This window comes from Petaurus breviceps, unplaced genomic scaffold (assembly GCF_028583685.1).
Source record: "Petaurus breviceps papuanus isolate PSGF00001 unplaced genomic scaffold, PetGlider_PUasm1.0 90977, whole genome shotgun sequence".
NCBI classification, from domain to species: domain Eukaryota; kingdom Metazoa; phylum Chordata; class Mammalia; order Diprotodontia; family Petauridae; genus Petaurus; species Petaurus breviceps.
In genome coordinates, this window is record NW_027187391.1 from 59,664,983 (window position 1) to 59,737,071 (window position 72,089).

Here is a 72,089-nt window from a genome sequence, read left to right on the forward strand (position 1 = left end):
CTCAATTTTCTCATTTGTAAAATTTGGATAATTATAGCAGCTACCTTAAGAGGTTGTTATGAAACTCAAAATGAGATAACAGATGTAATGTGTTTTGCAAACCTTGAAACATTACATGAATGTTAGCTATTATTATTCCACTCTTACCTGAAGTCTGAATCTACTCATTCACCTCTCCAACGAGTGGTCATATATTTTTTGCTTGAACATCCCCCATGGCAGGGAACTCACTACTTCCTGACACTGTGAGATTTGACCTGATAGTTTACAGTTAGGAAGATTTCTTTATTGCTCTGCCAAAATTATATGGGCAGCTAAATAGTGCAGTGGATGAAGTGCCAGCTCTGGAGTCAGGAGGACCTGAATTCAAATCCACCCTTATATACTTACTAGCTGTGTGATTGTGGACAAGTCACTTACTCCTATTTGCTTCAGTTCCTCATCTGTAAAATGAGCTGGAGAAGGAAATGGTAAGCCATTCCAGTATCTTTGCTAAGAAAACCCTAAATGTGGTCATGGAGTTAGACAAGACTGAAATGACTCAGCAACAAACCATTTATTTCTCCATCTATAGCTTTGTTTTGTGTTGCTTTCTTATTTGGAAAGCACTCTTGTTTTCCTACAAATCCTATCTGTCCTTCAAGACCTAGTGGTAACTCATAATTCTTCATGGAATCTTCCACAATTAAACTAGTTCCCCCTGCCCTTCCTTTTTAAAGCATATCCATACTTCACAATTCAGCAAATATACTTACTAAAAATCTAGGAATGAGAAAGGAAGCAGCATGAAGAAGAGTACTTGGGTAAAGATCAGTGAAGACAACACAAGCAATAGTTAAAGAACCTATTATGGGCCACATAGAAAGAAAGAAGTAATAGAGGAAGCATTTGGCAAACAGATCTCAAACCTGGCATGGGTGTATGTATAGTAGTGATAAATTAATTAAATTATCTAAATAGCCATTTGAAACTCTATGCTCAAAGCAGAGGGACTAATAATTCATTGGCTTCTCTAAAAGACAATTCATCCTTCAGAAAATGGAATAATCAATGGCTGGACCTCCTTTTCTCTGATTCTTACCAACAACAAGGAACTGGTTGCTGAGTTGTAAATTATAAGAGGCCCAGGGAAGAATGACTGCTCCATCTTAAAAACAACAGGAAAATTTGACACATACTTGGATTTTGGGAAAGCAGAGTTAAAGAGGTTAATAGAAAGGACAGACAGAATCCAGTAGAATAAAATTCTATGGGGGAAATTGACCCAGGAAGAAGCTGTCAAGAATGAGATTTTAAAGACAGAGAAAAAAAATACAAGGAGGAGGGAAAATGGGGAGTTTTCTGAAGACATAATGAAGATACAGAAGGAACTCAACCAATTTAGATTTTTTAACAATTATTTTTTTCCTAATTAACATGTACAAACAATTTTTGACATTCACTTTTTTAAAAGTTTGAGTTTCAAGTTCTCTCCCTTCTTTCTTCTTCTTCCCCCTCTCTGAGACAGTAAGCAATTAGATTTTGGTTATACATGTGTGATCATGAAAAACATTTCTATGTTAGTTATATTGTGAAAGAAGACAAAGACCAAAAAAAATAAAAAAGTGAAAAATAGTATGCTTCAATCTGCATTCATACTTCATCAGTTCTTTCTCTGGAGGTAGATAGCATTTTTATCATAAGTCTTTTGGAATTGTCTTAGATCATTGTATTGCTGAGAATAGCTAGGTCATTTACAATTGATCATCTTATAATATTGTTGTTACTGTGTACAATGTTCTCCTGGTTCTGCTCATTTCACTTTGCATTAGTTAATGCAAGTCTTTCTAGGTTTTTCTGAAATCACCCTGCTTCTCATTTCTCATAGCATAAAGTACTCCATTACAATCACATGCCACAACTTGTTTATCCATTCCCCATTTGATGGACATCCCCTCAAGCCATCACCAAAAGAACTGCTATAAATATCTTTGTATTTCCCTTTAAAAAAAAATCTCTTTGGGATATACACCTAGTAGTGGTATTGCTAGACCAAAGTCAACTAGATTTTAAGACCCAAGGTGGAAGGGTCAAGGGGAGTTACCTAAGGAGATCTATAAAGATTTATAGATTCAATCTAGAGTATTGTGTTTTAGAATGGTATTGATGAGCAGGATGCTGAAGAATCTTGAGATCATGCTATATGAGTATCTGTCAAAGGAACTGGGAATGTTCAGCCTGGAGAAGAAAGGGCTAGTTTGGGAAGGTGGGTGGAAATGACAACTGTTTTCAAGTATTTGAAAGGATTTCATGTGGAACAGAGGGTAGACTTGTTCTTCTTTGCTCTACAGAGGGATTCTTTACCCTTTTTGGGGGGTCATGGACCCCATTGACCAACTTAGACTTTTAAAAGACATTTATCAAGATGTGAGCAAGGTCCGGTAGTAGAAGGTGAATACAAAATGTTGCATGATCTTATAAGAATGGTGCCAGGAAAGCCAAAACCAAGAATGAGCTGAAGATGAAGAGAAAAATCCAAGGTAAAAAATGGCATTTTTAGCTATATTGAGTGAAACAGAAGGAACAAAGAAGAAATAGGACTACTATTTGGGGTGGATGGCATGATAGCTGATGTGAGAGTGAAGGCAAAGTTGCTTATTACTTATTTTGCTAGTTTTTTCTACAAAGGAGAATAATTTTTGCACAGGAAAGGCCAAAAATAAAATAACTAACAAAGAGTTGAAAATGAAGCTAAATAAGGACATTGTAAGAGAGCACCTAACTGTGTTTGATAAGAGTAAGTCATTAGGCCCAGGTGAACTACAACCTTAAGTACTGAAAGAATTCACTGAAAATGTGATTGATGATTAGTAAACACCTAGAAAAGAAAGAAGGGATCACAATGAGCCCAGCATGGTTTCATCAGGGATAAGTCATGCCTGATTAACCTTATTTCCTTTTCAGATAGGGTTTTGGGTTATACAAAAGGAATGGTGTATTTTCCCTAGATTTTAGCAAAGCATTTGACAGAGATTTTCCTCTTGAGGATGAGATGCAGAAACGGAAACTAGAAAAAAGTACAGTTAGGTAGATACCAAACTTTTTAATGGTTGGACTCAAATAATAAACATTAATGGTTAATAAAGCATTACCTGTACCTGCAAGGAGCTCTCAGATGGAATGCTTCAGGGATTTGTACTTGGCTTTGTGCTATTTAATATATTTATCAATAACTGGGAAAAGACACAGAAAACATGCTTATCAAATTTCCAGAGGACACAAAGCTAGGAGAGATAGTTTTGGAGGGCAGTCAGAAATATCACCAATAAACATTGACAGACTTGCACAATGGACTGAATTGAACAAGATTAAATTTGATAGGGATAAAAGATAAAAAGAAAAATCAACTACACTAGAATAAGATGTGGGAAGATTTGGTTAGAAAGCAATTAAAAAAATGTGTGGACATTTTAGTGGACTAGGAGTCAACAATGTGATGTGGTAGCCATGCCTGCTAAAAGGAGCAAATGTTTGTTAAATATAATCTTGGACTACAATTAGAGAGGCATAGCATTCAGGACTAGGGAACTGATATCTCATTGTACCCTGCATTGGGTAGACCATATCTAGAGTGTTGTGTTCAGTTCTGAGAGCAACATTTTTGAAATGGTGTTGATGAGCAGGATGCTGAAGAGTATAGAGATCATGCCATATGAGTATCTATCAAAGAAACTCGGAATATTCATTCTGGAGATAAAAAGGCTTGGTTGGGGAATGGGGGTGGAAATGACAGCTGTTTTAAAATATTTGAAAGGCTTTCATGTAGAAGACAGGGGTAGACTTGCTCTGCTTTTGCCCTAGGAAGGGATTTATTTAACCTTTTTTTGTGACATGGACTTCTTTGACAACCTGGTGAAACCCACGGATTCTTCAGAATAATGTTTTTAAATGCATAAAGCAAAATGAATCAGATTAAAAAAAGAAATAAATTACTTTGATGTTTGCTTTTTTGAAGGGGTGAAGGCAGGGCAATTGGGGTTAAGTGACTTGTCCAAGGTTACACAGCTAGTAAGTGTTAAGTGTCTGAGGCCATATTTGACCTTTTGACAAGGCCACTGCTCTATTCCCTATGCCACCCAGCTGCCCCATAAATTACTTTGAAATACAGTTACCAAAATATTTTTTTTTAAGTCACAAATGGCAGGTAAAGTCCTGCCCTATAAAGTAGAACTAAGAGAGACAGGTAAAAGATTTGAAGAGGCAAATTTATGCTGGATGTGATGAAAAAAACTCCCAATGGAAATCCAGTCTCAGAAACTGTGTGATCCAGGGTAAATTATTCAACCTCTGTTTACCTCAGTTTCCACATTTGTAAAATGGGGAGGACAATAAAAGCACCCACCTCATATAGTTGTTGTGAGGATTAAATGAGATAATATTTGAAAAGTACTTAACACAGTTCCTAGCATATAGTAAGTGCTATGTAAAATATAGGTTTTTGTTGTTGTTAACCAATAGAGCTGTCCTAAAATAGAATGGACTTTCTCAGGAGCTAATGGGTTCCTCCTGAGTGTATGTCTTCAGGCAAAATGCTGGATGGTTACTTGTCAGGGATGAATGTAAAATGAGTTCTTATTTAAATATGGGCTGGACTAGAAGGCCTATCAGGTACTCTCTATGTAATTTGGTACAAGTAAATTATGAGTGTGGGAGATAGGACCTGAAAACAATAATCATATTCTCAAACTGAAGTACTATCTTTTGAAACAGACATATGAATAAGGATCATAGGAATCATTATGAGTAATATTATCTTTGAGTACAAATGATAATGAGCTAGGTTCTCTTCTAGCACTTACTATCTGTGTAACCTTGGGCAAGTCACTTAACCCCAATTGCCCTGCCTTCACCCCTTCAAAAAAGCAAACATCAAAGTAATTTATTTCTTTCTTTAATCTGATTCATTTTGTTTTATGCATTTAAAAACATTATTCTGAATAGTCCATGGGTTTCACCAGATTGTCAAAGAAGTTCATGTCACAAGTTATTTGGGTAAGTCACTATACTTTATTAGAACTTCCATTTTCTCATGTATACATTGAACACGTTTTGGATAAAATCTAAGGTTTCTTCTGATTCTGAAACATTCTGTGATTGTATGCTCTTCAAGTACCATTTGTATAGAAAGGGCAAGCAAAGGAAATGAGACACCCAAAAAAGTCAATTTTACTTCTTAGTAGCTATTATCAAGAAAGGCCCAGTGTGAGGAGGAGGTTGGCTGAATGGAAATAAGTAAAAAATGAGCTAAGTGAAATGCTTTGTCTCTTATTATAACTGATAAAGGAGAATTACAAGAGGTGGCAAATCAGGTTAGCATGTGTTATTAATATTAAAAAAATTATATTGGGGGGCGGCCAGGTAGCACAGCGAGTAAGAACACCGGCCCCAGAGTCGGGATGACCTGGGGGATCGAATGCGGGCTCAGATACTTAGCACCACACCCAGAAATAACTGGCCATGTAACCTTGAGCAAGTTACTTAACCCCAATTGCTTTAAAAAAAAAAAAGAAATTATATTGTTCACACAGTTTGTAAAAGGAGATAATGAACATCACAATGAACCTCTCCAGTTTCATCTCCAGTAAGATTAACTAAATAAAATAATGTTTACCAACAACCAGACATAGCTGCACATATTTGCTAACTCCACTGGAATAGAATGCAAAGGAGAGAACAGTAATAATTAGATATAATATTAGAAGATGGAGGTAGACTGCTCGTTGGAAGAATATATTATGAATAGGAACCTGTAACTGAGTTTCTGAGAAGTCAGAGTAAAGAAATTATATCTTCACCGGTATGAGCTGTTGAATGCCCTACTATAGTGGTGGGGAACCTGTGGCCTCAAGACCACATGTGGCCTTCTAGGTCCTTAGGTATAAACTTTTGACAGTCCAAGTTTTACAAAACAAATCCTTTTATTAAGGAGGTTTATTCTGTGAAATTCGAATGCAGTCAAAAGGCTATACTTGAGGACCTAGAAGACTACTTGTGGCCTTAAGTTCACAAGTTTCCCTACCCCTACAGTGCAATGAACAAAATCTCCAATGACCTAGGACAAGTCAATTGATCTCTCTAGGCTTACTTTTTTTATCTGTGAAAGAAAAGGTTTAGGCTGGGTTATCTCTAGGCCGCAAGTACAGGGCTTGGACCTGGGAAGATCTGAATTCAAACACTGCTTGAAACACTTATTAGCTGTCTGATCCAGTGTTAGATACTTAAGGATTCAGTTTACTCATGTGTAAAATGGGAAAAATAATAGCACCTACCTCAAAGGGTTGTTGTAAGGATCAAATGAGACAACATATACAAAGTGTTTTGTAAATCTAAAAGCCTTGTATGCTAGCCATTACAAATTTCTTAAAGCCTTTGACTATGTGGATCACAACAAAATGTAGCAAGTTTTCAAAGAGATGAATATTGCTTGTCTCCTCTGGAACATATGCTGGCCAGCCAAGAAACAACAGTTAGAAGAGAACATGGAACGATTGATTGGTTTAAGATTGGAAAAGGAGTGCAACAAGACTGTACATTGTCAACTTGTTTATTTAACTTATATGCAGAGCACATCATATGAAATACCAGGTTGGATGAATCAAAAGGTGTAATTAAGGTTGCCAGGATAAATATCAACAATCTCAGATATGCAGATAATATCACTCTGATGGGAGAAAGTGAAGAAAAATTAAGAAGCGTCTTGATGAGGGTGAAAGAGGAGCATATTAAAGCTGACTTGAAGCTTAACATCAAAAAAACTAAGATCTTGACAGGTGGCCCCAACACTTCCTGGCAAACAGAGGGAGAAGAAATGGAAGCAGTGTCAGATTTTATATTTTTGGGCTAAAAGATCACTGCAGACGGTGACAGTGGCCATGAAATTAAAAGATGCTCCTTAGAAGGAAAGTTAAGGCAAATCTGGACAGCTTACTAAAAAGAAGAAATGTCACCATGCTGACAAAGGTCAAAGTTAACAATCAAAGCTATGGTTTTTCCAGTAGCAATGTATAGCTGTGAGAGTTGGACTATAAGGAAAAATGAATGTCACAGAATTGATGCTTTCAAATTTGGGTGTTGGAGAAGACTTTTGAGAGTCTTTTGCACAGCAAGCAGATCAAATCAGTCAGTACTTAAAGAAATTAATTCAGACTATTCACTGAAAGGTAAAACACTGAAGCTGAAGCTTAAATGTTTTGGCCACATAATGAGCAGATGGGACTCATTGGAAAAGATCTTTCTGTTGGGAAAGATTAAAAGCAAAAGGAACAGGGGACAGCAGAGGATGAGATGGATAGATGGTGTCATGGAAACAGTGAACATGAACTTAGACAGGCTTCTAGAGACAGTGGAGGATAGAAGGGACTGGTATGCTATGGTCCTTGGGGTCATGAAGTGTTTGACATACTGAATGAACAATAATAACAAGTTTCTTCCAACTCCTAAAAAGTTCCATTATTTTAAACACTTTAAGAAAGAAAGAATTTGGGAATCATGGGACTAGATTTTTCACAGCATTAGTAACCCTTTTCCATTGGCATAATAATTCTGAGGACATATATACTTATGCCAAGGAAAAGCACAGTTCTATGTTAAGGGATTAAAGGGTTTTAGGCATAGTGAGTGTCCTCCTTACTCATTTTGCTCAGGTCTGGGGAAGACTCTTGGGTAATGAGTAAATAAGGCAGAGGTCCACTTATTTCCATTCCTACCTTGCATGAAAATAAGATCCAGTTAGTACAAATGCTTCATATTTTATAAAGGAATAATAACAGGCTCTCACATAGAGTGCCTCTGAAGATGTCTCCCTATGTGGGAGAGGCTGAGGAGCTTAATTCCAGGGAAGTCATGATGATGTAATGGAAATGCCTTTGAGAAACCTTGGAGTATGTATACATAGACATTCTTTAACTGGTTCTGCTCTGTTAACCACATAGTGATGAGAAGCCTTTTCAACTAGCTTTGTATTTAGAACTTGGGGTGCCTGCAAAAGGCACTAGAGAGCAGAAAGCCTTGGCTGTATCTTCTCTTCAACTACTTTTTGTCGTTGGGCCTTCTGACAATGGTGTACAATGAGAGATGGTGCTGTAAAGGGAAGCCTTTTCCTCTCTAAAGCTGACATGGTTCCATAAATTTATAAATCAGGAAAGTGAGTCTCTGGGAGGAGAGTACACAAATGTAGTACTTCCTACAATAACATGTTTCATATATATTACTTTATCCTCAAATGATGCTCAAACAACATTGTGAGCTAGGTAATAAAAATATCTTTCAGATAGAAATAATTAGCAAATCACTTTACAAATGGAGAAACAGGCTCAGATTAAGTGAATTGTAAAGGGTACATGGCTAGTAAACAGCAAAGTTAGGGGGTCTCCTGACTTCAAATACAACATACTTCCTACCATACTTTGTTGCCTTGGTTCTCCCTCACCATCCCAGAACAAAACTAGCTTGATCTCTTCCTTCTTTTGCCTCCAGAAGGTGCTCAATACAGGTAGTTATGGCAAGAAATAGAATAGTCTCATGTGGATTGAGTAGCAACAATGATTAGGATGGCAGAAACAACAAGAACAAAAACAAAAAGGGTGGAAATTTTGTGTATGGGAATCACATTTTACTGGGTCTTGAGAAAATGTTCCTTTTATATAACAGCTATGCAGATAAGTAAACTTGCCTAATGCCACATAGATGTGTAGTAGTAGTGCCAGAGGTCAAACCTATATCCTTGGAATCCACCTTCAGCCCACTCTTTCCACTGACTGAACCAACACTGCCTCTGTTCATAAATGTTTGCTGAATTAAACATTTCCTCCCCTTGATTTATGATTTCATCATTGGGTAGACTTTGAGAGCCTGGCTTGCTGAGAGAGTAAGATCCTTTCTCATAGTTCATAGTCATAGATCAGGAGCTGGACTAGTACTTAGAAGGTCAGGCAAAGGGGCAGGTAGGTGGCACCATGGATTAGATTGCTGAAACTCAGGAAAACCTAAGCTCAACTCCAGCCTCAGACAACAGTTACGTGAACCTAGGCTAGTCACTTAATATCTATCTGCTTTCACTTTGCTTATCTACAAAATAGGACCTACCCCTTGGATTATTGTGAGGACAAATATGATACTATCTGTAAAGTGCTTTTGCAAACTTTAAAACACTGTATACACACTAGCTGTTACACTAAATGTATTAAGAGGCAGAGTTTGAGCTCGGGTATTCCTGATGCTTCAATGAGCCAGGGAGTCGTTTAATTCCTTCCTTGTTGAATTGATTATGACAATTGTGCCCCATCTAAGGTAGGCTCTGAGCCATTACCATGACACAACGGGATTTGAACTAATAATGAAGTACCTAAGTACCACTAGGATGGAAATATTCTGCTATTAAAAAAAAAGTTTGCGTTTATACAAAGTAAAAATAAAAGCTGTCTCTCACTGCACACATCCTGTCCTCCCTTGGTCCATGTTGCACTCTAGGAAGCTTCCTCTTTTGCCTACCCCTAGTTTTGGCTCTAGTAAGCAGAGGTAGGTGTTAGCAGTAAATGCAATGAGTGATTAAAAAAAAAGTCTTTCTCCTCTCCCCCAGAAAACTCTGGGTAGGGGTTGGTTGTAAATTAGTCAATGGCTAAGGCAGTGAGGGACAGAAAGGAAAGGGAAATCCTTGGTGAGTCAAGTCCTTAATCCTGAAATCCAGGTAGGAGATAAATATTGCCAAGTGGCAGTTCTCCAGAGGAAAACGCTGCCTCATAAGAGTCTAAGGATTTGACCAGGACTGGTCGCCAGTCACCCTGAGCCAGTGACACCTTTGGAACCAACTCCAGCCGGAATTAAGGGTTTCTGACATTAGCAGAGGCCCACGGGGTGAGGTCTGCCTCCAGTGTCTGGCTCTGACCACGGACTTCGCCTCCAACATCTCTTCCTCTCCTGGTCGGGGCAAGAAGCTGGCTTTCTAGGCAAGCTAAGTGACCTTCCTCAAGAGCCTGACTCTGGTAAGCCTAGGAAAGGAGGAAGGGGCGGGTGAGGGAAGAAGCTGGGGGCTGGGTGGGAAGGCGAGCCCTGGAGCCACGTGCAGCAGGCCGGCCTGGGACCCGACATTCTATTGGGCGTTCTGGGGACTCGGGGGAGGTGCTGGTTGGCGCGGCCCTGACCCAGGCCGAACCCGGGACTTCTGGAGGTGGGGGACGTTCTGAGGCTGAGCTTGGTGGGGCGGCGCCACGTGCAAGCTCCTGGAATTTGCTGGTCCTCCTCCCCATCCCACCCTCCTTTCTGTCTCGCTCCTCCTGCATGCGCGCGGGCTGCTGCTGCAGCGGCGGCGAAAGCTCGGAGTCTTTAAAGCCTCTGCCTGGGGTGGGAGCGAAGCCGGGTTTCTTGGAGGTGGAGGAGCGAAGGCAGAGGAACGGACATGAAGGGACCCCCAGTCTGCCCAAGTGTAGCCTAAGACGTCGGCCTAGAGGTATCTGTGCAAAGCTTTCTCTCCCTAGAAAGATGTGTCTAGGACACGCAGCCAAAATATGTGTCTGTAACAGAGACCGACAGAGTCGCAGCCCAGTCCTCTTTCCAAAAGGGGGACGTCTCCTTTAAGGAGGGAGCCCTGGGTTACAGGGGGGGCGGGACACCCGGTGCAAATAGAGACAGCTGCAGAAGCTGCTCTGGAGCGATGCTCCTCTTCACTTTCTGCTCCAGCTCCCGCCGCTGCTGCCTCTCTTTCCCCACCTCCTCTTCCTCCTCCTCTTCCTTCTCCTTCTCCTCCTCCACCAGCCTGCACGAGAGCTTTTGTTTTCCGGCGCTGAGGAGAGAGCTGCTATGTCCGGAAAGTTCCCAGAGGGATCGGTTCAGGCCATGCTGCTTGGGCTCTGCAGGGATTCCCCGGGCTTTGTCCTTTGTCCGAGGTGAGGCTTTGGACCTTTCGCGTGCGGTTTTCCGCCGTGGTGGTGGTAGGGTCTTGGAGACTGGGCAGCTGGGGGTGGGATCGCTGGAGGGCTTTCTGTTCTGGGGCGTTTCTCGGAATTCACCTAGGTACACGGGAGCCTGTGGCAAGCAGGCTGTCTAAATTTGCAGAAGTTGGGGCTGGGGGCTGGGTATTTTCAGGCACTGCGAACCCAGTTACAATTGGAGACATCATTTTCTGCAGCGGAGCCTCCTTCAGCAGAAGGAAGACTCCTGGCTTCAGTGGCCTTTCCAGAGGAAATGCCACCCAGTGGACTGGGTGGGCACTCATTTCCCCTGACACTTGCCCCTTCTCTTACAGTCCTTTAAGTCACTAACCCTAAGCCCTCCCTTTTCCCTCCCCCCTCGCACCCCCCTCACTTTCTCCGGAGCATTAAGCAGTTAAGGCCTTCTTGGGAATCAGAGTATGATTTCAGATCTTTCAAGTGTCCGGAAGGTTAGGCATGAGAGGATTAGAAAAGATCTAGAAACCTTTTGAACCTTAGGACAACGTCCTGGCATTTTCGTAGTTAAAATATCTCAAAGGTTTATTAACTGGTATCTGTTGAATTCGGTGAAGAATTGGTTTTGGGGAGATGGAGTTTGGGAAAGGCGGTAGCTCAGGGGCATACAGTGCCTTTTAATATTATTGAACTGGTGGCAGATGTATATCTGTGTCTGTCATTGTTTCCTTAGTTAAATTCTCCAGACAACCTTCATTTCAGATTGTTTTCTTTAACTGATTTCCCTTCCTCCCCTCTCACTCTCTCCTTGCCCATTTTGGAATTATGCAGTTTTGCAGAAAAAGCCTTTTTTGCCCCCTCTGGGTTTTACTAAGGATAACCATAGTAGTAGAAAGAACATCCCTTTCATACCAATTTTGTCCCTTCACACCCCCCCCCCCCCCCAATCCCATTCAAGTTATAAATGAGTACTTATTGTAAAATGTAGACTACGTACCAGTGCTTATTGGAAATACAGGAATTCCTCTAATCATGCTGCAGTGCCCAGTGAAAATGTAATGGTATGATTTTCCCCCCTTCTCCTTTTATATTTATCAGTATTTCCTCTTTATTTTATTTGGTGATTTTACTTTTCATTCAATCTTAGTTTGAGAGACTAAACTGGGAAAATCCTATATCCAGGAATGATAATTGGAAGGCATTACCTGATGTTTCACTCAAATGATTTTGCTGAGAACATTGCTTAACTAAAGGTAAAGGTCTTGATGAATCCAAAGGTGATGTGCCTCAACATATAATGAGTTTTTAGAATAATGTGGTAGAAAAGGCTTTTTGATCTGGTAATAAGACAGCTCAGGTTCAAATCTTGGCACTGCTACTCACTGTGTAACCTTGTACAAATCACAACTTCTCTTGGCCTCCCTTTCTTTATCTGGGAGATAGAATAAGTCATAGTATCTTAGATTTAGAATTAGAAGGAAATTTTAAGGTCTTTTAGCCCAACCCCTTCAATTTTTAGCCAGAGGAAGCTAAGACCCTAAGGTTTCTTTCAATTCCAAAAGCTTATAATTAACTGCAGTCCTCATCTTGCTGCTAACTGGTTGGGTAAATTGCTTAACCTCTTTGGATCTCAGTTCCCTCATCTCTAAAATGAGGGCACAGGAAAAATTTTGTTGACATTTTTGTTTGAAAAATGAATCAAGACCATTTTATAAGGTGAAGAGACTATGTAAACTCAACCAAAGAAAGTAGTAGCATATGGGATTTTTTTTTTTTAAGTATGGAGAAGGGTGTCAAAAGAATTCTTTTAGCATCTGTCTTGGTTATGCTATTACATCTACAGGGGAGTTTAATGTGCATGCTTGCAAAATGGATTGACAGGGATTATGGGAGAGAAGTTCTAGGTATAATAGGAGAATTTTTACAGAATATCATTCTAGAATAAACTTCTAATACTCCTAAATTATATTTGGACAATATATGATCTTTTCTGATCACAATATTTTTACAATTCTTTCAAAAATACTAGGACATGTCCCCTTTACCCCCAAACAAAGTATCATCAGCTTGAAAATTTGTGATGAGCTGAAAAAGATTTTAAAATCAATTGGGGTTAAGTCAAACACTAAGAAATTTCCATTAAACTCTAGTTACCCCTTTATTTTAGAATTTCTGGACCTTGGAGGAAAACCAATGAAACCAGTTTCATTATAATGGGTTCACAAGCTGCTTTAATTTAGCTCCTAGGACTTTATCGATTGGTTCTACTGCATTGAAATTTTGGAGGTGAGTTTATTCTCTTTGATGGATTATAATAGCTGTTTTGTGAGTGCTTGTCTTTGAATGTTTTAAACATTGTTTTGAAATGTGTATTCACATTCAGCCATCACTGACAAGATTAAGCCTTACTTGCTAAATCATATGCCTAAAGAGCAGAGCTATAGGCATTAGAAGCAGTCCCTAGTGACTATCATTTTTGTTAGTATAAATTCCTTTTAATACTATTGTTTGTGTCCTTTGTTTTCATATGCTAACTCTTAATATGACTTGGTCAAGGGCCACAGACATAAACAATTACTACGGAGAGCTGCATTTGCTCCTAGGCTCTTAAAAGCTATTGTTTCTTGTCACAATACAGTTATACCTTGACAGTGTTTGCTTATGCCTAGCATTGCTCAAGCATCTCTAATTTGCTTTCAGAAGAGTAGTACTCTTCATAAAATTATGTCCACCGAGGTAAGTTTTTCTTCCTAGAGTAGCTCCTTAAATTTGCTGGAGACTTTTTTTCTTTTATCTTTAGCCCTCAATGTCTGGAGATTTATTGGGTAGGATTAAAGTCATCTCCCTGGGAGTCAAGCTATATATAGGTAAAGAAGTTTGAGTATTCCATTTTGGGAAACATTGTATTAGATATTGGGTTTGAAAGAAGGGTCAATAAATAGATTGCCTAAGTGCAGTGTATTTAAAATCCAGTGATTCAGTGATAGATCAATAAAGAACATCTCTGGCTGACTTCTGTCAGATGGCACATTACTGATACTTAATGGCTAAATCTTAGACACACACACACACACACATACCACAGACCCTACACATACACTTATGTATGTGTATATATATGCACACACATATACATGCACGTGTAACACCTGTGTTTGTGTGTGCACATGAAGTCAACTGTCAACTGAAGCAGTAATTTCTAGATTTAGAGTAGGAAAGAACCTTAGAGGTCATCTAGCCCAAGCCCTTCCATTTTACAGAAACCTGGAGAGGTTAAGTGAGTTCAGTTCACTGAGTATTAATAATAAATGAGACTCTTTTATGTCCAAGGCACATTCTTAGCACTAGGAAAAATAAAGACATGATCCCTCGGGTAATAAGCAGCAGAGCTGGGATTTGAACCCAGGTTTCTTAATTCCAAATCCACCAGCCTTTCTCTTGTACTACCCTTCCTATTTGACTACCCAGACCAGCATTTGAGATTTTTTTTCATTTACTAATGGGATTGCAAGACATATGTACATGTGTTCTGCAAATGCCCATTGTTGTCTTACAACTAAGGATTTTTTTTATTTTTCAGTTCAGTTCCTCACATCTTCATCAAGTCCTAATTGTGTTCCAGGCACTGGGATAGGCACTGAAGATAGACAAAACTTTAAAAAGTCCCCACCCTCTTCTTAACTTTGGCAGAAAACCTCTTAAGAGCAATTCAGTTTGAAGCTGAACACTCATTTTAAAATTTATTCTGAGGGTTTGAGAGTTTAATTTTTTTTTGCTCCTATATAATTATATGATTTAAAAACAAGGAATCGGTATTTTTTTTGGCTATTGAACGAAAACCATAGCATTTTAGAGATGGATGGGGTTTTGCTAGTTGACATTTTTTTTAAGTTGACATTTTCTTTTTTAGGCCAGATGTGAATTTAATTTCAACTGAATTTGACTACAAAGTGTAGGTACTTTTGTAACCACAAAACATGAAGAACATTCCCAATAATTTGCAGTGTGGGCAGGCTTACATACTCCAGTGAAGGATTTGCTTCAAGCATTGAGCCATATTTGGAAAAGATAATTTTAGAAACTGATGATTTTCTAGCAGTTTTTGGTCTTTGAATTTTATGAATAAGTTAAAGTACCTATGAGTTTTTTTTTTTAAAGCAATCAGGGTTAAGTAACTTGCTCAAGGTTACACGGCCAGTTATTTCTGGGTGTGGTGCTAAGTATCTGCACCTGGATTTGATCCCCAGGTCATCCCGACACTGGAGCTGGTGCTCTTACTCGCTGAGCCACCTGGCCGCCCCTTTTGAGTTTTTTAAAAAAGGTAAATTTGAATAGCTATTAAAACCAACTTATATCTGCCTCCTCTTTCTGTTCCCTGTTGATTACTTTAAAACATGTTTCTAGCCAAATGCTTTTGAGGGTTCTTGTACAAAAAATTCATTAGAAAAGAAAACATTTGTTAAGATAACATTTATGTAGGATCATTGATCTAGAAATCTTAGAAAACTTAGAGGTCATCTATTCTAACCACTTCATTTTCCAACCAAGAAACTGAGGGGCAGAGACATGCTCATGGTCATATAAGTAGTAAATGGCAGAGCTATGATTTGAACTCCCAAATTTAGCCTTCTTTCCATGTATCATACTGTTCAATGTGCCATAGAGTATACAGGATTTGCATTTAGATTCCAGTTCTGCCATTTATTAGACATGTGACTGTAGATAGAAAGGTCACTTAACTTTTCTGATCCTCTGTTTCCTCAGCTGTAAAATGGGAATAATAATACTCTATTTTCTTTTTCACAAGACTTTTATGAGGCAAGTGATTTTAAAATTGTTACCTTTGAGCCATCATTATTACTATGTGTAATTTTGCATGGTGTTATAATAGACAGAATTGTAAATTTGGACGTAACCCCAGAAGGCATCTAGTCTAACATCCTCACCATTACAGCACTCCTTTTTACAATACATTCTCTCATCATTCCTCTGCTTTACTGTTTGCTATAATGGAAAACTTACTGGCAGCCTGTTATATCACTGGACAGTTGTAATTGTTAGAAAGTTCTTCTTATATTGTACCTAAAGCAGCCTCTTCATAAATCCCATCCATTACTAGTAATTCTGGTATTATCACAGTGCCTGATATCATCCAAGTGGAACCCAACTGAGTTGACTTGATAATGATAAGATTTTTTTTTATTGTAGAAAACCTTTATTTTTGAACTATGGTTAAAAGCCAGACTGACTGCTAAATGTATTCTCTAATTTTTAAATTCTATAAATAAGAGTTCATCTTTAATGTAAATTTTGGTTCCCTCCACCCCACTCCCAGAATTTGAGCCCTTTCTCCTCTGAGATTCTTTGTTCCAAAAGATGTGGTTTAGTCATAATCAAAAATTTTTGAAAGTAATGTGAAAGGGGCAGCTAGGTGGCACAGTGAGTAAAGTGCCAGCCCGTGTTCGATTCCGACCTTAGACACTTAACACCCACACCCGCACACACACACACACACACACACACACATACACACACACACACACACACATACAAACTAACCATGTAACCTTGGGCAAGTTACTTAACCCCAATTGCCCTCCAAAGGGCAAAAAAAAATAAAAAAATAAAGAATTTTTTTTTTTAATGTATAGGCTTGTAAGAATCTCACCATCAAAAAAGTAGAGAAAACCTCAAACTCTAGTTGACCAGATGAAGGGGTTTAAGACCATAAAAAAAATAGAGGTAAATTCAGAACTGGAGTTTTTGTTGGAGTTAATTATTGGCCAAGTTAAAGGTACTTTTGATTCAGAGCAGTTCTTAATGATTTTCAGTAAAAGGGCCTCAAATTAGAATTACTGAGCAAGCTTTTGAGTGCCTGCCATGTTCTAGGTACTGTTTTATACTTCATATAAGTCTCAGACTTTGTCCACAAGTAACTTACAGACTAAGTGAGAAGACAGGACATAGTTATGTTCAAAACTACACAAGAAGAGTGATTCCCTTCTTGCCAAGCTCCAGATTACAAAATATCCAAAAGATAATGCATTCAGTTGACCATACTTGCAAATTTCCTACTTATAGGAGATGAGAGAAAGGTGGAATCGTTATGGGTTGGAGCATTTAGGGAGAACAAGATCCTGAGGATAAAATCCTGTTGTCTTGACATGAAGAGGGAAGGGGAGGAAATAAACACTTGCATAGTCCCTACTATCTGTCAGGGTATTAATTCTTTACATATATTTTTTCATTTGATCCTCACAACATTCCTTCAAGGGAAGTGAATAAATACCTTGTTAAAGTGTTTATCTTTTTTCCTAACCCCACCATCAGTATTTCCAGATCCCCAGAGACAGCTCTAAATCTATATCTTCTAGCCATCTCTATAAAGCTAATAGTCTTATTACTGTCTTTAAATAACATTATACAAATTGTGTTACCTTTTTAAATATCTGAAACCACCAGAATAATTCTCTACTTGAGAGCATTCACCATTATAAGTATTTTATATCCATGACCTTTTCGCTTTCTTTGGTGTCCTCATGATCTTTTACAGCTGAATACAGGTTCTGTACTTAATATTTTCCCACATTTTCATTCTGACTGGTACAACAGGTTAGTAGGGGAACTTTGAATTGTCTATGATGATTATGTCATCCCTTTAATTAGTACTTTATGTTTCTAAGCCCTCTCCTTATGGGACTTTTCCTGATTTCCCCAATTTGCCTCAGAATTGTTTTTATATTTACTTGGTATCAGTTTTGTATTTATCTGAGTACATATTGTTTCCTCCCAATAGAATTTAAGCTTCTTGTGAACAAGATTGTTTTAATGCCATTTTTTATCTTCAGTATTGTATCATAGTGTATAAAAAGCCAGTTGGAAGAATTGGATTCATATCCCTACTCTAACACATACTGGCAGTGTGATCCTGGGCAAATCACTTTACCTATCCATGTTGCAGATGACTCTATGATTATACCACACTGCAATGAAGATCCCTGTTTGCACTGGTAAAGGGAGTTTCCTATACCAATGATGACAGGTCTAGCCACTTTTCCTCAATATCTAGCACAGTGCTTGGCACATAGGAAGCATTTAATAAATACGTGTTAGATTGAATCACTTTGAACACACGAGCTAAGTAGCTTGGGAGTTCTCTCCATTTAGCATGTGAGGAAATTGAGAATTAGGTTAAGTAACCTACCCAAGGTCACAGAGCCTAGTAAATGTTGAAGTGGGATTAAAACTCAGGTTTTCTGACTCCAGGTCCCATGATATCTCCACTTACCATCCTGCTTCTTTTCTATATTTTTATTGTTACTCTTATTGAGAAACAAATCCTAATGCTTTAGTGATTTGGTTGATTTGGGAAAAAAAATTCTCAGGGTATCTTAGTATTCTTAATTTCACATATAAACAAACTGCTCACCTTCCCCCCGCCCTTTACTTTCATTATTACTTATGCTTGTGGACAGCTTAAGGAAGGAGCTGGGATACTGATAGGGAATGAATGAATCTTTAGATATTGTTAGTAGTAATAGCAGTAATAAAGCCTAGAACCAAAAAGCTTCTACCAAAAATAGAAATTATTTCCACGCAAATGTTGCATGTCATGTTGCAGGGGAAAATCCTCTGGAGTCAGAAGATTTGGGTTTGAATTCTAGTTCTGTTGTGAACTAGTTCTAGTTCTAAGTGACTCTGCAAGTCACTTAGCCTCTCTAGGCCTCAGTTTCCTCATTTGTAAGATGAGAGGGTTGGGCTAGATAATTTGTTCATGTCACTATGCCCCAGCACTTCCACTGACATCCTCTTGCCTGATGAATAACAGTTAAGCCTACAGAAGATACAGCAACTGTGCTCTTCCTTGCTTCTTCTCTTGTTTATATACTAAAATATGACATCTCCTACCATCAACCCATTTAGACTGGCTGAAGCTTGATGGTACTGTATATAGTCATAGTGGGTGATACATAGGAGGACAGGAGTTTTTCTTCCTTTGTAGGGATAAATTGCTGTCTTTTTTTTTAAAAAAAGAAAGGAATAAAAAGCCCAACAATTGGCAGACATAGAAGGTAGAAGTGAGCTTGCTACCCAGACATCACATTGGCAACTCTAGCAGATGTATTTTTAGTCTGGACAGGGTATGGCTGAGATAGAGGGAAGATGGTGCTACAATGAAGTAATTTGGGTATTTTATAACTGTGAGCCCAAGTGCATTTTGTACAATGTAAATTTTGTGTAAAACCAGAGATGAGGTCAGGAACTATGTCTTCTTTGTTGTACCTTACCACTCTAACAATACATTACTTGCTTTAACACGTTCTGCTTCAGCCACACTTTCTCCTTCTTGCTATTACATGGGACACTGTCGACTCTGTCTCTTTGTGCAGGCCGTCTGTCCGTGACCTGCAGTACACTCTTCACTTACTTCCCTTTTCTTTCAAAATTTTTTTCAAATTTTTCTTTCAAAATTCAGCTTGAATATCACCTCTTTGGTCAGTGAAAGGAATGCTGGCTTGGTAGTTTACAGGATTTTGGTTCAGATCTCCTTTATGATACTATCTGTGTGACACTGGGTAAATTACTCAATCTTCTTGGATCTGTTTCCCCATCTATAAAATGAAGAGGTTGAACTAGAAGGGCCCTGAGATTTCTTCCAGTTTTGGCTCTACCATCCTTCTATGTTAAGCCTTTCCAGATCCTCACTGCTGGTCATCCCCTGCAGATTCCTGTATTTATTTAGTTCATATTTGCATTTTACATATACACATATGTGTGTATACTTATATATACAAATTCTATCTCTCCCTAATCTTCTCCTTTGATAGAATGTAAGGTCCTTGAAGGCAAGGGCTATTTCTCATCTTTTTTCTATTTATATCAACCTAGTACAGGGGTGGGGAACCTGTGGCCTTGAGGCCACATGTGACCTTCTACATCCCTAAGTGCAGTCTTTTGGCTTCCTCCAGATTTTACAGAACCCCTGGTCTAGCACATAATAGACACTTAATACTTAATTATTGACTTATTTGTATGTTCTGTAGTGACTTGCACATAATTGTATATAATAAGTATTTTATTTGAGTATTGGGTATACAATGAGTTTTTATTGAAAATAAGTGTTTCTTTTGAAAGCATATTCATGTCCATTGCTAAGAAGTGGACTGTCTTCTGAACCTGTAAAGTAAAGTGATTATGAACTAATTCTAATGGACTGATAATGGGTCACGTTAAGTAAAAGCAATTTAGCTGCTTGAATTTTTTAGCCTGTTGCTATGTTCCTTTATCATTAAAAGACTTTAATATAAAAATAATAAAGAAAACATTTTACATAAAATATATTCACATATTACATATATCATATAATAGAAACATATGTAATATATAATATGCTATGCATATGTATATTACACTTAATCATTTTAAATTGAAGATTGCAATGCTAGAAACTCCCCATGTTTTACTGTTTTGGGAGAATAAAGGTACTGTCTCCCTTTGTTGTAAAATAGATGTCTAAAGTAATAAGTGGCACTTTCTTTTTTTAAAACAGACATAAGTAAAAATAAATACATATGTTTAAGTCTAAGGATTTATTAGGGTATGTTAGATGCCATTTGTTATATTGATTAGAATGCATAGCAGCATCATGTTGTAATGGAAGGAATGTTGTACCAGGAGGCAAAAGACAGACTCTGCCATTAAATAGATGTATGACCTTGGGCAAATAGCTTAGTTTCTCTGGGCCTCAGTTTCTTACCTGTCCAGATGGAAGGTTAGATTAGATTAGATTAGTGAATCATTTGGGACACATTAAAACTTAGACATCATATAATCTCTTTTCATTTTATAGGTATGGAAATTGAAGCCTAGAGAAACCCAGCCTTTAATGCCTTACACTCCTCTTTCTACATTAGCTCATGACTAGTGGTAACATAACTGAGTTATGTCTTTTCACTTAACAAGGTTATTGTGTGGAAGATTATTTTGCCAACCTTGAAATGCTATATAAATGAGGTGTTATTATTTTCGTATTTTTACTGGCAGTCTGTCCAATAATTTTACTCCCTTGGAATCATCATGGTTTTATGGTGTTTAGTTTAAAAAAAACAAAAACATATGAGAGATCACTCTACTTTGAAACCATGATGACACCAAGATATTAAAATTTTTGGATAGGCTGAGGGCCAAAGAAACTAAAATAATGACTCACTTATATAGCACTTTAAGGTTGGCAAAATACTTTCCATGTAACAACCTTGTTATGGGGGCAGTATAAATATTGTTATTCCTGTTTTATATGTGGAGAAAATGTAAGAAGAGAAACAAAGGACAGTTAAGAAAGTATTATCTCTTAATGTAAATAGTTATATTTACTCTAGATACTAACAGTACCTCAAGTGAATGCAGAACCACACTTGACAGATTACCAGCTTTTGTGAAGAGATAAATTTTTTTTTCATATGGATAGATTACTTTTTTTAGGGTAACATGTACTTTATCTCAAAATAGAATAATGACTAGACTTGACCTCGAAAGGGAACAAGAGGTAAATGAATTCCTTTGGACTTGAGAGTGAGGATGCAGGAAAAAGAAACTTTTCTGGTAATTTTGTGAAGGAAATGAAAGTTAACTTTGAATTTTTCATAGTAATAAAGCAGAAACTCTTTGAGACTTAACACCTGCCTTAGTGTAGCCTTGATTTATTTCCTTTGTAAAGATGCATTTTCAGTAAAGTGATTTGATCTCTACTTTATCTAAATTTGTGTATTAATTAACTCTCTTAGACCCCCTCTGCTTTATTGACTCCTTGTGGCATAGAGATGATGATGTGTTCCCAATAGCACTGAATACTGAAGCAGGACTTCTTTCAGGCCCTACCAACTTCAAAAGTTTTTTTTTTTTAATGGATTGTCAGCTAAAGATTAGTCTGGCCAAATTTACAGAGACTTATCACTAGAAGGTTGGCCAACAGATTTTTTGGAGGGTGGGGTGGGAGGTGACACAGCAAAGCATTGTTGTCTGCTTATTGGAAGACTTATGATCTGGGCTTGTGGAGGGATTACCCACACAAGTAAAATTATGGATTTTTAAAATATTGATCTGTACTAGCATAATTTTATGTCACTGAAGTTTATGGCTAGTCCCAGAGTTCATGTTACCCCATAGTTTTAACTTAAGTCATCAAAACTTCTTTCCCTACCAAATGGTGTTATGCTTTCTGTAGCACTTGCTAATGAAGAGTAAAAGTGGTCAAGAGGGCTTGAGGGAAAGGCTCTGGAAAATCCACATGCTATATATTAAATAGCTATATATATGTATATATATACATATATACACATATATATGCACACATATATGTACGTGTATATTTGTTTCAGTTATATGTGTAAGTCACTTTCTAGACTCAGGTTAATAAGCAAGGTGACACAGTGTTTGCTTTTGAAAATAGAAAATGAAGTTTCATGTGTCAAGACATGATAGCAGGGTGCTTAGACTGCTTCTTCACACTCTCTGGTTCCAATTTTAAAATCTCACTTTTCCTAGCAGGTACATTTTTCATTGTTGTCTGGTATCTCTTTGTGGCAATGGCTTCTTTCTCTAAACACTAGTCTTCAAGTAGTGTTTTTCAGTTTCATCAGGGGTTTAAGTTTATAAGCCATATTTTAGAAAACTAAAGTGTCCATATTCTTTTTAAGCTCCAATTCACCAGTTTGCTATAGTCATATCCAACTGTTTATTGCATCAGATTTCTGGGATTTGCCTTTAGTAGGGAAAGCTCAACATACCCTTCCTTGAGCTCTGTTCCTCTTTTTCTCTTTTGATCTTTCTTTTATTAATCTGGATGACAAACTACAGTTAGTGGTTTTGTGGTCGTTGTTTTTTTTTTTTTGTCTTGGTGGCTTATTTTTACAAGAGGGAATCATTATTCAAAAACTGATTTTAAAATGATTGTATCATTTCAGCAGACTTTTTTTTTTAAAGAAGAAAGTCTTTGTTTTTTGTTTGTCCCTCTTCTATGAATAAAAAGGTCCTAAAATTTCTTGCAAGTGAATAGGCCAAGGGTGGGGAACCTGGCTACATGTGACCTTGCGGCTGAAATTTCCCCACTCCACGTATAGGCTGTTATAGTGGATGAAGTACCAGATCTAGAGTGAGGGAGACCTGAATTCAAATGCAGCCCCAAGCTTTTACTAGCTATGTGGTTCTGGGCAAGTCACTTCACCTCTGCCTCAGTTTTATCTTTACCAATAGACTGGGAATAATAATTGCACCTCCCTCAGAGTTGTTGTGAAGATAAAATGAGGTCATATTTATAAAGTGTTTTGCAAACCTTCAAGTGCTATTTAATCTGATTGTTGCCCCATTGAACCAGACTACTCAAAATTATGGCACCTTACCTTCTCCTTTATAGAGCTCCAATATGTTTTTTCTCTTTGATATTAAAACTTTCATTGGCTTCAGTAATTTGGCCTTGACCATACCATTACCAATTCCACAAAGAATTCTAGAGACTTTTTTTGATTCTGTTCCTTACTCCATTTCTACCTGGGAACAGGTGGAAAGTAGTACACAGAAAACATGTGATGCAAGATTCAGCAAATTTAGAGAGGAAGAATAATAAACTAATGATCCCCCCCCAAAAGTTCTATTTAAATGCTAATAGTTAGGGATGTGATCCTGATAATTGGCAGCGATTGCAGGGATGTGATCCTGATAATTGGCAGCGATTGCCATCTGATCTCAGGTTAAGGCAAGAATCTGAGGTTATGTTTTTCTTAAAATATCGTAGATGAGAAATATGAACACAATAGTAGAACAAGGGATAATGGAGAAATGACTAGAATCAATGATCTAATAAATTTTGGGTAAAATCCAGTTGACTTGAGTAAGACCTTTAAAAATTAAACTTTAATGTTAGTAAACTAAACATCTATATTTATTTTCTTTCTTATTGAAATAAGCTTATTTTCATTTTTTCTTATTTGAATTCCACAACAATTTATTAAATGTTTGCTACATTTATTTCACTTAAGTACTCCAAATACAAAGAGGAAAAATGACAGTCCTTGCTCTCAAAGAGCTTATAATTGAAAAGGATGAGGCTAGGGGAAAGAAATCCAACCTACATATAAATAAGTAGTATGTAAAGTTCTAAGAAGTGTGGGGGAGGGGGGGTGGGACGGGAATAGAGGAAGAGAGAGAGCAAGAAATAGTGCTCTAGGAAAAATTCAAGAGAATTTGCTTTTAGCTGGAGAGATCAGCAGAGACTACATGGAAGAGGTAGCCCTTGAGATTTACCTTGAAGAAAATTAAGGGTGTCAGTGGGCAGAGATGTGGAGAATGAGTTTTAAAGGATAAAACATTGTATTTTAATCCCAATTTACGCCCTTGTTTTCACATTTGAATGATTTATATTTATCTAAAAGTGATACTGGGAAGTGAATGAAATTTGAGGTTTATATATGATAATTTTATAATTACTAGTAACACTGGGATCCATAAACACAGGATCTTGTTAGAGGTTTTAAAAAAAGCTGTATTAAAATGAGGTGCTTCTGATCCTAAATTCCCTCAGAGGTTAGGTATCTAAGGCTAACCTGTTGTATATAAAATTCCTTATTGCAGTAGAATAGTGATGTTTCAGTATCTGAGATTTGTAGGGAGGAGGCAGTCCTATCTTCTGCATGTTCAGTATCTGGGACTTAGGCATCTGATTTCTTTGGAACCTGTGCTACTTCTTATAAATGTAAAATTCTGCTTATTCTATTCAATTCTAGCATCATGAATATTCAGTGAGAAATGCTTTCCTCCCAGAGAAATTGCAGTGTTCTTTTTCTTAAAATATTTTTTGGTTAGTCGTTGGGCAGTATGTCAAATTTTGCATTTGGACTGTCAAGTACAATAATTCCTGCTATTGTTTACAGTTTATATGAAGGAAAAATAAGGAAATATATTTATTGTTTTGCTACACCAGTATCAGTTACTGCCTTGTACATTTGTTGGGACTGGTGGAAAGAAAAGGAAAAGTAGACCTTATCAGAGCATAATCAAACTGTCATGTGCATAGGGGAATAAGCAGTGGGTGGTAGAAGTTCTAGTAAACAGTTGATTGCCTTTTGAGGGGGATAGTGACCATTCTTCAGGTAATGGACAATCCATTGTCTAATCACTTTCTAATCTAATCTAATCACAGTTTATGTCTTCTTAGTTTAAGACTAAGAAAATTTGGTCAAGAGAATCAGCTGTGGACACTTAGTTGCAAGGGCAGGTCCCTCTAGTTTCATGTTCTGAGCCAGCCACATGTGAGAGTTTGAAGGTTTTAATTATACTTGGCATGTTTCCACTGGAACTTGGAAGCAGCCACCTCACTGAAATGTGGTGTCACTTGTGACACTATCAGTGGGAAACCAGTAACAAACAAAAACCCTAGGGCCTCCACTGGGACACTTTATTTTTTTCTCCCTGGTGACTTCATGCTGTAAGAGAAAAGCCAAAGCTGACTTCTAGAATACAGTCATTTCATCACCTGGGTTCTTTTTGTTTAAAAGCTCTTTTACGGTGCCTCAAAAAGAAAATTCAGCATTTCTTGATTAAAGCAAATAGTGCTTCCTTTCTAGCACCTTTTTTTAAGAGTCAAGAAAAGGTTGGCTATTTTATACTCAAGAGATACTGCATGGATGGAGTTTAGTCATGTTGCTTTATATTTAAAGCTTAGAGGTTGTCACTTGTTAAGTCAAGTTAGACCTTAGAAGTTATCAAGCGTGACGTTCTCATTTTACAAATGAGGAAACTGAGGCTCATAGAGGTTAAGTGACCTGCCCAGGAACACACAGCAGGTGTCTGAGGCAGGATTTGGACTCAGGTCTTTCAGTTTAAAGTCTAGTACTCTACTGTGTGTCTGTTTATGTGTGTGTTTAAAGTGCTTTCCATCGGTTAATTATTTCTTATTTATCCTGCATATAGCTTATTTGTATGTTTGTTGTCTTCCCAGTTAGATTGTGAGCTCCTTGGAGTCAGGGAGTATTGTTTACTTCTTTATATATCCTCAGCACTTGGCATAGTACCTGGTACATAGTAGGTGACTATTAAATGTTTAATGATTGATTAAAGTGTTGAAGCTGTTGTTATAGTTCTTTACCATAAACAAGCTCTATATGATAGGTAAAAATACAGAATTAGGCCATATGACCTTGGGCAAGTCAACCCCAATTGTCCTGCCCTCCCCCTCCAAAAAAATAGCAAAAAAAATTATTATTAAAAATACAGAATTGGGCAAAAGACAAATTAGGAGGTGGCTGTTCTTTTACAGGAAAAATCTTCGCTTTATAAAAAAGATTTGCTAGGTTTCTTTTTCTCTTTTCCCCCAGGTAGTACATTTTATATTATTGGATTGATTACACTTAAGTTTCTGTTCAGCTGCTCAGTAGTGTATCCATTGTATATAGACATCTAGCTGGTAGTGGAAAGATAGCTGGATTAGTAGTCAGAGGACCTGGCTTTGAATCTGCCCCAGAGATGCCATTTTGCCTCACCAGGCCTCTTTTTCCTTATCTGTAAAATGAAGAGCTGGACTCTTGTATTTTTATTCTGCTTTCTAGAAGTATCTGGTTTTGTTTTCTTGCTTTTTCCTTCCTCTCAAACTCTTAAAAAGTAAACCCATAAAGCCTTTCCTTAAAAACAATAAAAACTTTTAGCTTTCTCCTTTTGGACCCCTCCTACCTACATTAATCGTTGAGAAGCTTTGCTGTGTTTTTCATCCTGCTTCCTTTAGTCAGAATGAATCTTTTTTTCTTCCCATTCCATCTGAGTATAAATAAGATCCATTTTCTTCCCCTCTTCTAACAAAACGAGATGTTAAAAAACAAACCAAAACGAAATCCTTCCCCTCAGTTCAATTCACCAAGTATTATTAAGTTCCTACTGTGTTCTAGGCATCAAGAACCCTGGGCCTGGAGTCAGGAAAACAAGTTTAAATTTTGCCTCAGACCCTATATGATCTTGGGCAAGTCTCTTGACATCATTTGAAAAATGGGAGAGTTGATACTGGCATTCATCTCCCAGTATTGCGAGGGTCCCCTTGTATATGTATAAAATGTTCTCTAACCATAAAGCACCAGGTATATTCAGAAAATCCTGCACATCCTTCAAGGCCTATAATATGTTCCAGAGAACCTCTCCTGACTGCTGTAGCACACAACAGTCTCTTCTTTTAGAGAGGCATCTGGTGGCCCAGTGAAATGATGAAGACCCGAGTTCAGATGTGACCTCGGACGCTTACTAGCTGGGTGACCTTGGGCAAATCACTTGACCTCTTTTTGCCTTAGGAGCAAATAAGATATTTGTAAAGTTCTTATAGTGCCTGGCACACATAGTGGCACTAGATAAATGCCAGCTATTTATTGTTATTATTATTGTTATTGTTATTATTATTATTGTTATTGTTATTAAATGGCCCCTTCTTTCCAGTAGCTTAAGTTCCCTTGACTTTGTTTATCTTCCTGAAACCATTCCCCATTCTCTCTTTATCCCTTCACTGACAAATTTTTGAGAAGAAGAGTTTATACTTTCTGCCTTCCTACCTACTTATTCTTTAGCCCAGGGAATCTGGATCTTTCCTCTCGTCACTTAATGGAAATTGTTTCCTAAAAGGTAACCAGTGTCCTAATGACTAGACTTCAGGTCCTTTTGTTTGTCCTTACACACTCTCTTCAATATCTTATAGTCCCTCCTTACCAGGATATTCTCTTCTCTTTTGGCTTCTGTCACATTGCACTGTCTTGGTTCTTTTCCTAATTCTCTTGTCTGACCGTTCATTCTTTTAGCTTGTACATAGTCCGTGTTTATTTTGTCAGTTTGAGGAGTTTATCCTTCCAGTCCTAGGGTCATATGATTTGGATCTGGAGGGGACCACAGAGATCATCTCTTTTACATCTACCATTTTACAGATGGAGAAATTGAGATCCAGAGAGTCAAAGCAAACACCCTACAGTCACACAAGTAGTGAGTGGTAAAGTCAATATTTGAATCCAAGTTCTCTGACTCCTTCATTATCTGGATTTTGATGGAGAAACCACCTATGCAGGCTCCTTTGAGGTGCTGTAGGTAGGATTCTGAGGCTTTTTCAGTGGGCTAGAGCAGAGGTTCCCAAACATATTCAGCCTACTGCCCCCTTAAAAAAAAATTCCTCAGACCCCCTGGGGTTAAGTTAGGTTGACCCTTATTTTTGTTGAGCACCCCCCAATTGCACCTGAGGCTATCACCCCCCTGGATTGCTACAGTCCTCCAAGGGGGTGGTATTCTCCCCTTTGGGAACCTGTAGGCTAGAGGAAATAAGGCCTGACTTGAATCCTTTAGAGCCTTTGCTGCTTATGTGACCTTAGGCAAGTTATTTCTCTCTTCTGAATCTCATTTTCCTTATTTTGAAATGAGGGAGTTGGACTAAACAATAAAAACTAGTATTTATGTAACAACTTTAATATTTGCAAACTTCTTTATACATTTTCTCATTTGAATTTCATAATAATCCTCTGAGGTGAGTCCTACCATCGTTGTCCTCACGTTTCAGATAAGTAAACTGAGGCTTACCAAGTTGAAATGGATCGTGCATGGTCACATAGCTAGGGTCAGAGGTAGTAACAGTGTCTCCTGTTTTTTTGCACAAGATACTCAGTCTCCTGACTTTGTGTTTTTACTGGCCGTCCCATTGCCTGAATATTCCCTCTCCTTATATCTTTCTGCTGATTTCCCAGCTAAACTTACACCTTTGACAGGAATCCTTTCCCAGCCCCCCGTTAATTCTAGTGCTTTTCTTCAGTTGATTATTTCCGATTTATTCCATAGAGCTTGTTTGTCATAGTTGGTTGAATGTTGTCCCCATTAGATTAAGAGCTCCTTGACAAGCAGGGATTGTCTTTGGCCTTTCTTTATATCCTAACCACTTAGGAAAGTAACTTACACGTTGTGGGCACTAAGTAAATATTTATTGACTCACACTTTTACAGATTCATTTCTTGGTACTCCTGTCAAACCTAACTACCTGTTCTTGAGTGAGCATGCTCCAGACTAAAAAAAAAAAAGGGAAAAGAAAATGGGGTAAATAATGTTCTATCATAGCTTCTGCACAGTTGTCACTTGGAGCTCCAAAACTAAATTTTAAACCCTGAATATTTCAAGAAAGTCTCAGATTTTTCAGCATCTTCTCAAGTACCTCATATTCCCTCCCTCCCCCCTTTCACAGAGGTGTTATCAGGTCAAAACAGGTTTGTCATCTCTGAGGATGAGTCAGTATTGCTCTTCAAAATTAAAATTTTGAAATGGCATCTAGTAGAGCAGAATAGTCTTTCAATCTGTGTTCTTTGTCTAAATTCCCACTCAGGAAGAATGTTAGTACCCCTGTGTATTCCCTTATGTTCATTATTGAAATATACTCTGGCATTTAATTTTATTTGCATACTGTAGGACAGGATTTTGAGTTCTCTCCTTAAATTTTAATTTTGTGGTTGCACAAATGGATTATCTTCCATGAGGTTACCTGGGGACTCTGGTGCTGTTGAGAACATTGCAAGTGGTAGAATTTGAATTTGGTAACACACTGCAGGTTTTTAGTGAGGAAACTGAAAAGAACCCTGTGCCCTTCCTCCTTCTCCGCCCCCTCCTTGGTAATCAGTGCTATGGAGGCATTGTTAATAGGGATTGGGAAAATGAGGAAGATTATGGAGCCCCTCTGTTTCTGTCACATTTTAGTTTGGCCTTGGAGTTAAGGTACTCCTCATGAGTGGAATGTACTTTTATCACCCCCATCTCATAGAATTCTATTCATCCTACAAAGCACACAGTTCACTAACCACCTAAACAAGGTAACTGCTGATCTCCCCCTTTCTCCTATTTCCCCCCTCCCCCCATCTTCTGCCTTTGGAAATTACTTTGTATTATTTCTTGTATACCTTGTATTTATTCAGTGTCATGTTATATCTATCAAACTAGTAGAATACAAGTTTTTATATGAACTTTTTCTTATTTGACTCCTATTTCATTGCCTAGAAAAATTACAGAATTTGAGATTTGGAAGGGACTTTGGTGGCCATCAATTCCAAAATTCACAAAAGGAATCCTGACTATAACATACCAGACAAGGTGGCATCTAATCTCTTCTTGAGGACCTGCAGTTTGGGAGGAAACCACCACCTCTAGAAATAGCCCATTTTACTTTTGGACAGCTCCAATTATTGGGAAGATTTTTTTGTGGGTTTTTTTTGTTTGTTTTTTCTTTTTTGCTTTTTGGAGGGGGGAAGGCAGGGCAATTGGGGTTAAGTGACTTGCCCAAGGTCATATGGCTAGTAAGTGTTAAGTGAGGCTGGATTTGAATTCAGATCCTCCTGACTACAGGACCAGTGCTCTAATCACTGGGCCACCTAGCTGCCCCTATTGGGAAGGTTTTTTTACTCCTGAAATCAGTACTAAATTTATCTCTTTGTGCTTTCCAGCCACTTGCTCTTGGTTCTGCCCTCTGAGGCCAAATAGAATGAGTCCTAATCCGTCTTCCACATTATAACTATTCACTATTCAAATATTTGAAGATAGAAATTATGTTTCCCCTCTGTCTTCCCTTCCCTAGGCAACATGCCCACTCAGTTCCTTTAGTTGATATTCATATGACATTTATTCAAGGTCATACACAATCCTGGTTGCCCTCTTCTGAACATTTTCCAAGTTATTGATGTCTTTCTTAAATCGCGGTGTCTGGAATGGAATATAATACACCAGATAAGGCCAAAGGATGATAGAATACAATAAGTTTATCAAATCCCTATTTTTGGAAGTTATGACCCAAATATGGCCCAAATTTACTTAGTACAGTACATAAACATATTTTTTTGGCCAATGCAGCATGCTGGTGACTTATTGAATTTATAGTCTGATAAAGCTGATTTTTTTTTATGCCAAATGATACTTTACCTTTATCTCTGTTTAATTTCGTTGTATCTAGCTCAGTGCTCTAGTCTTTTTTTTTTTTTTAAGCAGTCGGGGTTAAGTAACTTGCTTAAGGTTACAGGACCAGTTATTTCTGGGTGTGGTGCTGAGTATCTGAGCCTGGATTTGATCCAGGTCATCCCGACACTGGAGCCGGTGCTCTCACTTGCTGAGCCACCTGGCTGCCCCCCAGTGCTCTATTAACCCATCTGATTCTATTGTCTTCTAATCCAGAATTCTCCCTCTTCTCCACAAGAACACTATGAGGTATTTTATCAGAAAGTTTGATGAAATCTAGGCAAATCCATAATAGGTAAATTAATCTGTTCTTGATAAAGCTATGCTGATTTTTATAATCACAGTTTCCCTATCTAAATATCTGCCAACCATCTCTTTAATGAACCAGTCCAGAATTATCCAAGGAATTGATATCAAGTTTCCTGGAGAGACTATTCTTTTTCTCTCCCTCCCTCCCTCCCTTCCTTCCTTTCTTCTTTCTTTCCTTCCTTCCTCCTTTCCTTCCTTCCTCCCTTCCTTCCTCCCTCCCTCCCTCCCTCCCTCCCTTCCTTCCTTCCTTCCTTCCTTCCTTCCTTCCTTCCTTCCTTCCTTCCTTCCATGATCAGGTACTTTTTTTTTTGGAGGGGCAATTGGGGTTAAGTGACTTGCCCAAGGTCACACGGCTAGTAAGTGTTAAGTATCTGAGGATGGATTTGAACCTAGGTCCTCCTGACTCCAGGGCCGGTGCTCTATTCGCTGTGCCACCTAGCCGCCCTGTGCATTTGATTTTAAGGGACTGGAAACTGATCCCCCTGAGATGGTGAATGATAGTAGTGAAATAATAAATACCATTGTAGCCAGATTTTATTATGGATATGGAATGTGGTATCAGAATTTAGCCATGTGTTGCCAGATGGGGGTGCAGGGTTGCTAAGGAAACATGTTAATATTATAAATGAAATGGCAGCTGAGCTGTCCCCAGAATGTCAGACAGCGTTGGAGGTAGTATTTTTAACCCTAGTGAATGGACAAAGAGATAAGCCAAAGTAGCATAGTTGAATTATATTGGCTTTCAAGGGTTGAAAGCTGAGGTTTATGTAGGAAATTAAGATATTCCTGGGAACCAAATGTCTAACTCTTTCTGAAAGGTGATCTGAAAGCTTATTTCAGGGTGAGGAGGGAGGCACACTAACACTTTGTTGTCTTAATGCTTCTGGGAACTAAGCACTGGGAATGTTTTGGCACTTTAAAAAATTGTGTGACTGATTTAATACTTTGTTTTTCTGCCTTTGTGGAGTGCAGTACTTCAGTGATAACTGGATTCTACTTAACACCCATCTCTTGCTTGAAAGTAAGTGGTGATGCTGTATTCCCTCTGGAGAAGCACTGGCACTTTTCTAAGGAATAAGGCAGATTTGAGCAGATTTGAGACAACATATGTAGTAATGTGGATAGCAGAATTGAAGGAAAGATTTTTTCCCCTTCCATACTAATGAAATCATCATTATTTTAGAATTGGGTTGACCTTACAATAGGAGTGTTTGCTTTTTTTTAACCTGAGATTCATGAACATGTTGTTTTTTTTAAATTTTGATAACAGTATTTCAACATAATTAGTCCCCTTTTTAATCCTATATATTTTATTTTATGTATTTAAAAGCATTAATCTGTGAAGGAGTCCATAGTCTTTGTCAACCAATCTAGTTTCCAACCCCCCACCCCCAGTTTTTATAGTTGAAGGAACTAAGACACAGAGAGAATTAAATGACTTTTCCAAGACCACATGACTAATAAGTGAAGAACCTGGATCACAATCCCATGTCTTCTGGTTCCCCGTTTAACATTCATTCTATTAGACCATACTCATCTTTCCTTTATCTTCCTTTTTTTTCTCTCTCTCTGCTTCCATGCCCTACTTTTTTTTTTTATCACTCTGCTTCAGGTGGAGTTTAAAAAGAAATCAATACATTTCAGAAACGTTGTAGAAGCAAGTAAATACCAGCAATTGCATTTATAGTATGTGGAAATTTTCACTCCAAATAATGGGTTCTAACATAGTTTTCAACTTCCCATCTAATAATAGTGGGTTATCCACTCTTTGGGATTATTTGTGGCAAAATGTCTAATTCAGATTGGTTCCCTTCCTTCATCATTATTTGGTGTGTGTGTGTTCAAGAAACACAACCCTTAGAAAACATAATTAGGAAAGAAATTCTGCTACTGTACACCTCACACATTTCTTTCTAGTTGTGTTTTAAATTTTTCATGCTATTTTCTCCATGAGAGTAAGTGAAAATTAATTGTAATAATCAATAAAAGTATGGTGTTCTAGGCGATTTAGACTTACTAACAAGAGGGACCCTTTTAATCCGAAGCTAGATTTATTGGGAAAACTCATTGTCTTCATGAACACTACTATCGCTGGTACAGGCCTTTAGTACTTCATGCCTGCTGGTTCTCCTTGTGTCGTCTTTTCACATTCTAGTCCATCTTCCAGTCAGCTGTCAAATTTATCTTCCTAAAGCATAGGCCACCTTTCTGTTGAATATACTCCACTGGTTCCCTATTTATTGCCTTCCGTATCAAATAGGAAGTCCATCCTGTGTTTGACTTTTAGGGCCTTTCACATCTTGACCCGTGCTATCTTCCCTGTCTTTTTCCAAGTTCCTTCCTTCCACATGCTCTGCAGCTCAGTGACTCTGACCTTACTGTTTTTCACATGAGGTGCTCCATTTCAGGCAATCTTTACTGGGTGCCTCCAATTCTCTCCCTCTTCAGCTCCATCTGTTGATTTACTGGCTTCCTTCAAATCTAGTCTCATCTTCTACCAGAAGCAGCTTTTTCTGGTCCGTCATAATTTAATCTTAGTGGTTTCCCTTTGAGATTATCTCCAGTTTATCCTGTATGTTTCTTGTTTGTTTGCCTGTTGTCTCTCCCATTAGACTGTGAGTTCCTTCAGAGCAGGGAGGGACTGGTTTTTGTCTTTCTTTGTCTCCCTACTACTTATCACATTGCCTGGCACATTGTAAGCTCTTAGCGAATATTGTTGATTTGACTTACCTCGTGGGGTGCTAAATTGTACCAGTAAACCCCAGATTAAATCCAGTAAACCACACGAAGCTAAATTGTACCATCAAACCCCAGATTAAATCCAGTAAACCACACGAAGCTAAATTGTACCAGTAAACCCCAGATTGATCCCAATAAACCACCTAGATAAAAGGGGAATATAAACAAAAGATATCTGCTATGACCAAGAATCAAAAGAAAGTGATAGAAGTATCCTTTACAATAAAGACATGCAAAGTATGTTAAGTATTAATGTATCAAGACATTCACAAGAGCTATTAACTACAGCTTTAAGATGTTAGAAATCAAGGAAGAGCTGAAGGAATGGAAAAATATTCCTTTCTCATAGGTTGAAAAAAATATATTTTTAAATGACAATACTTTCCAAACTAACCTAGAAATTTAGTGAAATACCATCAAACACCAATAGCTTATGTCATAGAATTAGATAGTTCTACCAAAATTCACAGAAAGAAATGGATGAACAAGATTATTAAGAAAGGTAATCTAGTGAAGAGCTAACTGTACCATTCATCAAAATGTACTCTAATTATTTTAAAGATTATCTAATATTGGAAAAATAAATGAATGAAAATTTATAAATAACTCAAAAATAGAAGCCAATGTATATAGCTAGAGTGATGAACTTGAATCATAATGAATTTGGGAATATTGGATTTGGGGTTCTCCTATCTTCCTGTGGATGAAGAGCAACCTTTTAAATGATTAATTGGTTTTTGAGTTAATATGGTATAGTGGATAGTGTAAGGACTGGACAATGGGAGGATAGCCTGAGTTCAAATCCAGCCACAGCTGTTTACTATCTTTGTGACCCTCAAGACGTCATTTAGCCTTTTTTAAGCTTTAATTTCCTTATCTGCAAAATGAGGATAATAGTAGTCACTAGCTACTTGGGGATCAAATGAGAGCTTTAGTAGAGTGCTTTGAGAGCCTTAAATTGCTATACAAATATTATTATTGCTATTTTCCACCTTTTTTTGTGCCTGGAAGCTTTTTGTTCTCCCTTTCCCATCTAGAATTGTTAGCAAAATTGTATATGTGTTTTTCAAAAATAAAATATCTAATTAAGTTTCTAGTGGTAGATATACAAATGTGTCTAATACTTTCTTAAATTTATCTTGGATATAATTCTTTATTTGAAACTGTGAATGCATACTGTAAAACTTTATGGCCTTTATAATTAAAGTAATTACCACTTCTTGTTTTCAATAATAGGTTTCCTTTGCCATAAAGCTGACATCTTTGTTTAATTGACTAAGTTCTTGTTCTTTATAAATTGAGATCATAGTCAATGGCAGTTCTATATTTTGAACCTCATGGCTCAAGCAAGAAATGACCCTGGAGAAGAGAAGGGGCCAGGAGAAATAAAAGGATTAAAAATGTGGGGAGGAGGCCCTACCAGGAAAGACCAATATAATGAGAAATGTTTAATGTAGTGAAGGAAAAATTGCTCAAATAGGGTTGTCAAGCTTTGAATAATATAAATTTTATTTTATGAGTTAGGGAGAACCCTACTCCCCCCTTTTTTTACTTGCGATTTTAAGATACAAGAAAAACATGGGAAACTGTGAACTATTATCCTTTAGTAGGTTTTAAGATGATGATAGTGTCTGACTTCCTAGTATAGCAAAAGGAAAAAGAATTAATTATATAAAATCTTGAATCCTTCTGTAATTATTTGAGCTTCTGACCTTCTTACCCATTTTAGAGATGAGGGAACTGAGACCCATGGAAAATAAGGAACTTGCCTAAAGGTCACACAGGTAGCATGCATCAGAGGAAAGATCTGAATCCAGACCCTCTGATTCAAGACCATTCCATTATACTGCCGTGAAGAATAGTGTTCTTATAGTCTTCAGATCTGAATAATATGATTATGATGAAATTAATATAGATATACCTTTATATAAGATATTCATGATCAAAATTTATGAATCTAGTGTGCTATATATATAAAGAGTTGAGGAGTATTAGTTTTATTGAAAATCTCAATTTATCTTTTTACAAATCAAAACAGATTCAATTAGGCTAAGAAGTTAAATGATTAGCCCAAGCTAATTTGCCTAAGCATAAAGCTAATAAGGCTTTGGGACTAGCTTCCTAGTCCAGTACCTTTTTTATAAAGCACTACAAAGGTTCCTTGAAACAGGCATCTGTCAGCATAGCCCACAGGGGTTGGAATAGCTACTAGATTCAGAGATATTTATGTAAATCTACTTTTGGAGTTGTGCAGACTTTGAAAGTTTTCTGAATGCATTCTGTTCATTATAAGGGCAAATGGGTGTAAGCATAGTCATAGATGATACATTCTTAGAGATCATCCAATCTAATCATCTACTCTAAGTACAGATGATGTCTATAACATACTTGACTTATTCCAGTGGATAAAATAATTCAGGATTGTGAACAACTGGCTCATTACTTGTATTTAATATATAGATAGTACACTGACTTATATAATCCTAATACATTTATCACACTAATTAGTAATTTTTATAATGTTGATGCCTACCTAAGGTTTGGGATACTAGAGATTATCTTTTCAAATGACATCCATATTTCATTTGCAGTCAGTGCCAAAGTGATCGTTTTAATTTGTATGTGACTGGTACACTTGATAAATAATAATTACCATTATTGGTGGTAATGATATACTAGTCTGCTATGAATGGGGAATTAAGCAAAAATGAATTTTATTTCTACTCTGCAATTTAGAATTTTGATGTTTTCAAGTATTTAGACATTTACAAATGCTTAATTAATTGTTTTACTTTGGTCCTTCTTTGTGTTTTATTTTTGATGCTCACCAGGTTGTGGCCTTTGAGCTATTAATGCAAAAATCTAGCTCAGACTTGTCTGGCATAATATATCTTAGGAACCATGGGAGCAGAGACATATCAGAAAAGAACTTGGATAAAAGACCCTTTTCTTTTAATAGCAGCACCAAGGGAGAAATTGCATGGAATCTTTAGACTTTTACAACGTGCTGCAATGGCCACTTGTACAGTTACTCTGTAATAAAAGAAATGACATTACATTCTGCTCTTTTGAACAGAGCTCTGTGTCATTGTCATGGTTCTCCCTAGTAGCCTAGAAATAGCTCCCCTAAAGAGAGATAAAATATACCTTAGGGATGCCTGAGATGAAAGCTACTTGCTGCTGCCTTTTCCCTTCATCGTCCCTTCATGGTCCCAAAAGTAGCATTTTCTTGATTTTGGAACAGATTTGTGTTGTGATTTCTCTGGCTTACTTCAGCCCAATCAGCAAGAACTTATAGCACCTACTGTGTGCCAGATCCTATGCTAGGTGCTTATATACAAGGACAGAAATAACTTAGTACCCACTTTCATAAAGCTTATGTTTTATTGGAGGGTACAACATTTATTTGTGTATATGTGTATATATATATATGCATAAATAGATACACATGTAACATACACATACATATGACATTTGTTTGCATAATAAAAATTAATATAAGGTAATTAAATGAAAGGTAACTAGTGAGGGAGGGCACTACACTAGTAGTTGGGTCAGGAAAGGTATCATGTACAAGGTGGACCTTGAACTGAAGTTATTATGAGGTTAGGAATTCTGTGTGGAAGAGATGAGAAAAAAGTGCATTACAGCCTTAGGGGATGTTACAGAGTTGGGAAATGGAATACCATATATGAGGAACAGAGGGGTCTAGTTTGGTTGTACTGTAGAGTATGGAAAGTGATTAATGTATAATGAAATTGGAAAGATAATTTCAGAGCCAGGTTATGTTGGGACTTAAAAGTCAAACAGGGGTTTATACCTGGTGATGGTGGTGATTGATGATGATAACAATAATTAATAGCAGTAGCTAGCGTTTATATAATGCTTGCTACATGCCAGGCACTGTGCTAAACATTTTACAATTTTTATCTCATTTGATCCTCCAATTGTGTCACCTAACTGCTTTCGGGAGCCAATGGAGTTTGAGTAAAGGAATGATCTTTACTTAGAGAAAATCGCTTTGGCAGCTATGTATTAGGTGATTGATAAGAGTGGGGAAAGAATAGAGGCAGGGAGATGAGGGACTGAACCAAGGTGCTGAGAGAAGAGTTCAGATAAGAGAAATGTCATGGAGGTAGAATAATTGATTGGATGTATGTGGTAAGAGGGAGTAAAAAGTCTAAGGTAACAAGATTATAGATGTGGGATATAGGAAGAATGGTAATGAAATGGGTAAATTCAGTAGAGGGGAGTGTCTGGAGAGAATAATGCATTCTATTTCGAACAGGTAGAGGGTGAGATTTCTAGACACTTGATGATATGGAACTGGAGCTTGAGAGATCTTCAACTACATATAGAGAGAGCTTTCCAAGTAGAATTGAGGTCATAAGAATTAGTTTGGTAGTAATTGGTCTTGGTCTGCTAAAACTTTTAGACTGAGAATTTCATTTCCATCTCCTCTAAAAATTGTTTTAAAGGGCAAAGGTAAAAGGGGTGGGGGAAGGAGAGAGAAGCAATAGATCTTTGGTTATTCATCACAATAAAATTTGCAAAGTGCTTTCCTCATGATTGGCCTGTGAGTTAGGTCCTGCTTTTTATTCAAGATTTTCTTGAGATTCTAAATAAAATAGATTTCACAATGTATCTTGGTAAGAGTAATTTCGTTTCAAGGTAGATTAAAGATACTAGTATTGAGGAGATGAAAAAAGTCTTTTAATGTTGCCATGCTTGCTAATTGATTATTTAGGATTTATCAGATGTTCAGAAATGGAAAACAACAAACCTTGGGGGTTTGTGATAATGAATATTTTTAAACTTTGTAGTAGATAATAAATATTTATTATCTCCGTAGTAGATAATAAATATTTAGGGGCAGCAAGATGGCTCAGGGGTTAGAGTGCTGGGCCTGGATCAAGAAGACTTGAGTTCAAATGTGACCTCAGATACTAGCTGTGTAACCCTGGACTAATCACTTAAACCCTGTTTGCCTCAGTTCTCACATCTGTAAAATAGGGATAATAATAGTACCTATAATGGATTAGAGTGGGGAAAATACCTGGCACATAGTAAGTGCTATATAATATGTTAGCTATTATTATTATGTAATTGACATAGAAAATAATCTGGAAAATGAATTTTAATTTCATATCATTCTTTCCCTAATTCTTGATGTTCTTTATTATTTAGATACATAGTAGATAGGAGATATATATATAAAACCCCAAACACTATTTATGATCTTTTAGAAGAGTTCTTGGGGCAGCTAGGTGGTGCAGTGAACAGAGCACTGGTCCTGGAGTCAGGAGCACCTGAGTTCAAATCCAGCATCAGAAACTTAACACTTACTGGCCTACTAGCTGTATGACCTTGGGCAAGTCACTTAACCCCAATTGCCCTGCCTTTCCCCCCAAATAAAGCAAAAAAAAGGAAGAACTCTTGTATAGAAAAGACATTTGAGGGTTGTTGAAGGTTTAGTGACTTGTTACCCATCCCTTTGCAGGTGACTGGGGCTGCTCCAAATTTTATACAGTTAACTTTAGCTGAGCCCTCAGAATCTTCTTCAATCCTTCTCCAAGACCTTGTTCCCTTCCTTTATCATGCCTCATCTTAATTTCTTTTTCTTTTTTTACACTGGCTTCTTCTTATCTAAATAGTGGGAAAAGTACTGGACTTGGAATCCAAACACTGGTTTTACATGTTGCTTCCTTACAGATAGCTGTGTGATATTGGACATATCACTCTGCTTCTCATTAGTCTCAACTGTCATATGTAAAATATGCCTAAAAACTATAATAATACCTAACACATACCTGTCTTACCAAAGGTTGTTGGAAGGATAGTTCATAAACTTCAAAGTGATATATACATGTGATCTGTTATTAATTACTCTGATATCTTACTTTGAAGATCTTCACAAGTTCTTCATGTCCTTCCTTAAATTTTAGGTTTCAGGCATCACTCCTGAACAACTCACAGGTTATATTCCTGCCAAATTGGGGTAAATTACCCAATCACAAGGCATTATCTATGCCTCACACTTCTATTATCACCTCAACACAGCCCTGGCTAGTAGGCCACATATTTACCCATTTTCCACCAGGTCAAGGCTATTCTGTACCCAAATGGCCAGGATAGGACTCCATTTATTCAATATACTTTTAAGTACCTGCTGTGTACCAGGCATTGGAGACAGAAAAACAAGATGGCCCCTGTTCTTTAAGAAGTTATATTCAGTAGGACATGGGGGAAGAAGGGAATAATTTGTACAAAGATAAGTAAATGCAATCTATATACAAAAAAAAAAATTAGGTTTCAGCTTTGGATTCCAGAATGTAGCAGTATTGAGTTTGCTGAAAAGAGAGCCTTGTATTACCTACATCTTATATTTTAAAAAGAGAAGAAAAATTTTAAGGTCTTTATTTTGTGGTCTGGTCTGATTCTTACCTTCTTCAATACCATTGTACATTTTAAATTTATGCATTCACTTTTTTGTAAATTCTATTGAGATTCATTGTAGAGTTCTGATCTCTTGTCTCATTTCCCCATAGTTATTTATAAATTTTAATCTTGTTTTTTAATTACTTCTTTTACAAAATCTTCCCTGATGCCCATGCAGGTAAACACATTCTCCTTTAAAGTTGTCAGATCGACAATATTTTGTCGATATTTTATATTTATCTTCACATGATATTTTGTTTTCTGTTTAATGCATATAATAAAAAATATATATTTAACTTTCATGAGATTATAGATTTAGAACTGGAAGGGACTTTGGATATAATATAATCTGTCCCTTTCATTTTAAAAATTAAAAAGTTGAGAGACTTAGAGAAGCTAAGTTACCTACTTGTAGTTACCTACTTAGTTACAAAACAAAGATTCAAAAGTAAGTCTTCAGACTCTAAATCCAGTTGTCTGTTTGTATCTTCTCCTTTTGTTAGATTGTAAGTAAACTTCCTGAAGACAAGACTATCTGATTTAAACTTTATATCTCCCTTGACTTGATACTTAGTGCTTTGCACATGGCAGACACTTAAGGTTTGCTGAATGAATGAAGTAGTATGGATCCAACCCTTCTCCAAACTTTAGTCACTCATGAGCCTAATTTATTAATTATGGTCTATGTTCTGTCATCTGTGTCTTCAGTAAAATGCTAATTAAGTGAAAGCCTGAGGAACAGTACCTTTCCAGCACTGCATTGACAGTGATTGTGCTCAAAGCGGTTGTCTGATGACATCTGATAGACAATACTGTTTTCTCAGGTGTTTTCTTTCTTTTGATGCATATGGCATAAAGGACTGTCTCAGAAATTTTGCTCATTAAGGCATCTTATGATTATTTCTTCCTCTCATAATTCTCAACTAATATTTGTTGAGCATTAAAACTGTGCATAGCATTTGTATGTTGTCTGCGTTCTCTCAGATCTTCACTATTATTGATGAAGATTTGGTTAGTTTGATCCATCACTTGTCATCTCCCTTTGCCATTTCTTTATATATCACATTATCTAGTTATTGCTGATGACATTGTCATGGGGAATTTCTCCCATTCAATTTTTGAGTATTGCTCAGATTAGATAGTTAAATATGTAGAGCTTGAAGAATATAAAAAAATTAACTTAAATTTTGATGGAAACAAAGAACCTTAGTCTGCAGAGTGATACGAACCACATTCTGCCGACATTCTGTAGGTGTTACTGAAGTGGTCTCTTAGCTGGGGTGTAAGTATACAAGCTGTTGGCTAACTGAAATCTTTCTTGTTCTTAGGAAAAGCCAGTAACTCTGGAAGAAACCAAAGATGCAAATTCCTATTTTTCAAAGAGTCTTGTAATGGTGGGATGGTCTTGTAAATTTTGTGTGAGGTTTTAGATTTTGATTTAAAAAAAACAACTCCTCTAATCTGAAAGAATTTTATCTACTTTGGTTCCAGGCCACTGAAACTGGTAATAGGAAGTTGATATCCCTTCAACTGGTTGCTTAATTTGGATCCCAATTTTTTTTGTAAATCTTTTTATTTAACACTTAAATATAAAATAAGAAAAGAAAAAAAAACAACCAAACATTGCCATGTACAAAGCAGACCATAAGAGAAGATTCAATATAAAACAATAAATTCCATTTCAAGAAAATCTACATACCAAATACTACACATTGTTTTCAAAACTGTCCAGCTTTTCTTTGCTTCCTTGTTGGTTTTCTTTTGTTCTCTGCTGTATACTTTTTACATTTTTTTCACCTCCCCCACCCTGAAGAATGCTTCAATAAAGCATGGACGTGTGTGTGTGTGTGTGTGTATAATCATTTTAGCCAATCTGATAGGTATAAAATGACATCTCAAGGTTGTTTTAATTTGCATTTCTCTAATCAATAATGATTTAGAGCATTTTTTCATATGACTGTGAATTGTTTTGATTTCTTCATTGGAAAAAATCACATCCTTTGACCATTTATCAATTGAGGAATGACTTGCGTTCTTATAGATTTGACAAAGTTCTTTACGTATTTGAGATATGAGCCCTTTATCTGAGGAACTGACTAAAATTTTCCCCCAGTTTTCTGCTTTTCCTTCTGATCTTGGCTACATTTGTTTTATTTGTACAAACCCTTTTTAATTTAATGTAATCAAAATTATCCATTTTAAATTTCATAATACTCTCATTTGTTCATAAACTGTTCACTTGTCCATAAGTGTGATAGGTAATATGTTCCATGTTCTTTAGATTTTCTTGTAATATTTCCCTTTATATTTTCCTAGATCATGTATCCATTTTGACTTTATCTTGGTGTATGAATACTGGTCTTTGCCCAATTTCTGCCATACTGCATTCTAATTTCCAAACAATTTTTGCCAAATAATGAATTCTCGTCCCCAAAACTTATATCTATACTTGTCAAACACTTGTTAACTATATTCATTTGCTTCTGTAGATCTTGTTTCTATGCTGTTCCCCTGATCTATGTTTCTATTTCTTATCTAGTATCTGAGAATTTTGATAGTTACTGCCTTATAATATAGTTTAAGATCTGGTACTGCTAAACCTCCTTCCTTCACATTTTTTTCCATTAATTACTTTGATATTTTTAACAATTTTCCTTTCAAATGTTTCCTTCCATTATTATTTTTTCTAGCTCCATAAAATAATTTTTGGTAATTTAATTGGGATGTCATTGAATATATAGATTAACTTTGGCAAAATTGCCATTTTTATTCTATTGGCACTACCTACCCATGAATAATTAATATTTATCCATTTATTTAAATCTGATTTTATTTGTGTACAGAGTTTTTATGGTTTTGTTCATATAGATCCTGGGTTTATTTTGGTGGGTATTTTATACTGTCCAAAGTTATTTTAATTGGGATATCTCTAGCTATCTCTTCCTAAAGGATCCTCTTGGTAACATATAGGAATGCTGATGATTTATATGGGTTTACTCCTGCTACTTTGCTAAAATTACTAATTATTTCAATTAACTTTTTAGTTAAGTCTTTAGGATTTTCTGGATCCCAAATTGTTGAAGTAGAAGACAAAACTACTGTCAATATTAAAAAAAAAAAACCACTGAACCTGGGCTGGTGGCCCAGTGCTGAGTTTTACTAAGCTTTGTGATATTGAACAAGTCAGCTCACTTACCTGAACCTTAGTTTTTCCACCTGTAAAGTTTTTGTTTGGTCTGCCTCACAAGACAGACAGACAGATACACACACACACACACACACACACACACATATACTTCATAAACAAATAATAAGATGATATGGCCATAGGTAGGTTCATCAGTGTGGGAGATTTCCTGTCCTATAGTTTTAGCTTCCTGGGATACCAAGAGGCTAAGTAACCTTGACTAGGGGTTATGTTGATAGCCAACAGTATGTGTCAGATACTGGATGTATTAGAGGCATATTATATTATGCCAATTTACCTCACCCAAACTGAACTGTGATCATGAACATATCTAAATTCTCTTCTGTAGACCTCTCAGCAGATTCACATTTAACTGGCATGATTGTGATTATTATCAAGACAGATTATGAAGAACAAACCAAGAAGCTGCTAAAAATAGTGGAAACCTGGTTCAGTTGATAGGGCCTGGGAACCAGAGAAGATGGAGGAAAGGTTGGGTGATGAGCAAGGGAGGAATAAAGTGATAAGAACTTATTGAAAGCTATAGGTTGGGAGGCGGCCAGGTAGCACAGCAAGTAAGAGCACTGGCTCCAGTGTCAAGATGACCTGGGGATCAAATCTGGGCTCTGACACTTAGCACCTACCCAGAAACACCTGGCTGTGTAACCTTGAGCAAGTTACTTAACCCCAATTGCTTAGGGGCGGCCAGGTGGCTCAGCAAGTAAGAGCACCGGCTCCAGTGTCAGGATGACCTGGGGATCAAATCCGGGCTCAGATACTTAGCACCACACCCAGAAATAACTGGTCGTGTAACCTTGAGCAAGTTACTTAACCCTGATTGCTTAAAAAAAAAAAAGTTAGAGAATCCCTCCTTCACCAATAAATTAAAAAAAAAAGAAAGCTATAGGTTGTTGTTATGATTTATATAATGTAATGTTAGTTGGGGGTGCTCCTGTCCTGTTGAATGTTTATTAGGCATGCCAGACTTTGCTGCCTCTCAGGCACAGAAGTAGTTTTTAGCTTTTTCAAGGTGATGGGACTTGAGTTAAACCTTGAACAATGAAGGAGACTTAGGTAAGTAGAGAGGGAATAGCAATTTTGGTGGGAAGGGAAAAGGGAGATATAACTCTCTGCCTGTTGTACATTTCTAGTTAAATCCTGACTTGTCACCAGGAACATCTCATTAACATGTTTACCTCCTTTCCACCCTTCCTTACCATGCCAGTACTATAGGATCTTTAGAGATAGCTCTAAAACTATAATCCCTCTAGCATTGTCTACAAAGCTGGCAGCCTCACCACTTCTCTTAATTAATGTGAAAATTTTGATGCTTTTTAAAATACCCCCTGTTACCAGATGCAAGTTTCCTCTTGAGAGCTCTGTGTGCCTTTGTTCACATTTGAAATCTTCAACCTTTTTGGCTTTTGCTTGACATCACATGCCTAGTGCACATTCTCAATATAAGATTTCCCATGTTTTTTCATCTTTTTTGTAACAGCTCTTAAAGGTCTAGTTATTTGGTGAATTTTGCATTTTGCATAATGGTAATAGCTTTCCCTTCATATTGCTTTGTTTTTCCCAGGCCCTGTCCTCAGTTATCTTAGGAGGCTTTTTTCTGATGGACCCGATTGTTAGTACTTACCCACTGTGATTTGAAATTACTTTGTACTTTATATAATATTTTATAATTCCTTAAGAGCCAGGTTCCATACCTGGAAGAACTGGGTTTGAGTCTTCCCTCTGACATCTACTGGCAGTATGATAATGAGCAAATTGCAGCTAGTCCCTCAGGTTTCTATCTAGACTACTCTTTAAGATTATAAATTCTGAGAAGATGCCTATCTGCTTTATTAGAGGGAGTTTTTTTCACCAGTATGTTCCTTCTGTAAGTGAAATCATATATGTAGTCTCTGTCACTTGTTTTTATCTGTGGTACATGTTTCCTTCTGGTAGCATAAATTTCTTACTGGTAGGGCCTAGTTACATTTTTGTCTATGTATCTCTAACCCCTAATACAGTACTTTGAACATAGTAAACAAAGACTTATTGGATTGGATGAATTTAGGGACATTCTAAATACCATGACTTCCTCAGACACAGCACAGCAACAAAGTAAGTGAAATTTGTCTCAGGAGCCGTCCGTCCTGCCCATTTAGACTTAGAATCATAGACTAAGCTGTAAAGGACTTGGAGAACACCCAGATCTGCCCCCTTCACTTCACAGATGGAAACTTAGTCCCTGATGGAGGCGTCAACACTTGCCAAAGATTATAGTTAATAAATGTCAGGACTAGGACCTGAACCTGGCTTTCCTGACTCCCTGTGTGGTTTTCTTTTCTATTATGCCCAAGTTCTGCTTTCTTCTGAACTGAGGCACTTATGAGGTCTTACCTAGGCCTGTTGCTTATAAAACAACACTTCCTTCCCTTAGAAAACAATTTCCCTTAGAACTTCAAGTGTCTTTAGACTTATAAGGGTAAAGGATAGCTGAAAAGGTATGAATGATGGTTCATTGGGTAAATTTTTCTTACCTTTGATCTTTGAGTTGAAGTTACTCAGCATGCTCATCTCTTAAGTAAACTGGGTTGCCTATTAAAAACTGAAGAATTTACAGACCCTGTTAAAGCTCTCAATTCATGTTCCTCCTCATACCTTAGACCTTTCCTGATTCCTGTCAGTTATTAGTATTTTCTTCTCCCTCTCGCATTTACTTTTTATTTATTTTGAAATCATTTGTGAACATGTTCCTAGTCCCCATTCCAATAGGATGTAAAATCTTAAAGGTGGATGTTGTTTCATTTTTCTTTTGTATCCTTAGTGCCTAGACCAGTGTCTGCCATCTGATAGAGGCTTAATAAATATTTTTTTGAATTGAATTTCCTCCACTAACTTCTGTCTTCTTATGTTGTCTTTTTGCTTTCTATTTCCTTTTTCTTGGGGGTCTTTCTTACGTATTTTCTGAAATCAAAGTGGTCTTTTATGTGCAACAACCTATATTTTATAAATTTATCTGAGTTTTTATTTTGAAATTGAAACAAGAAATAGCATGACTACAAGTTACTAGTAGTCATGCTTAATCTAATTTCAAACTTGACTGCGGAAGATCTAAATGTCCTTTGAACATTGCCAGCCTAATGAAACATTGATGAGAATATTCCGTTTTCCATTTGGCGAATATGCCTGTTGGAATGTTCTATAAATAGAATAGTATTTAAAATGTGCATACATAGATTTTTTTTTTCCTTTCGGATCTGTGAATTTTATAATAGCCATAATTTCTTTATGTTAGTTGTGACCTAACAGTAAATAGAATGTTTTCAGGCACTTTAACCTTACCAAGTGTAGACTCTTCACAGTGAGGTACCTGGTAAAAGAAGCCCAGAAATAACTTAACATTTTAAAAATCATCTTGCAAAAGACAATACTGGTTTAGAGTACAAGTTCATTTGAAAAATATAACAGAGAAGGATGAAAGAAGAGGCATCATAGTATAATAGGTAAGAGTGATTAATTTAAATGGAGGAAGGCCTGGATTTGAATCCTTTCTCAGTCACTTGTCGGCATGGGCAACTTACTAAACCATCTGGGCCTCACTTTTCTCTTTTGTAAAATGGGGGTGGTGTTGAACTCAGTGGCCTCCCCTGTATCCTTTATATATAATTCCATGGTAATACTATAAGCAGAATAGGTTCACAAAACAATAAAAAGTAGTGAAGCTCAACTAAGAATGGAAGAATGGAAAGAGGGCAACAAATAGACACAAAATGGAATATATTTGCTAAATATTGATGTAGCAATCTATTATCAAAAAGATGACAGTGATTTGGATTCTGTGCCTCCATACCCATTACTATTAGTACATTACTATTTAAAAAGAAATGTCACTTAAAAGGATAAAATTAGAAAGATGTGTATGTGTACATATGAGAGACAGAAACAAGAAACAGAGACAGAGATGAAAATAATATCAAAGATGAAGTGATGAAGGAATATGAGGAAAGGTCCCCTATAGGAAGTGAAATTTAAGCTCATCCTTGAAGAAAGCTGGGGAGAGGAAGAGGAAGAAGTAAGGGAACAAAATATCGAAAGTGTTTTGGGAGAGAGACAGGAGAGAAGGGAGACAGCCAGTACAAAGCATGGAGACAGGAGATGGAGTTGTCCTGTGAGAGGCACAATAGGTAGGTAAGTATAGCTGGGGGAAGGAAAGGAACCAGGTATTTATTAAGCATCTACTATGTGCTGGGCATTTTACAAATATCTCATTTGAGCCTTACAACAACTCTGGGAGGTAGTTATCATAATTCACATTTTACATTTGAGGAAACTGAGACAAACAGAGGTTAAGTCACTTGCCCAGAGGTCACACAGCTAGTGTCTGAAGCCAGATATGAACTTTGGTCTTTCTGATGCCAGGCTTAGCTGTCTCTCTATTTCACCACCTCAATGGATTGTAGAGTGTGGAGGGGAGGAATGGGTAACAAGTCTGGGAAGGTAGATAGGGAAAAGGTTATAGAGTATTTTAAATCCCATGCAAAGGACTTTGTATTTCATCCTAGAGGTGATAGGGAGTCAGGAGTTCTTCCAGCAGGGGGTGACATGTTTAGGCCTGTGCCTTAGAAAAATCACCTTGGCAACTGAATGGAGGAAGAATTGTAATGGGAAGACGTTTGGGTTGGGGATACCAGTTAGGCTGTGTGGCACAGTGGGAGGAGCACTGGCCTGGGAGTTAGGAGTAACTTAGGTCTGATACTTACCAGATATTTTAATTCAGGCAGGTCATTCATTTCACCTCCATGGACTTCATTGTATACATCTGCAAAATGGAGGTAATAATACCCATAATACTCACTTCCCAGGAGAACAGTCAAATGAGGTTACATCTAAAAAGTGCTTTCCAGATGTTTCAGTAACATACAAATGGCAGTTACTGTTTTTTCGACTGTACCATAGAAACTCTCCCAAGGTAAGGGGTCACCTGTCGCCTGAGCATTTTTTTCTTTCTGTCAGTCTTAGTGTCTTCATTTAAATGTCCAGTAGTAATAGTCCTAGTCCCATTTGCTCAGTCAGGTATGTATCCATTTATGATTTCCTTTTTCTTATAACCTATGTCTTTTTTTTTTCTCTTTCACATCAGTGAGGAAGTATGTAAATGTAGACAGGGGAGCTGTTTCAGAAGGGTACCTCTAGGTTGCTTATTGAGATCCATCCTGGTTAAAACTATTGCATAAAATGACAATAAAAATACTATATATACACCAAGGATGGGCTTTCTAAGAATAGAAGAAGGCAAGACAGTGATGTGAGACCCTCCTCTGTCCCTGTTAGCTAGGAATTGGAGAGCACAAAGAAAAGAACACACATGATCACTCCAACACCATTCTTTTAGTGGAAAAAAAAATTGTTATTGAAAGAGTAGTCAATAAAGGCTAACAGCACCAACATTTTATTTTACTGTGGTTTTATTTTATTTAAAGTATGATAACTGCCTTTTTGCAAAAGGTCTGTTTGATCATTTACCTAGCATCAGTTAAGTGTGCTAGAGTAGTTGTGGAAGGCTTCATGGATAGTGCCTTTAGCCTAGACTATTGTAGCCTCCCCCACTTAGATTTCCTGCTTGTCATCTTTCACTCCTTCTAAATCATCTACTACATTGCTGGCAGAGTAATCTTCCTAATGAACTAGTCTGACCACGTCATTCACCTCGTCAAGAAGCCCTTGCTTCTCCTTGTCATCGCTAAGATAAAATACAAACCCCTCAGCTTCGCATTTAAAGCAGTTCGTATTTTGGCTCCCTGCTACTTTTTCAGGCTTATTTTATGCCTTTCCATTCATTCTACATTCCAGCCAAACTGACCTTTTTTGCTCTTCTTTTAATTTGGCATCTGTTCCCTACACCTGTGCCTTTGCTTCTCCTGGCTCAGGCCATTACTGGAATGCGCTGTGTCTTTGTCTCAACTTCTTAGCCCCTGTACTTCCTTCTAGGCACAGTTGATGTACTGTCACCTATGGGGAAACCTTTTCTGCCCCCTTGAGTTATTAGCCATCTCTCCCTTCTTAAATTGTCCTGCATATTCTTGCCTGTTTACATATTGTAACTCACAGTAGAAGGTAAGTTCCCTGAAGGCAGAGACATTCTCTGTCCCCCCCCCCCATTTTGTTTATATGTCCTTAGTGCCTAGCACTGTGCCTTGCTTATAACAGATGCTTAGCAAATAACTTAGATTTACTTGGAGTTAGGAATTGAGTTGGTCCTTACTAAGATCTTCAGTTATCCAGAGTACTGATGTTCTGTAAGTGGAAGGTTGATCTGGAATGAAAATGGGGCAAATGTGGAGCAAATGAATTCTAAATGAACAAATGTGGCAGTGTGTTTATTGAGATATGGCCAAGAGGCTTGCCAGCACTTCAGATAAAGTGCTATGCTTGGTGTTGGGAAAACCTGGCTTCAAATTATTCTTCTGATGATTATTCACTGGATGACCATGGACCAGTCAATTAATCATTCACTCTGTGTCTGCTTCCTTGAAGTATGGTTATAATAATGCCCATGGTACCTACCTCACTGTTGTGAGGCTCAAATGAGTTCATGTACCTTAAGTGCTTTACAAAAACTCTAAAGTCCCATGTAAATGCCAGTTATTATTGAGGGGAAGTATGACATAGTAGATGAAAGGACAAGCCATCGATTCAGAAATAACCAGGTTCAAGCCCTGTCTCTGATATAACTAGCTATGTGACTAGGAGCTCTCTACCCCTCATGGCTCCAAGAAATTCTACAGGACTGTAAATGACAAATGAGTCATTGATCTAGATTGGTGATGACATTCCCCACACCAGGAATTTTCTATGTGAATGAAATCATGGAAATGGACCAAAAAAAACCCTAAAATGATGATATTCTCTGAAGCATTCTGTAAAAGCAGACTTATAGATGTGTTTCTAAATTATGAGGATTGCTTGTTAGCATAGTAATTCTATTACCTTTGTGGTGATTTTATGACATTTTCCCCTAGAGGGTATGAATGGTTAGCTTTCACATGGAACCAGACTGTTAGAACTAATGAATTAATAATAATAATAATAGCATTTATGTAGTGCTTATAATGTTTGCAGAAAACTTACAAATAACTCATTTTATCCTCAAAACAACACTGGGAAGTAGGTACTATTATTATGCAGATTTTACAGATGAGGAAACTGAGGCAAACAGGTTAAATGACTTGCCCAGCACCACATAGCTAGTAAGGATCAGAGGCTAGATTTGAACTGGATTCTTCCTGAATTCAGGATCAGCACTCTTATCTACTTAGCTTTCTACCTGCCTTTAATTTACAAACACCTGTGATTGATTGATGCACAGGATCTCACATTAGCAAATGATTATGCATCCAGTCCAGAAAGGATCTCAGAGATCCTCTAATCTGTCTACCTTGTTTTGCAGCAGAAGAAACGAACATCTTGCTAACAATGTTTCCATTTTGAGGATAGGAATAAAGACTGGACTTTGTAATTTTATTGGTGTAGGGGATTCCTGGATGAGGAAGCTCCTTCTACTAATGTTAAGTGGACATTTTTACACAACCAAGATTTCGAGAGGGGCCTATAACACTGGGAAGTTAAGTGACCTGCCTCAGGTCACACAAGAGCCAGTCTGTGTCAGAGGTAGGACTTGGACCTTTGTCTTTTAGGTTTCAAGCATGTCTTTCTATCCATCATATTGTGCTGCCTTGCATTTTAGGTTTCAAAATAGAAGACTCTGAAAAGATACCACAAGACATTCTATTATATTTGATTTACATAAAGTAGGGAAATTCAAATGAATTTTGTGGTTACTTCTTGACAAAAATCAGAACAAAAGTGAATTTCCCCATCTGTAAGGATATATTATTTCCTTCTTTGTGGACTGACTGCCAAGTCCTTGATGTGTCTATGATTCTAATCCATTTGAAACAACTAGTTTTTGGAATCCTTTCTTATTTTATTTCTCAGTCTTTTAATTCTCAGAGAGCAGGTTATGGAAGTGATTTGCTTTGTGATTATATCTTCACAGATAAAATATAGGCTACTATAGGAAGAAAAAGTTTAAAAATGGATTAGTGAGGGCTGCCTTGCCCCACTGGCATTATGGGTAAATACATCTTAATTCAATAAAAGTGTACTAGCCAGTTAGATTTAGAGCTGAGTATTATTCCATGTGCCAGTTATTGGTAGTGCAAATATCTGAGTTATGACAGTAGTTTCAGTGTGATGTTAACATTTTGTCAGTCTATCTAGGAAAGTGTAGGAAACATATGCCAGGTGTTAATTTTATATTTTACAGTTATAAGGGCAGGTACTGTACCTGTGATTTGGTATAGGGCAAGGATTCTTAACGTGTGTCATGTACGTGTGTGTGACATAGACCCTTTTGACATTCTATTTGAATCTTATGGTCCCCTTCCCAGAATAATATTTTTAGACATTTAAAGAAAGTGCCAAATTTTATTTAGACATTAGTGTATTCCCACGAGAAGAAATTCCTTCTACCAATACAAGTCTGTACCCTCTTTGCAGCTTATGGTCTTAGAAAAGACTGAGGAAGACCTTAGGTAATTTGTCTAGGATGGCTAGGCTAGTATGTGTCAGGGAGGATTTGATCCCAGGCCTTTCTGGGAATAATAATGAAAAAATAAATTGAAGAAAGTCTTTCCTTAATCGAAGCCAGCCATAGGTGGTCCGGTTGTTAAATAATTAAAAGTTTTTCTTTTTTTTACCCTCCCATCAACCTTTCCCTACACTTCCTTAACATTTTCCTTAGATAACCATCCAATATTTCATTCTTTCTCTCATCTGGTTATTGGCTAGTGTTATAGCATGCGTTTATTCATATCTTTTGCTTGAGACCTACCTAGTAGTATTGTTCAGTTTGCTTCTTTTAAAGGTGAATTACTAAAGAAAGAAAAGCATTCAAGACAAATAAATTAAGGATGTTTAGGGGTGGGGTGAGGAGTTATTTGTCATACTGACAGAGTTTTCAGAAGAGCAAAATAGTAAAATCTAGAATCTTAATATTATGGTTTAAATAATAATAATATAATAGCTAACATTCTATAGTGCTTACTACATGCCAGTTACTGTGTTGAGCACTTCATAATTATTATCTGATCTGATCCAGCAACCTTGGGATGTAGGTGCTATTATTATCCCCATTTTACACATGAGGAAACTGAGGCAAACAGAAAGTAAGTGACTTGCCCAAGGTCACACAGCTAGTAAATGTCTGAGGCTAGATTTGAATTCAGGTCTTCCTGACTCCAAGTGTGATGCCCTGTCTACTGTGTGCCATGATATATTGTAAAATAAAAAGTGACCACCTAAATTGGGTTACAAGTATGTGTTTGTTTAAAAATTGTTTTCTGTTTCCTTAGGATATTCAAAATTCTCAACCATTTCTCCGTCTGGATTTACACATAAAAAATAAGAAACCAATATTTCATTGTTGATAAGGTTAGAAAAATGTCTGAGTATTTTTAATAGTTAAGAGTAAAATGAATGAGAAATGGTAGTGGGGAAGGTGGTAATCTTTTTTATTGGGGGTAGTGACCTCATTGATGAAATCAAGGCAGATTATCAAAGGAATGTAAAACTTAAAAAAAAAAAAGGTAAGATTAGAAATTTAAAGAAAAATGTTTTTGTTCTTTTCAGATTTAATTCCTATCCTTTGTGATTTATTTTCAGTTAGACAGACTGCTGGGGAAGATGGAACACCTCTATTTCCAGGCGTGTGTTTCCAGGTTGGCCAAATGGAGTCTGCTGATCTCTGGTGAAATGTTTCGAGGCCCCCTGTGTCTTGAGTCGGACGTTCCATCCTTCTGAATCAAATCATGGTCTTCTCGGCAGTACTAACAGCTGCCCATTCTGGGACAGCAAACACAACTTTTGTTATCTATGAAAATGCCTATATTAATTTGACCACACCTCAGTCTGTCCTTCATGGTGGCATAGATTCACCCCTGAGGCATGGTTCTGATACCGTGACCACAACTGAGATCAGTTCTTTGACAGTGAATAGTACATCAGCCTCTTCAACGTCAGAAGCTTTTAAGAGCCTAAGTTTGCCTCTACAGATCATTCTTTCTGCCATCATGATATTTATTTTGCTGGTTTCTTTTCTTGGGAACTTTGTTGTCTGTCTTATGGTCTATCAGAAAGCTGCTATGCGTTCTGCAATTAACATCCTTCTTGCTAGCTTGGCATTTGCAGACATGTTGCTTGCAGTTTTAAATATGCCCTTTGCCCTGGTAACTATTCTCACAACTCAGTGGATTTTTGGGAAAGTCTTCTGCAGGGTGTCAGCTATGTTTTTCTGGCTCTTTGTTATTGAGGGAGTTGCTATCTTGCTAATTATAAGCATCGACAGGTTCTTGATTATAGTTCAGAGGCAGGATAAGCTGAACCCATACCGCGCCAAGATGCTCATTGCTATTTCTTGGGCCACTTCGTTTTGTGTGGCATTCCCTTTGGCTGTGGGCAACCCAGAGCTGCAGATACCTTCCAGAGCCCCGCAATGTGTGTTTGGCTATACCACCAACCCTGGGTACCAGGCCTATGTCATACTGGTGGTCCTCATTTCTTTCTTTATTCCTTTCCTGATGATGTTGTATTCTTTTATGGGCATCCTCAATACTGTGCGGCACAATGCAGTCCGAATTCATAGCTATCCCGAGGGCATATGCCTCAGTCAAGCCAGCAAGTTGGGCCTCATGAGTCTGCAGAGACCCTTCCAGATGAGCATCGATATGAGCTTTAAGACACGTGCCTTCACCACCATCTTGATTCTCTTTGTTGTCTTCATCATCTGCTGGGCCCCGTTCACTACCTACAGCCTCGTGGCCACATTTAATAGCCACTTCTACTACAAGCACAACTTCTTTGAGATCAGCACCTGGCTCCTCTGGCTCTGCTACCTCAAATCTGCTCTCAACCCACTGATTTACTACTGGAGAATCAAGAAATTTCATGATGCCTGCTTAGACTTAATGCCCAAGTCCTTCAAGTTTTTGCCACAGCTCCCAGGCCACACAAAGAGACGCATCCGCCCCAGTGCTGTGTACGTGTGTGCAGAGCACCGAACAGTAGTGTGAAACAAAAACAATTGCATGTTTACACATGGGTGGCAGTTTTTTTCCCACCTTATGACTGATTTTTTAAAAACGTGGCTTCCTCATCTTATATACATACATACACACACAGACATACATATTCACATATATATGTATATATTCATTTCTATATAGGTATACATGAGTGGATTGGAGTGGATGTATGGGTGTGTATGTATAAGTTGAGAGAAATTATTTATTGGTTGTATTGTTTGCTAATAGCGAAGCAAAGATATATGTTACCTACAGAATTTGAGGGAAGCTCACACTTTGGGCTGAGAAAAAGTTGTGGGTTTTTTTTTCTCTTACCACATGGATGAGGTCTGTGCTCAGTGCTCCCTCAGCCTCTAACTTTGCATTGAATTATAGGTGTGTTGTATTGTTGTATGCTGCTAAGGTGTTCTTTTTTGAGTTTTGCATGTTTTTTTTCCCCCTAGGAAGACCCTGCTGCTTTTTTGCCATTGCATTGGAGCCAAAAACCTTGCATTCCTCAGTGGAAAAATGTCAACTATTTAATTATTATTATTAAAAATAATGACTAAGTTGTTATTAATGGTAATAGTAAAACTCTAGGGGTTGTGACATTTGAAAAGTCATTAATATTTACTTTGGTGCACTTTATGAAACAGTTATGAACTGCAATTCATCTGATGTTTTAGGCCACACATTTTTAAAAATTATTTTTACATGTGGCTCATTTTATTTTAATCTGTGTTAGTAAAAATAATACTCTTCATTCTAGGCATATAGTTTCTTTCATCTTTCCTCTGCATTCCAGTTTTATTGGCTGAAATTATTAAAGGTTATTAAACTCAGCAGTATTTTTGTTACAGTAAGGGTCAAAAGGGCAGAACTGAGGCAATTGGAAGCCAAAGGTTCATATCTATGTCAAAAGGACATAGGGATAGGGTCTGGGTGTGTTATTTTGTTAGTATAGAGAAATCTTTGATGAGGAAATTCTCTCTCCCAATGCAAGTTGATATCTTCTCTTCAACATATAGAGTTGTTTAGAGCACTGAGAGGTTATCCAATCAGTATGTGTCAGAGTCTAGGATTTGAACTAAAGTCTTTTGGCTCCAAAGCCACATCTCTAGCCACTGAACTGTGCTGTCTATATAAAATAGGAAATGGTCATTGAAGAGGAGGAAGTTGTCTTATATAATAAGGGTTAATTTTAGTGACTCAAGAATTGTTCATTCTTTTTGAGTACAGGGTATGTTACATTTAGGGACTAAGAAGGAATTGAAGGAGGTTTAGAGTTTCCTTGGCCTTTTATAGACCAGAACTTGTATATATGGATGGGGTATAGGATTGCAGAATTGCTCGTGCACTGAAAATTAGAACTAAAACTACATGGAAAGCTAAAGTGAAATGTCAAGGCCATGAGATAATTTATTGACTGAGAAGATTAGCACTCATATAACATTTCCAATGCTTTTTATACAAGACCTCATGTTCAAGGATCCTGCTGGGGTATGACTGTAGCTCCTTCCAGACCTGCCCACAGATGTGGGATGGGGCAGTGTATCAGCTATTTTAATGCTAACCTCTAACAAAGCCAGGATTTTAGGACATAGGCATTCTCTGAATTGAAAATCTACCACTAGTAAGTGTAAACAGGATAGATTAAGAAACCAGAATCATGACCACTGGAATAGGACAGGTACGTAAGTTTTTTTCAGTAGTGGTAATGAATCCGCACTGCCTCTCCCCACCCCCACTTGCTTATTGATTAAAAAAAAAAATACTGTCTCCATTTTGACAGCTGGAATTATAGGGACTACTCATGGGCCTGATCCCACTACTAATCTGCATGAGAGCTTTGACCTGCTCCATTTCTGAACTACACTGGTTGCCACTCTTTAGGTAACCTGGTGAAACCTCTGCTGTTGGGGCTCACCATATCCATGACAAATTTAATGTGGATACCCAGATGTCATAGCCTACTGTATCTCAAAACTCTTGAGCTCAAGGGATCTTTAGGCCTCAGCCTCTCTGGTGACTAGGATTACAGGTTCTTATTACTGGTAATTTATAGCATGTGTACAAAACATCCAGATGGGATGAGATAAGGACGATGAAAGTAAATCCAGCTGGTCTCTAAGGAACTGAACTTTGGGCTTCTCAGCTTTAATTAAATTGAAGTAGTAACTATTAATATTTCTGATTTATAGTATCATCACCCTCAGCTCCAACCTCCACAGCTCAAGAGTTTCAGTGATTTCAGAGTATTAATCATCTTTAATAGCTCAAAAGAGTGTTTGCAGAAATGGAAATATTTATTTGAATAATCCAAATCAGAAGAATGTAATGACATTGCTCTCCAGTATTTCCTTGAACTTTTTGCTTCCCCATCTCTTCTTCAATATTGGTATAGTGCATTGCATCATCATAAGGGCTGTGGATTTGAAGGGCTAAAGGAAATATGAAAACCTAGGGGCTCTGATTTTAAGATATTCATCTGCTATCAAGTTGAAGGCTTTTGTAACTCTGTGTAGATCCACATGTTGAATTGGGGCCATTTTCATTTGATAATCACCTACATCCTTAATTTTTTAATCAATATTGTTCGATAATTTCTCACTTCTCATTTCACAAGTAAAATTATTAGTTTCTAGCATTAGAAGTTTGACAGTATTCCCCAAGGATAGATTAACATTTACTAAACATTTACAAACACTAAACTGGTGTTCCTACTTATGATGTCAGTAGGGGTCTCATAAGAAAGTTTTGATGCTATCAATATTTTTCCCTCTAAAACATGAAAAAATTACTTTCCCTCTAAAATATGAAAAAATATGTCAGTAGTACTCGTGTGACAATTTTTCAGAATTTCTCTAACCATCTTTTTCATTCCTGAGTTGATTGATACCTTCATTCCCAGTCCAGGATTTAGGGGTTTTGTTAATATATTTCAAATCCAAAACGACTTTGTGGCCAAATTAATTTAGTGAATATTTACTTATGTAAAATATAGTCACTATAGTTTATACTAGTCACAGATTGAAATGTGTTGTTCATGTTTAACCGGTTTTTCACTAACTGGATTTTAAAAACAGGTATTAATGGGGTATAATTGAAGAGAGGATAGTCTCTAAGGCTAATAATCTGTATAATCTGCATTTTCCTACATGGTTGTTTTATTCACTGTGTGTTTTTGTTTTAAAAATTCTGCCAGGTAGTTGTAATTTTATCTTTTATTTACAGAACAGTTTGTTAGATACTATTGTCCTAGTTATGAACAGTGCAGCATTTGACAGGATTATGTATTGAGATGCTGTGCAATGCTAAAAGGATCCTGAAAGATCAACAGTGATAACCTGGCAGCAGTGCTAATAATCCTGGAAAATCGCTTGATCCTATAGTAGAATTTCTAGGTTGCATTTAGGGATCATAAAATCTTGTTGTTTCTAGAGCTGGAATGATATCTCAGAGGTCATCTATTCAAACCCCCTCGTTTTACAGAAGAGGGAAGTGAGACCCAGAGAAGTTGAAGGACTTACCCCAGGTCGCATCGGTAGTGACAGCTAGAATTATTTTCATTATAAGTTTTATTTTTAATTTATGGAATAAGACAAGCATTTCTGAATTTAATCTCAGGTCCTATTCAATGTTCTTTCCACTGTAGTACCTCTAAAGAAATTTAACTTTTTCTTCTTTGTTTAAAATTAGCATTTAAATCGGTACTGTCAGGTGCAGAATCTTTATTTGTTCACTGTTTTTATGACTTTTATATTTTTGTTGGACACACCTAAATATATTACTACTGTTTACTACCATTCACAGGATCTAGAGCTGATTTTTTAAAAGCTCTAGAAGAAAAGAAGAAAAAAGTCCATGTTTCAAACCAAAACAGAATTATTTCTTTGGTGAATTATGTCCTTCTCTTCTATTTTCAGTTTTAGAAATCACAACCATATGGTTGTGTAATCCATTTCTCATTTTTCTTTTTTGACTTAATGCTTTCAACTATGTTGGGGATGAGGACTGAGACTGATATTAGCTTCTAAGACACATGGTAAATAAAATCTTCATACTTATTATGCCTTATTTTTTGACATTTGTCTTAGGTGAAGCCCTTGGCTATATATCAGGTTTCCTTTGTCTACAGACCTATTCATCTCCAAATTATTGGAGGAACAATAAGTGATTTGAAATTTTAAAATCATTATTTTTAAGTTCAATTGAGGATAAATATTTTTTCTTTCTCCTTAGAGAAGTATCATTAATTATTAACTCATTCTCTGTGGCTTCATGGGAAGTGTATGAAAAAGGAGGGTCTAGATGAACTCAATTTCTATTACTCTGCTATTCTAGTCATGTTCAATCAAAGCATGAGTTAAAATGAACTTCAGTCCTAACTTTTAATCTATATAAATCTATTGCCAATGGTGGTCTTTTGTAAAAAGCTATTAATATTGATGATAATAATTGATCTTTGTTTTGACTGTTTACAGTTTACATGAAAATGTTTATGTATATATCCAAGAGAATTGTACCTATCAACTTATCTTCCTTGCCTGATATTTTCATACTACTGTGATTTTGAGTCTATTATGTGAAGAACTGCTGGATTACAACTTGTTTTCATGAGAATTTTACAATCATAATTCTGCACTTTTAACTTCTCTGGAAATTCCCATTTTGTAACAATAAACCAGACCTTCAGAGCACACGTTTCTTATTGCAGATAAAATAGTGACATATTTCCTAGATGTCTATCTCTGTTAGAGCCAGTTCTTCATGAGTAAGTGAGATTGCCTTTACAGCTGGAACTCACTTTTGTGGAAAAGCTTGAATTATTGCTTTTAAAGTTTGAATCTTATACAAATGGTTGTTCTGTGCATATTCTTATCTCAATTGTGAAGATGAATCCCAACCAAAAAGAAATAAATGTTTAACTTTTTATTTTTAAGAGTGAGAATGTTTTCTTATGTTAATAAGACAGTAAATCTTGTCATGGTAGGTACCAGTGTCTTGGAAAAGAGTGAAAATTTGAAAATCTTAAAATAGAGGCCAGATTAATACTAGTTGACTATGTTATAATGGAAATTCCTTTTTGTGTATATATTGACTCAATGGGTATTAAGCATCCTTTGAATATTCTTAGATAGAGACATTCTGCTTGAATAATTTTTCTTCAGTTTTGTTTTGTTTAAATTATGAATTTAACTTCAGAACTTGTTTCCTTTGAGTTTTATTTTTATTATTCAGATAAGATTCCAAGAACTGGTTGTGGGTTAACAATGATTATTCTGGTATTAGCAGTTCTTAAAATAACTCAGAATGAGATGAATACTCACCTTGAGGAAGTATGCTATAGAAATTCTCCTGAACAGGATTTCTTAAGTACATGCTATAATAGATATTATGCTAGATACTGGAGATACTGTAGTGAAAAGTTATGCCTTCCCTCCCCCTAGAGGAAATATAGTCCAGTGAGGGATATAGGTGAATGACGTTGATAAGCTAAGACACAACATGTAGTCATCTATTCTATGCTTGAAGATGCCCAGACAGGGAGACTCCATTACCTCTTGGGGCAGCCCCATTCTGTTTTGAGACAGCTCTAATGGTGAGCAAGTTTTTCTCTACATCAAGCAAAATTAAGTTTTTTTTTTTCTGCAGCTTTCACCCATTGCTCCTAATTGTACTACCTTGGGGCAAGCAGCACAGGTCTAATCCTTCTGTGTTCTGGTTCTCTAAAAATTTAAAGAAAATATTGTCCTCCCCACCACCATCTTCCATTATTCTTCCATTATCTTGAGGCCATCTGGTTACTGTTCTCTAGACTTCCTAGTTTACCAATGGCCTTCCTGAAAGGTCCCCAGAACTGTTCACATCTTCTGAATGGGGCCTGATCAGTGAAATTAGAACAAAACACAATTATTATGAATATGGGATACCATGCCCCTCAATGTAGCCTAAAATTTTATTAATTTCTTTGCCATATAGCAATAAAATGGTTCTCTTTGAGCTTATAGTTCGCTAAAGAACTTCATATAAAGGAATGCTGATGATTGTTGTAGATCTAATTTATATCCTGCTATTTTGCTAAAATGAATTGTTTAAAATTATTTCAGAACTTTTTCAGATGAACGATCTAACCTACCTCTTCCCAATCTCGCCCTTGTAAAGTTGAATTTGAATTCAAGTATAAAACTTCACATTTATTCCTATGGAATTTCATCCTATTAGATTTGACCCAGTCTTCTTGCCTTGTAATATCTTTATGGAAACTTAACTAATGTGTTAGCTATCCTTGGAGGGTTGTGTTACCTGCAAATATTTGATATTTATGACTTTAAGTTACTCTAAAATTATAAAACATTCTGTCATAGAGGTCCTTGGGACATTGCAGTGATGATATACTTCCAAAGTGAGATACAACTGCCTTTCAAATAGAAAACTTGACATTTCTGACTCTGGCATTTAAGACATTCTACATCCAGACTCCAACCTATCTACAAGTCCAGCCTCACCGCACTCAGGCTATAGTCACCATACCTGTACCCACCATCCACTGCCTCTAGGACGTCAACATGCTTTCTACTTAGCCACAGTCACCAATTCTGAAAGAAGATGACAGCTTAGAATCAGGGAACCCAGGCTTGATTTCCAGCTTTGCTATATATTAGCTGTGTGACCTTGGACAAGTTATTTAACCTCATCTTAAATCAGCTGTAAAATCAGAATTACAGTACTTTACATCACAAGGTAGCCAGGAGGCTCAAATATGATACAGTATGAAAAGTACTTTGTACAACACTGACCTATATAAAAACCACCTATTTATTATTTACGGATAATATGTTGACATCTAAGTAGAAACTTCCAATCTCTACTTCACATTAATTATGAATAATAGATTTAGAACAGGAAGGGGTGTTAGAGGTCATATGGTCCATAATTACCTCATATTAGAAATGAGGAAAATAAGGCATAGTAGACTGTTTAAGTGACTTGCCCAATTTCACTGATTGAATCAGGATTCAAACCCTGGTCCCCTTCTCCAAATCTTGTGTTATATATCATGTAAATAAAAAGAATACTTGATTCACAGCAAAGGACTGGGTTTCAATCCTGGCTGTAGCCTAGGTCAAGGACCTTATCCAAGATCGCTTAACCTTCACAAAGATAGTCCAGGTCTTCTCTCCCTACCTCTTTTCTCCCCCCCTTTCCCCCCCCCTCCCCCCGCCGCTGTCTGCCTGCCTATTTCTCTCTCTCACATACACACACACAGTCCTCATTAGAATATAATAGGCCTGGGGCAGCCAGGTAGCATAGCGAGTAAGAGCACCCGCTCCAGTGTCAGGACGACCTGGAGATCAAATCTGGGCTCAGACACTTTGCACCCACCCAGAAACACCTGGCCGTGTAACCTTGAGCAAGTCACTTAACCCCAATTGCTTTAAAAAAAAAAATAGGCCCTTTAAAAATATTTATTGTATTTTTTTACCTCTTTATTTGCATAGCTACTCTAGACCTAGAGTCTGCTTCTTACTCATCTCCTCTGCCTTTAAAACTCCTTACCTAACTTTTAAGATTCACTTCAGAAGCAGAGGCCTCCTTTCTGTAACCTCCTCCAAGGCTCAACTGAAAATGTTCTCTCCTTCCCAAAATTCTCCTTGACTACTTTTGAGTCCCATTACTCTTTACCTCCTATTATAAAAATTAGCCATATACATGTCAGTTTCCACTGTGCCCCTGCCCCAAGTTAGAATGGAAGCACTTTCAAGGTGGAAACCATTGTTTTGTCTTTGTTTCTCCACAAATGAATTCCCAACCGTATATTATAGGTGCTTAATAAGTGCATGTTGTACTGAATTGAATTAAAAGGGGAGTTAGTTGCAAACATTGTGTGTGTAAACAGTAAAACAACATAAAAAAGCACTGGATTTATGAGTTGGGATTTTGCCCTTGTTCACATATTTCTGAGCCTCAGTTTCCTCATTTTTAAAATGACTAGATGGCCTCTGAGGTCCCTTTCAGTTAGTTCTAAGTTTATGGTCCTATGAACCAATTTATTTGTAATTAGGCTGTTAATTAGAAATTAAATTTCTCTAAGCGGATCCACTGAAAAAGTTGTAGGTGACACAACTCAGTTTACTATTTACATAGCATGTTAGGTTTTAGAGCTGTTAGAAACCATAAAGTTCTATTTACAGCTGGACATTTGGAGTAATTGTCAGAACCAGGATTTGAACTTATTGACTCCAGGCTCATCTCTCTTTCCACTAGACTATGCTGCCTTAGTGTGCATTTGCAAACAGTGAAGCTGGATTTTTTTTTAAGTTCTATATGATTCAGAATGAACCTTAGTAATTATAACAACTGTTCTAAGTTGGGTTTTGTTTTATGTGAGTGAAGGCCTGAAGCTCTAGCTTGCATGGTTTGGATAAATGTGATTGAAGAAATAGACTGGAGAATCAAGACTGAATGGTATTTTACTGTAATCGGAGCATCCTTGAATAATTTGCAGCAATTCTCCCCAAACCATTACTTTGAAGCCTTGTATTTTTCACAATGGGACAAGGGCATTCATCAAAAAATTCCACTGTCAGCACATTTCACTCTAAAATATTAATCATGCACTGTTGTATGCATAAAATACATAAATCATTTGGGGAGGAGGAGTATTAAAATCAGCTTAATTTCTTGACTCCACAATTTCCCTGAGCCATGGGTTCTATCATCCTGGATATACTCCTTCCTGCCACAATGTGCAGAGTAGTATTTATGGGTTCCATCCACATCCACACCGAAATACTCTGTGGCCAGATGAGTTTGGGAAATGCCAGTGAGTAGGACTATGATGTAGTGAACTTAGCTTTCTGTGTATTTTTAAAATTAATTTGTTTATTTCCTTTTAATAGGATTTTTTTAAGGATTCAATTCCACAATTCCTTGAGTTTCACATTTTATCTCCCTCCCTCTCCTCCCCCCCATGGCGGCCCATAGTCAAGTACAGGATTTGCAAACACCTTCACATTATACATTAGTCAGGTTATAAGGACGGATTGTACCAGCTGGAATGAAAAATGGTAAAGAGGACATAACACCAAATAAGAGAAGGAAAAAGATAGGGTATTTTGCTTCTACCTGGATATAATCTTAGTTCTTTCTAGTTCTTTCTCTGGATGCACACATTTCTCTCCGCCATGGGTCTTTTGGGATTGACTTATATCACTGCATTGCTGAGAAGAGTCCAGTCTATCAAAGTATGTCATCACACATACATTGTGTCTGTAATTGTGTACAAATTTCTCCTGGTTCTACTCTTCTCACTAAGCATCAGTTCTTAAGCCTCTCCAGGTAAATATGAAGACCGTCTGCTCCTCGTTTCTTATAGCACAATAGTATTCCATAACATGCATATACCACAACTTGTTCAGCCATTCCCCAATTGATAGGCATCCCCTTAATTTCCAGTTCTTTGCTATCACAAAAAGTGCTGCTATAAACATTTTTGTACATGTGGGTCTTTCTCCCATTTCTATGATCTCTTTGGGATATAAACCTAGGAGTGATATTGCTGGATCAAAGGGTATGAAAGTATTTAATAGCCCTTTGGGCATAATTCCAGATTGCTCTCCAGAAAGGCTGGATCAGTTCACAACTCCACCAGCAATGCATTAGTGTTCCAATTTGCCCACATCCTCTCCAGCATTTGTCATTTTCCTGTTTTGTCATCTTAGCCAATATGACTGGTGAGATGTGGTACCTCAGAGTTGTTTTGATTTGCATTTCTCTAATCAATAGTGAATTAGAGCATTTCTTCATGTGCTTATAGACATCTTTAATTTCTTTCTCTGAAAACTGCCTGTTCATATCCTTTGACCATTTATCAATTGGGGAATGACTTGTATTCTTATAAATTTGACTCAATTCTCTGTATAGCTTTCTGTGTATTTTATGATGAAAAAAACTACTTGAATAAAAGTCGATGGACTTTTCTGTAACATTTTTTCTCTAGCATTTTACTAGAGGTTTTCCTTTAGGCATGTTACTTGACAAGCCCCAGTTAACTGCTGTAAAATAGGGGTCATGATAATTGTACTATCTTGCTTATAGGATTGTGAAGATAAAGTGGTATTTTATAAAATACCTTTATATTTTATATTTATATGTGTAGTGTATACACATATACATATTTAGTACTTTATCAGTGATGATGCACTATCTAATCGTGAACTACGGTAATTAAATAAAATAGCACTTCTGGATTTTTAGATGTTAACACTTATGGCCTCAGAGCCCAAGTATGACCACCATGACAAGTTCAATGCTCATCAAACTGCAAAAATACCAAAAGAAGGGATCTTACCAAACTATGATACAAATCTGGTCTTGCTATCTAAGCCATGGAAAGTCAAAGCAGAGAAAGAATCCCTAATGTAAAAACATTTTGATAAAATATTAAAGAAGTAACAGCAACATAATTACAAAGATTATATATGCTTATTAGGTTAGATATATACTGGGAATACAAGGTTGGCCTAATATTAGGAAAACTTAAGCATAATTGACCATATTAATAACAGAAAAATAAAATATTATATAGAAAAATCGTTTAAAATACAACATTAATTTCTGTCAAAAAGAGTAGAAACATAAGAATAAACAAATCTTTCCTTGACATGGCAAACAGTATCTCCAATAACCAAGAGCCATTATGGAGACAAACTGGCATCCTTTCCAATAAGATCAAGAGTGAGGTTCTTCATCACACTTTCTATTAAATACAGTGCTGTTAATGCTACCTATAGCAAGCAATAAGGCAAGAAAAAGAAATTGAGGGAATAAGTATTGGAAAATTATAATTTATTGCAAATATACTTCAGGAACTCTTGAGAATCAATTAATTGGAACAATAAATTCAACACAGGTTGCTGAATATAAAATAAACCCACATAAATTGTAAACATTTTTGTATATTAACAATAAAACCCACCAAGGTAAGATAAAAAAAATTCCAATTAAAATAACTAAAGAATGTATAAAATTTTATGGAGTTCATCTACCAGTATATACAGAAGGATTATATGAATATAACTACAAAACAATGTTTACATTAAGAGACAGTTAATTGGAGAAATATTAATTGTTCATGGGTAGGTCTTGCCAATATAATGAAAATGACAATACTATCTCAATAAATTTACTTATTCAGCTATGCTGAACAATTAGAGGATTACTTTATAGAAACAGAAAAAATAAAATGAATTTGGGGAAACAGAAAGTTAAGAATCTTAAGGAAGATAATGAAAAAAGGGGAAAGGATGAGAGCTGAGCAGTATCAGATCTACTACTGCAAGGCAGTAACCACAAAATAATTTGGCATTTGTTAAAACAATAGATTTTTCAATGGAAAAGATTAAGTATAGAAGTAAACTAACTTGTAGCCTATTGTTTAAAATAAATCCAAAGACCCTACCTACTGTGGTAAGGAATTTACTATTTGACAAAAGCTGTTTGGACAACTAGACAGCTGTCTGACATAAATTAGATTTAGACCAATACCTCACACTATATACCAAAATAAATTCCATATCCGTGAATGGATAAGTGCTCTAGATATAAAGGGTCATATCATAAGCAAATTTGAGGAACAAGGAAGAAATTCCTTTTTATATCTATGGAACAGAGAAGACTTCATGACTAAACAAAGGCTAGAGATGATTATACAAGTTAAAATAGACAAATATTGATTATGTAAACTAAAACATTTGCACTGACAAACCTAATGTGGCTAAGACTAGAAGGGAAACATTAATTAGGAAATCTTTGCAGTAAATTTCTTTGATCAAGGTTTTATTTTTGAGATACAGAAGGAAGTGATGCGCATTTATAAGCATAAGATCCATTACCCAGTTGATAAATGGTCAAAGGATATGAACAGGGAGATTTTCAGATATGGAATCCAGTTTATCAAATCATGAAAAAAAATGTTCCAAATCAATAATAATTAGAGAAATGCAAACTAAATCCTGAGGTTCTATATCAAATCCATTACATTGACAAAACTGACCAAAAGAAAAGTGCTGAGTTTTGGAAGGTCTGTAAGAAAACAGGCACAATGATATGCAGTTTGTGCATTGTTTGAATTGGCCCATCCATTCTGTAAATGAACTGTACATGCCTTTTAACTTAGCGCTACCACTATCAGACCTATCCCCAAAAGAAATCAGAGTTAAGAGGAAAATATTCTATGTGTACACAAGTATTTAAAGCAGCTCTTTCTCTTTCTCTCTACTTTCTGTAGTAAAGAACTGGAAATTTAGAGTATGACCAACAATTGGAAATACAATGTAGCACCCTTGTATTATTGTACCATAAAAAAAAACAACTCTGAAAGGGATGGTTCCAGAGAAACCTGGAAAGACTTTTATGAACTGATGCAGAGAGAAGGGAACAAACCCAGAATAATTTATACTGTAATCTCAATATAATAAAAACGAACAATTCTGGAAGACTGATTCCAAAGGACCAATGATAAAGAATGATACCCACCTCATGATAGGTGATAGACTAATATACAGAATAGGACACATATTTTTGGACATTATATGGAAATTTGTTTTGCTTGACTATGCTTATTATAAGGATATGTGTGTGTATATACCCACTGGTGAAGGGAGAATGTAAGAAAGAGAAAAAAATGTTTGATAATAAAAGGACTAAAGAACTTTCAACACAACTTTTAGTCTGGGTGGAAGAATTCATGTCAACATAAAGAGTGAGTATAGGAATCACTGCGTCACTATAGTCAAAGATAGCAGTTGTCCATCTTAAATGTGAACTTGGTCTATTTCTTAGATTTCCCCATAGTTGATCATGGGGGTACCATGAGATAACTTTTATAATGGCTCCAAGAGAAATTCCACAGGGCCTCACCCCCAGTAAGACTACCTTTTTCAACTAATGACAGTAGGCTCATTGAAGGGAATATAAACATCTACCTCTCTGTGGAATTGAATGGAAGAAAGAAATGGTTCCTGAACCTAGAGGAATCCATTGTCTTGAAAGCTGCATGTATTTGAACTTCACAAGGTCAAAATATTTTAGGTTATTAATGAAAGATAATATTATGAAGCAACAGATCCTGTGTCTTACAAGGCAAAATTATGATAATATAATAGTATAAAAATTAAATACAGTTTTGTAGAAAAGAAATTCTAAATAAGCAAAAGATATCAATAGCAAGAAAAGGCACCTTTTAACCTGAGGACCTTTACTTAAAGGGAAAATATATAAATAATAATCATATTCCCACCAGGTGTTGCAGAGCTCCCTAATGTAGGGGTAGTCGAAGTATATTCTTTTCTTTCTTTTACTGTCTTATGTTCCTGATCTAAAACTAACTTCCTCATTTTTTTTTCAGTGATCTCTTGCTTTCATGCATTGGCACTGGTCACCTCATATGCCCAGAATGCATTTGTTCCTTATCTCTTCACAGAATCCCTTTTTTTTTCTTTTCAGAAGAAGCTTAAATGCAATTCTGCATGAAACCTCTTCTGATTCCTCCCCCTCCCAACTTCAACTGTCCTTCCTCCCAAATTAACTTGTATTCAACTACTTTGTGTATGCTTGTATTTATTTACTTGATATTTATGTTTTATGTGACAATAATGGTAAGTATTTTTATGGAGATTTAAGGTTTATAAGGCACTTTGAAAATATTGCCCCATTCTGTCCTCATAACAACTCTGGGATGTAGGTGCTATTATTTATTTATTATTTATGTTCCCATTTAACAGATGAAGAATCTGAGGCACAAAGAAATTCAGTGACTTACCCAGGATCATATAGCTAGTAATTGAGGCTAGATTTGAAATTAGGTCTTCCAGACTTCAGGACCAAGGCTCTAACCTTAATATACTTCTATAGCTAATCTGATAAAAAAAAAAAGAACAAATACAAGCCAAGGTGCTTGTTAATACCAGATAAAGTCTTAATGTGATAGCTCTGTTGGCTATTTTGACCATTACCTTTGAATACTGTTATTTAAGAGAAGGTGGAAGAGATCCTAGGGGAGATATGTTAGGGATTGTGGCCTTCCTCATTTCATGTCCTGCAGTGTTCTCAACTCTGTATGTGCTCAAGGCAGGTCCCAGCTGGCTGGGCTGATTCCAATGTGAATTATTTTTTATGAGGGATCTAGGCCCAGAAAGAGAATTGACCTTTTTCATACAAATGGAGAGAGTAATTCTAGTAGCAATTATAGCCAATAAGACATTTTGTCTCTGTCAGGTGGAAGAGAAATATGACATAAAGTAAAATAAAAAATTTTAAAGTGGATTTGTATGAGTCTAAAAATGAGTAACAACCTACCAAGGAATTTGAATGGGAATGAGAATTTCTGTGCATGGGATTGGTTATTCAGACTTTGAATGGTATTCCTATACTCCAGTCAGCTCTTCAAACTTGAGTTGCTTTTACCAGGGCTTACCACTGCTGGAAACCAAATTTCCAGTCTTTTTGCCTGATAGGAGTTATGTATAGCTATAATAAGATGTCTGTAATTATCTCAGTGTGGATTCTAAAGCATAAAAGTAGTTTGAGATTTTAAGGAACATTTAATAATTATTATTATGTAACATTTATTAAGCCTCTGGACCACACAGTATATAACTTGAAATAGCAGTCAATTCTCCATAGTGACACAAGTATAAGTCTACTAAGAGGCAGGCCTGCAGCCATGTCAGAACAATTGATATGGTCAATGAGAAAAAAAAAGTAATTTTAGCATCTAAGATTATTCTACACAATTTGGCATCGTGTAAGCAATCAGTTGATTAAAAGAATCACTTTTCAACTGGTTATATTGATAAGAGCCAGAATGGAGTAGTGGGTAGAGAGCTGGCATTAGAATTAGGAAACCCTGAGTTCAAATTCTGACATTGACATGTACTAGCTATGTAAACTTGAGCAAGGCTCTTAATATTTCGGGAAATGTAAAATGATAAATTGTAATTGAGTTGCTGATCTACATTGGTAGAGGAGTTTCTGCTTTTGGAATTACTCATAGCAATGAGATCTGGACAAAACCCAAAGTGATATATAGTCATATATAAATGACATTAGGTTGAACAGTTGTTTGATATGCCTCTATATTTTCTTTATGTAATTGCACACATGCATATATTACATAATAATGTATGTATTGGTTTTAGTTCATGGTGGACATGGTGGACGCTTAGCAAGTTTGGATCATTTTTTCATAGGTTAGAATGTTATTTGGCATCACTGGTCAACTGACTCCAATAGTACGTGAGATACATTGTGTTTGATGTAATCAGCATAATTTTATCTTTGAAGAGGACCATCTGAAGATCCTCATTATCTATGGGGAATTGTGAACTTATCCTAAATTAAAAGGGCCTATGATTTTAACTGAGAGGCTGCATAATAGAGTAGATAAGGTGCTGGCCTTGTAGTCAGGAAGACATGGATTCAAATTCTGCCTCTGATATTTACTGGGTACGACCATGGACGAGGTTCTTAACCTTTATGAGTGTCTGGCAACTCTTACACTCTATGTTATAGACCAATTGCCACCTGTATGGAGGGAATCTCTTTACTAACCAAATCACAGATCCTTTATGTATGATTTAAAATACAATATAATGTCAAACTTTTGAGGAAAATCCTTAATCCATTGGCACTTTGTCTGAATGAGGATTGAATCAGTCATGGGATAAGTTGTTCCTTGTCTGGTCTCTCCCATTGAGGAACTTAAGCAATTGGGAAGGAGTCCAATAGCAGGCAATAGTACGGTTTCTAGCAGTGGGCATCAAGTGATGGAGGAATCTGGTATTCTAGTTATTCTGGTAGGGTAGTCTGACCATGGATATTGGAGACTCAGGTCTGATATTAAGGGAAAGGGGAGAGATGGAACTAGAGGGAGCAAGATAAGGTACCAGTACTAGGATATCTTGGGTATCAAGAAGAAAAAAAGATAAGGAACCAATACATAACTCAATTTAATAGACATTTATTAAGTGCATACTATTTTCAAGTTCTAGGTGCTTTTTAAGGACAAAAAAGGCAAAACCTCCAAATGAGTTGAGACTAGTGAAGAGTGCTAAGGACAACAAAAGTGGCCTGTTTGTGTTTAAAAAATATATGAGTCAAAGAGTAAGTAGGTTCAAAGAAGAGACAGGTCTACAAATTCACGATAATGACATAGTGTAACAGCTGTTGTAGAGAAAAGGCAAATGTAAAGCTGGGAGAGCAGGATTCCAATTTTTTTGGGAGGACAATTGGGGTTAAGTGACTTGCCCAAGGTCACACAGCTAGTTTTTGTGTTAAGTGTCTGAGGCCAGATTTGAACTCAGGTCTTCCTGACTCCAGGGCTGGTGCTCTATTAAGTGAGCCACCTAGCCACCCCAGGATTCCAATTTTCAAAAAAGGAAAGAGTGGAGTTGGTAAAATTGACTTTGATTCCTGACAAAATTCTAAGACATATTACTAAAAGGACAGCTAATAAATATCTAAAGAAGGAAGTAATGATCATAAAAAGCCACCATCAAGAATAGGTCATGTCTTATTTCCTTTTCACAAAGGATTATTGGACTGGCAAATCAGGAGGATATAATAGTAATGGGAATTCAAAGATCTTCCCTGCCCCTTAATAAGGGAATTTGAAGACCTTCCCTGCTTTGGAGATATACCCTGCCCCCTAATAGGTTGAATATAATCACATAGAGCTTGTGGTGGGAGGAGTTTGATGAAGGGTAGAGCTGAGCCCACAGGAAGCTGAGAGTGAGAGCAGCTAGACTGAAGGTAGGAAAGGATGTATCTGAAGGAGACAGACTTATGAGTAAATGCTGGTTTGTAAGGATGCTGTGGCTCTCTGTGCTGTTGTGGCTTATTAACTTCTTTTGTTGGAATCGGCTTACTGGTTTTCAGATTTGGTTTTCTGGTGTCTGAATAAATGTTTTGCTTCTGTTTTCTATATGGAGAATTTGTTATATTTTGTACTTGAGCACTATGGAGGCATATTTATAGGGACCATAGGCACTGTGAGTATTGCATTGGTGCTACAGAGGATATCATAGATACATTTTACCTAGACTTTATCAAAACCTCTCATGCTATTATTGTGGACATAATAGAGACCTGTATTAGATAAAAGTAAAGTTAAATAGATTGAGAACTAGTTCAATGGTAGTTATTAATCATTATCAGATGGGAAGCAGCTGGGTAGCACAGTAGAAATACACTGGATTTGGAATCAGGAAGACCAGAGTTCAAATTCAGACTCAGATGCTTAATAGCTGTGTGATTCTGGGCAAGTCACTTAACCACAATTTGCCTCTATTTCTTCAACTATGAAATGAGGATCATAAGAGAACCTGTCTC

General features: G+C 36.9%; 1 protein-coding gene across 2 annotated transcripts; it reads left to right on the forward strand.

Annotated features, from left to right (window-relative positions):
- Positions 1–10,219: 10,219 nt before the first annotated feature.
- On the forward strand, positions 10,220–59,637 carry GPR63 (G protein-coupled receptor 63). Of its 2 annotated transcripts, none has more exons than XM_069077199.1 (3): positions 10,220–10,919; positions 13,087–13,205; positions 53,299–59,637. In XM_069077199.1, the coding sequence occupies exon 3, from the start codon at positions 53,445–53,447 to the stop codon at positions 54,702–54,704; it is 1,260 nt and encodes a 419-aa protein (XP_068933300.1). In that variant the 5' UTR covers positions 10,220–10,919; positions 13,087–13,205; positions 53,299–53,444; the 3' UTR covers positions 54,705–59,637. The 2 variants fall into 2 exon arrangements, with proteins under 2 accessions (XP_068933300.1, XP_068933301.1); XM_069077200.1 differs by having other exon boundaries at positions 53,303–59,637.
- Positions 59,638–72,089: the final 12,452 nt, after the last annotated feature.

Excerpts from the sequence above, each read along its gene's own strand:
- GPR63 (XM_069077199.1), top strand. The coding sequence starts at position 53,445 with ATGGTCTTCTCGGCAGTACTAACAGCTGCCCATTCTGGGACAGCAAAC.